Source organism: Monodelphis domestica, chromosome 1 (genome assembly GCF_027887165.1).
Source record: "Monodelphis domestica isolate mMonDom1 chromosome 1, mMonDom1.pri, whole genome shotgun sequence".
Classification (NCBI taxonomy): Eukaryota; Metazoa; Chordata; class Mammalia; order Didelphimorphia; family Didelphidae; genus Monodelphis; species Monodelphis domestica.
The window spans coordinates 306,715,073-306,787,161 of record NC_077227.1 but is presented as its reverse complement, the minus strand read 5'-3'; the positions used below and the strand labels follow the sequence as shown (position 1 = coordinate 306,787,161).

The 72,089-nt window shown below is 36.8% G+C and overlaps 1 protein-coding gene across 1 annotated transcript; it reads right to left on the bottom strand.

Annotated features, from left to right (window-relative positions):
• Positions 1–34,533: 34,533 nt before the first annotated feature.
• CXCL14 (C-X-C motif chemokine ligand 14) lies at positions 34,534–50,172 on the bottom strand. The gene is made up of 4 exons (XM_007473357.3): positions 49,601–50,172; positions 48,967–49,072; positions 40,893–41,006; positions 34,534–35,686 (listed from the first exon to the last, which is right to left on the bottom strand). Exons 1-4 carry the CDS (start codon positions 49,662–49,664, stop codon positions 35,671–35,673), a joined length of 300 nt encoding a protein of 99 aa, XP_007473419.1. The 5' UTR covers positions 49,665–50,172; the 3' UTR covers positions 34,534–35,670.
• Positions 50,173–72,089: the final 21,917 nt, after the last annotated feature.

Below are 72,089 nucleotides of genomic sequence, written 5' to 3'. Positions count from 1 at the left end.
TACAGACCTTCTTCTATCTTAAGAACATTATTAAGTTTCTGACACCAAATCACTTTCCTACACCCAAAGCTTAGGATAGTAATAGTTAGTCAGAATAGTTAAGAGAAGTTAGGATTTTTTATTTTGGGGGGTAGTGGAATATTTTAAAATAGTATATGTTAAAGATTAGACAATTAGGAATTCTTCAAGATACAATTAAGAGGTATGTACTGTTGATACAAAATACGGGTTGTATTCTGTCCAAAAGTAAACAGGGGGTTTTGTGAAGAACTTATTACTACAACAGCTTTTCTCTTTACCTTAAATACTTTAGTATCTGAGCCTCCAACACAAAAGGCAAATTAAAAATTCATTGAAAACTAAATTATCTAATTCTTCAAAATGGATGGTTCAAAGACCAAATCATAAAAATTATCACTGACTTCATGGAAGAGAATGACAATGAGGATACAACATATAAAAATTTATGGGATACAGCCAAAGCAGTACTCAGAGGAATATTTATATTCCTGAATGCTTATATTAATAAAATAGAGAAGAGGTAGATCAATGAATTGGGCATGTATCTAAAAAACTAGAAAAAGAACAAATTTAAAATACCCAATTAAAAATTAATTTGGAAATCCTAAAAATCAGAGGAGAAATTAATACAATTGAAATTTAAAGAGCTATTGAGCTATTAAATAAATTTGTTCTAGAGGAAAAACAAACAAAATAGACAGATATTTGGTTAATTTGATTTAAAAAAGGAAAGAAGAGAATCAAATTATCAGTATCAAAAATGAAAAGAGTGATTTCACCTCTAATGAAGAGGAAATTAAGACATTTATTAGGAGCTATTTTGCCAAATTATATGACAATAAATCTGACAATCTAGGTAAAATTGATGAATATTTTAAACAAATATAAATTCCCTAGATTAACAAAAGAGGAAATGGAATGCTTAAATAATCCCATCTCAGAAAAAGAAATTGAATAAGCAATCAATGAACTTACCAAGAAAAAATCCCCATGGCCAGATGGATTCACAAGTGAATTCCATCAGACAATTAAAGAAAATTAATTCCAATACTATACAAATTATTTGACAAAATAAAAAAGAAGGGATCCTACCAAATTCTTTTTATAACACAAATATGGTGCTGATACCTAAGCCAGGAAGACCAAAAAAAAAAAGAGGAAGAAAATTACAGACCAATTTCCTTAAGGAATATTGATGCAAAAATCTTAAATAAAATACTAGCAAAGAAACTACAGCAATATATCATAAGGATTATTCACTATGACTCTAAGTGGGATTTACACCAGAATGGCATGGCTGATTTAATACTAGGAAAACCATCAGCATAATTTACTACATCAGTAAACAAACTAACAGAAGTCATATGCTTATGTCATTAGACGCAGAAAAAACCTTTGACAAAATACAACATCCATTCCTATTGAAAACACTAGACAACCTGGGAATAAAAGAGCCTTTCCTTAAAATAATAAGTAGTGTTTATTTAAAACCATCAGCAAGTATCATCTGCACTGGGGATGTTAGAAGCCTTCCCAATAAGATCAGGAGTGAAACAAGGATGCCTATTATCACCACTATTATTTAATAGTGTACTAGAAATGCTAACTTTAGCAACTAGAGAAGACAAAGAAAATGAAAGAATTAAAGTAGGTAATAAGGAAACCAAACTATCACTCTTTGTGGGTGATATGATGTTATTACTCAGAGAATCCTAGAAAATCAACTAAAATTTGAAATAATAACTTTAGCAAAGTTTTAAGATATAAAATAAATCATCAGCATTTCTATATACTTCCAATAAAACTCAGCAGCAAGTTAGAAAGAGAAATTCCATTTAAAATCACTCGACAATATAAATAATTTGGGAATCTATTTGCCAAGACAAACACAAGAATTATATGAACACAATTACAAAATGCTTTCCACACAAATAAAATTAGAGCTAAAAAATTGGAAAAATATTAATTGATCATGGGTAGGCTGATTTAATATGATAAAAATTATAATCCTACCTAAATTAATTTACTTATTAAGTACCATACCTATCAAAGTAGCAAAAAACCATTTTATGGAACTAGAAAAATAATAACAAAACTCATCTTGAAAAAAAAAGGTCAAGAATATCAAGACAACTAATGAAAAAAATGTGAAGGATGGTGGCCTAGCAGTACCAGATGTTAAACTGTACCATAAAACAGAAATCATCAAAGCAATCTGGTATTGGCTAAGAAATAGAAGGGTGGATCAATAGAATATATTAGGGGTAAATTACCTCAGCAATCTAGTGTTTGATAAACCTCCAGATCCCAGATTTTGGGATAAGAACTCATTGTTTGACAAAAACTTCTGAGAAAATTGGAAAACAGTTTAGCAAATCTTAGGTTTAGATCAAAATCTCACACCCTATACCAAGATAAAGTCAAAATGGGTATATGATTTAACATAAAGAGTGATATTATATGTGGGGAACATAATTTGCCTGCCAGATCTCTGGAGAAGGGAAGAATTTATGACCAAATGAGATAGATACAAGATGTAAAATGAATAATTTTGATTGTATTAAAAAACCAAATGAAGCCAAGATTAGAAGGGGAACAACAAACTGGGAAAAAAATTTATAATAAATTTCTTTGATAAAAGTCTTATTTCTCAAGTGTATAAAGAGCTGCAAAAGGAATTACTCTCCCTTTGTTTTGCTTTGATGTAATCAAACAGCATTTACTATTGAGATGTGCAAGTACAGACACATCTTCAGAGATAGGAAGTTGAAACCAACGAGACAGGAAATTGTTCCCACAGCCCCTGGGTGGTGCCAGACAAATTAAGGAACTATGATTGGTTCCTGAGATGTGATGTGGGAGAGCTAGTAGGTGGAGAAATAAAGTGCTAAAAGTATGACCAGAGGTGTGAAGATTCATTTGAATTCCCATTTGGATCCTGGTGGATACTTGGTTTCTTTCCTGCATTGGTGACTCAGGCTGAAGGGACTTGAATTCTGATTTCCTGGGTTGGTGACTTGAGCTAAAGAGACACTACTGCATTGGTGGTGACTCTTGCTGAAGGGTCTCAGGCTCTGGTGATTCTGACTGGAGACACATTCTTGCATTGGTGACACTCTTGTTGGAGGCACTACTACTCTGGAGTCTCTTACTGAAGAGACTCTTGTGGAGCTTCTGGCTGGAGATTGGAACCCTGTCAGGGGTGAGATTTCATAGGAACAGCACTTAGGGCTGTAGGCTAGATAACTCTCTACCTCTTTCCTACATTTCCCTCTCTTTACTTTCTCTCCTTTGATTAAACTAAATTGTTAAAGCTACAAACAGACTCATAATTTAACTTTATTACAATTTGGCAACCACTTTTTAAACTATTACAGAACTAAGTCAAATTTATAAGAATCCAAGTAATTCCTCAAGTGATAAATGGTTAAAAGATATGAATAGACAGTTTTCAGATGAAGGAATCAAAGCTATCAATAATCATATAGAAAAATGGTCTAAATCTCTCTTTATTAGAGAATTCAAATAAAAATAATTCTGAGGTACCACTTCACACCTATCAGATAAGCCAATATGACAGTAAAGGAAAATGATAAATGGTGGGAATGTGGCCAATTTGGGACACCAAATGAGGTCAAAGAAAAATTTTATAGAGACCCTTTATCATCATTATACCAGAAGAGAACACACATGTAATTCTGAGTAACTTTAACACTGGAGTTAACAACAGACTATCAGATATGGCAGGGAGTCTTTGGGGAGAACAGAGAGCAATTATCCAAGTGACAGCAACTGTCACTTTTTGCTGAAAACCTATTCATCACCAACACTGTCTTCTGCTTATCTAAATGCAACAAATATTATGGATACACCCTTGCAGTAAGCACTGGTATTTAATAGACTATGTCATAGTAAGGAGAAATGACAGGCAGGATATGAGAGTGATAAAGGTTTTATGTGGTGCAGAGTGCTGGACCAATCACAAACTTATCCTCTCCAAGCTAAACATTTGCATTCAACAAAAGTGGCCCAAGACAAGAAAACTGTTAGGAGACTAAACATCAACAGAGTAGAGTGCTTCTTCATAAGCAGTTTATTTTTGATATGGAAGTGACAGCTGAGTAAGCACACAGTTAGCAACAGTGGAACAGAAAAAGGTGGGCAGCTTTTAAAGCTTGGTGTACAAAACTGCATTTATTCATCTAGGCCAGAACACTCACAAACATTAGGATTCATTTGATTAAAATAATGGGGAAATTTAGAAGCTGCTAAATGAAAAGTTAGAACTCTACAGGATTTGCTAGCAGAGTAGTTCATTAATGTTAAAGAAGGCAATGTTTAACTCCATCAAAAATAAGGTGCAAGTGATTCTTAGAGAAATATCGAATTCTTTGCTTGGTAAGAAGGCAGATGAGATTCAGTTTAATACTGATAGCAATTATCCAAAGCTCTTCTACAATGCCCTGAAGGCTATTCATGGGCCAAAGACCTATAATGCATCCCAGCCACTCAGTGCTGATCAAGTCACATTGATCAGTGATAAGGACATGAACCTGGAGAAATAGGTTGAACTCTTCTTTAGTGCTCTCAATAGATTATCATCAATTCATGCTGAAGCTATTGACTGTATACTTCAAGTTGAAATCAATCACTCTCTAGCTGAACTTTCTACTGAAGAAGACTGAATAGCCGTGAAATGCCATTAGGCTTCTCTCCTGTGACAAAATGCCTTATGTTTATTCCATTCCAGAAGAGAGCTATAAGGTATAAGGTCCATTGCTTATACAAAAGTTGACTGAAATCTTCTGATTTATATAGCAATAGGGAGTTATCTCTCTGGAGATCAAGGATGCCTCCATTGTCCATCTCTTGAAATAAAAAAGACATTAAGTTGCCCTATGACATTATGAAGGTGTCTTACTCTTAGTTACTGTGGATAAGATAGGCTGATCCTTTATCTGAAAGGTGGTCATCTATCTGATAGCCAGTGTGGCTTCAGAAAGGGCAAAGCAACAGTCAACATGATGTTTGCTGCTTGGTAACTCCAGGAGAAATTCTAGGATCCAAACAGAAGTCTATACACAATGTTTGGTGACCTCATGAAGGTTTGTAGAAGATCATGGTGAAATGTGTTTGCCCAGAGACGTTCATCAATATTATGAACTAGTTTCATGATGGTATACTTGTATGGTTTCTGGATAAAGGATGATTCTCTCATACTTTCCCAGTCATCAGTGGAGTGAAGTAGAACTGTGTGCTTTTTAGCATGATGCTTTTTTTTTTATCTTGGTGTTTGTCAGATGCTTTCAATGAGGACAAAAAAATGGCTTCAAGGTTAGCTGCCACACTGTTGGTAAAACTATTTAATTTGAAAAGGCTGTAAGCCAAGACTAAACAGAGGGAAAATTAATATTCAACTTTTTGTTTGCAGATGATTGTGCACTCAATGAGATTGAGATGCCACCAAGTATGAATTGATTCTTTGTGGCTTGTGTTAACTTTGGCTTGACAATTAATATCAAGAAATAGAGATTTTCTACCAAACCAGCTCATATGTGGAACCATCAGCTATTTTAAATTAAGAAATTGTGAATGCTATGGATAAGTTCAATTGCCTTGACAGTATACTTTCCAGGGATGTCTACATAGATGATGAGGCTGTTGTCAGATTGTCAGAGCTAGCTCAGCCTTTGGAATGCTTGGAAAGAACATGTGAGAAAGAAGAGGTATTAGATGGAATGCTAAACTGAAAGTCTACAGAGCTATTGTGCTGACTTCATTGCAGTATACCTATGAAACCTGGACAGTATACCAGTGCCATGCCAAAAAATGGAATTGCTTCCATTTGAATTGTTGTAGGAAAATTCTGAAGATTAACTGGAAAGATAAGGTACTAGAAAGTAGTGTGGCAAAATTTAGTATGTGCTGAATTCTACTGCAGATACGTACTGGCTATGAGACTTCTGGTGAGTGATTCACTTTCCAGAATCTTAGTTTCCTCATATGTAAAACTATGTTGCCTTTCTCACTGTGCGGCTATGAGCAAGGCCCTTTGTAAGCTTCAAGAAACCATGTAAATCTTAGAAATTATTATTATTTTCAACCCAGTTACTATCATAAGACTATAAAAAAAGTTCCAGAAAATTATCAATTCTGCTTAATTCTCTTCATGTGCCACTTTATAAAAAATGAACTCTTACTTTTTTATTTCTCTTGGCCACCCTAATGCTAGTAGAAAAGGGAAATTTCTTGCAACTCTTTCTGTTCTAGGTATTTTTTTTCCCCTGTGAAGCAGATAGGTGGGACCTGACCCTTTGAGATCCTATGATCTCTCTCTCTCTCTCTCCCTCCCTCTCTCTCCCTTCCTTCCTTCCTTCCTTCCTTCCTTCCTTCCTTCCTTCCTTCCTTCCTTCCTTCCTTCCTTCCTTCCTTCCTTCCTTCCTTCCTTCCTTCCTTCCTTCCTTCCTTCCTTTCTTTCTTTCTTTCTTTCTTTCTTTCTTTCTTTCTTTCTTTCTTTCTTTCTTTCTTTCTTTCTTTCTTTCTTTCTTTCTTTCTTTCTTTCTTTCTTTCTTTCTTTCTTTCTTTCTTTCTTTCTTTCTTTCTTTCTTTCTCTCTCTCTCTTTTTCTTTCTATCTTTCTATCTTTCTTTCTCTCTCTTTCTTTCTTTCTCTCTTTCTTTCTCTCTCTCTTTCTTTCTTTCTCTTTCTTTCTTTCTTTCTTTCTTTCTATCTTTCTTTCTATCTTTCTTTCTCTTTCTCTTTCTTTCTCTCTTTCTTTCTCTCTCTCTCTCTTTCTCTCTCTTTCCTTCTTTCTTTCCTTCTTTCTTTCTTTCTTTCTTTCTTTCTTTCTTTCTTTCTTTCTTTCTTTCTTTCTTTCTTTCTTTCTTTCTTTCTTTCTTTCTTTCTTTCTTTCTTTCTTTCTTTCTTTCTTTCTTTCTTTCTTTCTTTCTTTCTTTCTCATATGCATTCACTTTGCTGAATGAAAAATAGTGATTACAATTCAAATGATATTTAATGAGTACCTTTTAAAATTATACTTTTATTATACTTTGGTCTGAGGGGTAGAAGGGAACTTAGAGATCATTTCCCCTCTCATTTTCCATGAGGACTAGAGTGATTAAATTCATTTGCTAAGTGTTGGCTAGGTAAGAAGTAGCAGATGTGGGATTTGAACTCAGATCTTCTGACTCCAGATCTAATGCTCTTTCCACTGTACCCAGGTGCTTTCAATCTGTCAAAAATTTTGGTCACATTTAAACATATATTTTATAGATACATATCCATACTGATTTTTATATAAACTTTAAGAAATCTTAAAAAGTACTAGTGATGAGAATCATAACATAGAAAACCAAGCAGATCACCCCCAGAGGGGGTGGGAAGGTGAATTGGATAGCTATTAATGAAAAAGTTTCCACCAGCAGCCATAGAACGAGGAGTAACAAAGTGTCAGTGCAGGAGAAAGAAAAGGAATCAGATGTTTCTTCCGGGGATTAAAAGTGAGCACAAAATTGCCAGGATTTAGGAGAAAAAGGCTGTTGTTGAATCTCTTTTTTAACCTAAGCCTCTTTTTTTTTTGGCCTGCTGTGTTCAGATGCAGCCCACTTAGTGCCTAGAAACCTAACAAAGCCTGGATTGGTGGTGGCACAGAGAGATTTCTCTCCCATGTAGAATTTTAACTGTGAAAAGACACAAAGATTGGTTTCTTCAGAATCCTTAATTGAGAACATCAAAGAAAGGCAATTAGAGTTTTACTTCTGCCACCCTCCCACTCTCCAGAAGCCCTTCATGAGGATTTATCCCCTTAGGAGGCCAATTGGGATATCTTGCTACTGCACATGTTCTCCTCCTTCCTTCCTATACATCTCATGTGATTGGACCTAGACCAATTTGGGTTGTACCCAGATTATATCAGAAAGACTGATATAGTGGAGAAAGCAGAAGACCAGGAGTCAAGATCAGGCTTAGAATTCTGGCTTTGACACTCATTGTCTGAGTTGTTTAACCTCTTAGTTCCTTGGTGGATTGACTCATCTGTAAAATGGAACTAATGGTTTCGTTTTGCCTGCCTTCCTGGTATTATAAAGTATGATTAAGGAAAGAAATGCATTGTAAGTGAATATAAAAGACCTCTAAAGACTGTAGAGTTCTATATGCATGTGGTGGAATACTATTATCTAAATGAACCATTTCCTATTTTTTTCTGAATTTCAACACAAACAGACCTAGCTTTCCAGGCCCTCTCTAGTTTGTACCCACTCAAACCATCCAACTGATTCCTCAGTTTCCCCTATTTCTTTGCCTGGCTCTGGTTACCTCAGATAATATCCCTCAACTTCCAGCTGGAGCACTTTATCCTAATTTTGCATAGCTCAGTATCCAATGGTTCTGTTGCATTTTGGTCCTCATGCCCCAGACCTGTTTTTTAAAAAAACAAACAACAAATCCAATGCATTATTGGCATCATTGCCATAATCATTGCTAATATTTATACAGCAGTTTTATCATCTATTTCCTCCCCTTGTTCTTGCTAGAAATTACTTTATTAATTATATTATGGGCCATAAATTTAATGAATTTAATCACCTTGGGCTTCAGTTTCCTCATCTGTATACTGAGAGCAAATATAACCTCTAAGCATCTTTCTACTTCTATGATACCAAATTCACATCTCACCAAGGTAAAGAACATCCCTCCCACCCCCCACCCCCAGGGAAAGCTGGGTGGCTCAGTAGATAGATTTAGGCCCAGAAATAAGAAGTCCTGGGTTCAGATTTGGCCTCATACACTTCCTAGCTGTGTGATCCTGGGCAAGTCACTTAACCCCCATTACCTAGCCCTTATCATTCTTCTGACTGGGAACCAATACATAGTATTCTAAGAAAGAAGGGAAGGGTTTATTAACAACAACAACAATAACAACAACCCCCCCCCCAAAAAAAAAAAACAAAACAAAACACCAAACATCCCAGGACCAGCTAACTCTTTGAAAGATCCTTTAGACTACTTCTTTCCACAACAAAAAATCCTTCCTCCCTGGGACCACTTTAGGAAAAACTCCAGCCCTGATTTACCTCATTTATACCTGTATTATTCCGTCTTTCACTTCCCACAGTGTCCCATGGGTTCCTCCCCTCCTTCTTTCCAGTTTCCCCTCTAGGTGTTGTCTTCCTCTAGTAAATTATAAGTTTCTTGAAAGTAGGGAATATTTTGCTTGCTTGAATTGTGTTGCCAGTACTCAGCATAGCACCTGCAACATAGCTGATCCTTAATAAATGTTTTATCTGTCTAACATACTACAGTTAGAGAGAGAAGTCTAAAATGCAGATCCCCATGGGAGAAGAAATACCCAATTTATACAAAGGTGGAAATAACTCAGATAGCAGATTTAGCTGGATATGGTGGAATGGGGAGAGAAGGCACAAGTGCATTCAGGCTGTTTGTTTAAGTTAGAAGACTTTAAAGACCATCTAGCTCAATTATCTTATAAAAACTTTCCCCAGTGACTAAAAATCTGTTTTTATCTCACTCTCTACCCAATATTTTCTTGAAAAAACCAAAATCTTAAAACAAATATAAAGGGGACAGCTAGGTAGCACAGCAGATAGAGAACCAGGCCTGGCATCAGGAGGATTTGGGCTCAAATCTGGCCTCAGATACTTCTTAACTGTGTGACCCTGGACAAGTAACTTAACCCCAATTGCCTACTCCTTACCTTTCATCTGCCTTCGAATCAATTCTAAGACAAAAAGTAAGAGTAATATGTATGCAAAATAAATTCCCTATTGGGCATATCCAAAAAAAGAGGTTTTCTTTCATTCACACATCTGTTTCTCTTCTAATTTTATTCTTTGGTTTTGTTTGTGCAAAATATTTTTGATTTGATATAATTAAAATTATCCATTTTATCTTGTATGTTTCTCTCTATTGGTTGTTTAGTCCTGACTCTTCCCCTATCCATTGATCTGAAAGATAATTTCTTCCCTTCCCCCTTAGTTTGTTAATTATGTTACACTTTATGTTTAAGTCTCAATCTCCTCATATACAGGGAGAGAAGGAAACTGAGACCCAGAAAGCAGAAAGGTTTTTTCCCAAGGTTATATAATAAATAAGTGATAGAGCCAGAACCTAGTTTCCTAAGTCTAAATCCAATGTTCTTTTCTCTGTATTGGGGGGACTTCAATTAGGTCTCAGGTGCCAGAAGGCTGAGTCCTCCTAGAAGAGGAAACAATAGTAGTAGAAGGGAAATGTGTTCTCAAAAAGATGAGACTGGAAAGCCTGGAGGCAAATGATCTAGACTGTAGTTTGAAAAGCTTTGTTGACTGCTATGTGATTCGGGGCTCAGCATTCATGTGCACTTTTTCTCAGCACATGGAAAGAAATAATTAAAACCTAGGCCTCCTGATTTAGCTCTGCTGATCTAGACTGTTTTGAGAAAAATACTTCTATAGAGATAAGGACTAGATTTTAATTAATTAATTTAATTAAGATCCTCCTAGGAGTGAGTTAATTCTGGGATGGAGAACCTGAATTTAGTGATAGTCCTGTGAGGGAAGGGAATAGTGAGGTGTCCCATGACATTGTAAGCTCCTTTTGCTTCTTTCCTAATGTTCAGTATAGTGCCAGGCACATAGTAGGTGCTTAAATAATGTTAATTGATTGATTGTCGCCCATTTAAATGGGCACTGGGAGACAAGGTTTGAGTGATTTAGAAGCCCAACAGAACAATTCATGGAGTAAATAATAATTCAAGTAACATAGGCTTTAAAAGTTTGCAAAAACACTTTTCATTCATTAGCCCTATGAGATTAATTGTGCAAGTATTTAAAATCCCATTTTATAGATAGAGAAGCTGAGCCTCTGAGAGGTTAAATGTGTTGATTATAATCATATAGTAATGAAATATTCAAGGCAGAATTCCAATGGATTCATTGACCCTTGTAGATGTAGTATTCCAGCCATACTTCTACCTCTTATTATTATTATTATTATTATATTCTGTTCAAATCAACAAACTTTTAAAAAACATTTACTATCTGCCAGGCACTGTATTAGGTACTGAGGACACAAAGACAAAAATGAAACAGTTCCTGTTCTTAAGGAGTTTACAGTTTACTGGGTAAAGGGTGGGAGAAGAACATAATAAATATAACTTATATACAGACAAATACATATATACAAAATAAATATAAAGTAGTGCCTTTTTTTGTCTGTCTGTCTGTCTTTCCTTCCTTCCCTTCTTTCTTCTTTCTATAGTGGAGAAAGTTCTCTGCCTGCTTTTATGATAAGCAACAGAAATAAATAACGAAGTTTGTTCTAGTTTGGCATTCTTCAGGACAGCAGTAACACTGACGATTATTTTGTTCTTATGAGAAACAAGGCATGCAACTGTTTTTTTCGCCACTAGATGTCTCTTTAGGACTTTGCTCTTCTTAACCTTTCCCCAGGCATTTTGTTTAAACGGTTTCTTTGCGCCCTTTGAACACTTAGCTGTTTTAAAATAGCCTTTCTTTTCTTTTCTGCAGTCTGTATCAGTTTCTGATGCATTGCATATGGAAAAGGTTGTCAATGAAAATGTGATGTATCTGGTAAAACTGGTAGGGCAGTAGCTAGAGTAAAAAATTATTTTTCCTACAGTTTTTTTGGGGGTGGGATTGGGTAAAAGCCTTTCATCTTTGTATATTGAGGCTTTTTTCCTTTGGCCTTATTTACTCAAATTTAGATTAATTCTCATCTTTTCATGGCACTCAGAGATCTATGTTGGCGGAGGGGGGGGGAGATATGATGCAATGGAAAGTATTTTGGATGTGGAGAAAGAGGAACTTTGCTATTTGCCAATTTTATGACCTTGAGCAAGTCTCTTTGGGCCACGATTTCCTCATCTTTAAAATGAAGGGGTTGAACTAGATAATCTCTACTGACCCTTTGGATTACACGTTCAACTTTCTTTTGATTATACTATGTTTGTATCATACTATGGGAAGAAGCCATATAAGAGATTTACAGTTTTTAGGCATCTTTCACTGGGGGAAAAATGCCACGGATGTCCACAGCACAGCAGGGAAGAAGGGTGCTATCAATGCTGATTTCTTTGGTTGGCCACATAGTTTTCTACTCCTTTAACTCCAGGTTAATGTGATGAAATGGGTATTCTGCCAGTTTGAAGGAGAAGTTGAGGAGGGGCTGGATGAATTAAGCAATGGTGGATGCAATGGTGTAGAAGATATATCTGTTAGGATATGGCTCTAGACTCTAGGATTAATGTTTCCCCAGAGATTGCCTGGGACATTTCCAGTTGCCTTCAGAACTAGTACAGTAAAGACTGGCTTGCCAAGGTGGAAGTAACAAAGGGGGCAGGTGGTAGTGCCAAGGGTAGGAAAGAAAGAAGTAAAAGGAGAAACATTGTAGCATTAGAGAATGATACTTTCCATTCCTGAATTTACAACACTGCACTGGGGAGCTCTGCAGTGGTGTTTAGGTATAACCCAAACTATGGCTCAAATTGAAGACAAAGGTGGGGTAGACAGACCATTCCTAGGAGGTTTAAGGCTGAGGAGAAGCAGATAACTTGAGGTGCTCAATTTGTGACAACCATTGAATGATACCCTGTCTAGAAAGCTTGATAGAAGATTTTTAAGCTGCAGATCATTATTAAGTTAACTATAGAGAGTTTAAAATTTCCTTCTTCCTATTTTGCCATTGATACATTAATTTTTTTCCTTCTCTGCCTATACTTGAACAGAATCAGTTTTTGAATGACAGCCTCCAAACCCAAGAAGCTAATGGTGGGTAGATTGGTCATTCATTCAACAAATATTTATTGACCATCTTCTGTTTTCAGGTTTTTGTGGAAGACTTTAGAAATAAACTGGGAGATTTAAAATGGTTGAGGTCTTAAACTGTAGTGAGTTAAAATGGTGGAAGATATAAATTGTGATAGATATAAGAGAGGGTGAGTAAATTTGACCGCAGAAAATATGTTTCACTACAGTGTCTTGGTTTTTAAATCAAATATAAGGTGGTCACCAGGGAAATATTCCCAATTATTCAAATACCCAAGTCAACAGGATTTTATAGAGATTTTAGTTAATATAAAATGTGGAATTAAAGAAAAGAGAGAAAGAGAGAAAAAGGAAATATGTATGAAAGGCCTTAAGCCAACATGGCCTAGACCTGAGTCTTAAGAGAGAGAGATCAGTCAGTCAGTCTTTTAACACTCACCACAAGGTCTGCCTAAGCAAGGATTCTAGTGACACCAGGCCAGCATCATCTCAGCTGCTTTCACCACCTCCCTCCTCCATCTGAATATTTCAGCATCAGTCCTTCCTCAATCTGAATGTTTCAGAATGACCTGTAGCTCTTCTCTGAGCTGTTATTTTTAAGGACAAAATCTCCTATGTCACCTCCCCTAAGTTCTTCCATCTACCAATCACTGTAGATGTTTTCCAAAAGACAGCCCATTTTGAATTCACAGCTGAGTAGATTAATCTCTTTAGTAAGTCAGAAAAAAATGCTGCTGTGTCGACTAATTTCATTAAGAGAAAACCTCTGAGTAAGTTTTCACCTTTTAGGTCTAAGTAGTTTACAAGTTGCCCCACCTTTATAGGCACTTACCCATTGTATCAATTCCAAAAAAAGGCATGGCTCAAAGAATTTCTTTTCCTTCATAAGTATGGTTTTCAAGGACTTTCATTGTTTAGCAAGGAGTTTTCTGCCCTAAAGCATTCTTAAGTACGGGTGGAATAGAGGTCCTCCCATAGCAAGGAGTTTTCTCCCCTAAAGCAGTCCCAAGTAGGGATGGGGTAGAGATCCTCCTATAGCAAGGAGTTTTCACATTCAAGTAGAGTTCTCACTATCTGGTAGGGAATTATTTCAAGTAGGGAATTGGAGGATTCCTCAATGTGGAGTAAAATTTTTTAACATTCAAGAAGTCTGTCAATTTTAAGGTTTACAATATGATGACATAGAAGATTCAGTTCTTGTGTTCAAGTCTAATAGAGGAAATAAGACACTGGCACAAATAACTACAGAATTTCATAGGGGCTGCTAGAGAAGCAAATAAGTGGTATATGAGTTCAGAAGAAGGTGGAAGAATTTGTTTTGGTGGATATAATCAGGAAATGCTTCATGGAGGAGGCTGGATATAGTGAACCGTGGAGTAAGGATAATATTTCTGTGGGTAGCAAGTAATAAAGAAAAGGATATTATGGGCAGACAAAACTATTAGATAAGATGTGGGTGCAAGTGAGTACATGGTTTATTCAGGGAGCAGTGAGTGGTTCAATTTGCTTTAATGCCTAGGATTTGTGTAGGGCACAAGTTGGAATGATAAGACCCAGAAGTTAAGCTTGGGACCATATTATGGAGCTCCCTTAATACTAAACTGAGGACTTTAGAATTGATCATGTGGGCAATGAGGAATCATTAAAGGTTTCTGAGAGGGAATATCAACATACTTCAAGTTGTGCATTAGGGTAAGTCAGGAGGTGTTATGAAAGATGGATTATGGGGGGGGATGAAATTACAAGTGGGAGACAATTAGGAGACTAATGTAATTATATTGGGAGTTCAATTAAATTCCCCAGTTCAATTTGGCAAGATTTTGTCAGCATTAGCTAAAGTATACTAGAAATGAATGATTCTACATTTCATTGTAAAAAATAGAAATTAGCATTTTAATTAATATTTTGTCTTTTTATCATTAACAATCATAAAAATGAACATTTCAGTATTTTAAGAATAAGAAAAATGAAGATTGTATATATTCATATATTATGTATATATGAAATGGGAAATGTGTTCATATATTTTTTAAAATTGTATTTAAGTTTATCCAGAAAAATAACACATTTTTCCTATTTTCATATCCTTCTCAACTTAAAAAAAATTCTTCTGTATATTTGTCTTAAAAAATTTTTTTTCTTCTGTATAGATAAGTGGGTCTCTCTGATTCAGAGTCTTTCCTTTTTCAAATCCATTCTATATTCAGCCACCAAAGTGAGTTTCCTAAAGCAGAGGCTCAAACACAAAATTCTCTTTTTGATATCCAAAGTCCTTCATGAATTTGCCCCTCCTACTTTTCCAAAGTTCTTCCATCTTACTCCCCTACATATATTCTTCAAATCAGTGACACTGGCTATGAATGAGACACTTCATTTCTTGGCTCTACACATTTTCTCTGGCTGTCCCCAACTCTGGCACATCTCTTCCAAAGATTTAGGACCTGTTGTAGCATGTTTCTGCTGAAACAAACTTCAATAACCCTGTTCTGTGATGTGGCATTAGAAAAGGACTTTAGTGGAGTTTCTTAACTCACTGGTTACTATTTGAAAAAAAATCATCCTTCCCAAAATATACATATGACATTCTGAGAATATTGACATATTTGAGCTGAAATAATAACAGATGGGGAGAAATATACTGTTATTACACCTCTGGAATCACTCTATTAGATGTGAAATGTAGCTTCATCTTGATAGAAATGTCTGGCACACATCCCAGTATTCATCCTATGTTTAAAATAGATTAAAATTTATCTCTAAAGGAGTCCATTTTTTTTCATCAGGAACTAAATGAGTCAATTTTTGTTTAACTAAAAAAAAAGGCCAGTTAATTTTATTGAATAACAATTTGATTATACTTTAAATAAGCTTATAAAGAAACCTTTAGAGACTTAAATGACTTGGATCATATGCAGAAACATAGATTTTGAGCTGGAACACCTTAAATGACATCTAATACAATTCCATTATTTTATTTGAAAAATAAATTTATCTATTTAAGATATATTTATAACCTGTACCTTCTTTCTGTTCCCTCAGTGAATAACAAAATCCCCAGGTGGCAAAGTGGATAGAGTGTTGGATCCAAAGTTAGGAAAATTTGAATTGAAACTTGACCTCAGACACTTAATACTTGTGTTAACCTAGATAAGTCATTTGTAAGTCATAAGTCAAAGTCTCTGCCTACCTCAGTTTCCTCAGCTGTAAAATGGAAATAATTGTAGCACTTGCCTTCCAGGATTTTTTTTTTTGAGAATCAAAAGAGATAATATTTGTAAAGCACAGTGTTTGAAACATAGTAGGTATTTAATAATGCTTATTCCCTTCCTTTGAAAAATAAGACCATAAACATGCACAGTCCAGCAAAAATAAAGCCCATAATTGTCTATGCCTGAAAATGCATCTCTCTCTCTCTAAGCATTAAAGTTCATCATCCCTTTAGCAGGAGGGGTTTGTTTCATTTCTGTTCTTTTGGAATCATGTTTCATTATCACATTGGTTAGAGTTCTAAAGTTTTTCAAAGTTGTTTTTCCTATATAATGTTGTCATTAAATAAGTTGTTCTTTCTTTTTTGCTTACTTCATTCTGTAATAATTCATAGAAATCTTCCCAATTTACTTTGAAAATTTCTATTGAATAACTGATATGGCATAATAATATTCCATTATATTAATGTACAATAATTGATTTAGTCATTCTCAAATTGGAGAATGACCATCCCTTATTTTCTAGTTTTGATCTACTATGAAAAAAGCTGTTATAAATATTCAAAAATATTTAAATATCAAGATCCTCTTTTTTTGATCCCTTTGTCCTATAATCCTAGTAGTGATATTGCTGGGTCAAAGGGTTTGCATAGTTTGCCAACTTTTGGGGCCTAGTTTCAAATTTTTTAGAGAATGGCTGAGACTAGTTCACAGCTCAAGCAACAATGCAGCAAGGGACCTGCTTCCCCACAGCATTTTTCATTTTCTTCTTTTGTCATATTTGCCAGTCTGATGAGTATGTGATGGAACCTCATAGTTGTTTTAATTTGCATTTCTCTAATTTCTAGTGTTTTAAAACATTTTCATGTTTTTTCTTTGAAAAATGACCATTAATATCCTTTGTCCATTCATCTAGTGAAATAATTGCTCTTAGTCATACATTTGAAATAGTTCCTTAATATCTAGGATTTCTTTATCACAGAAACTTTTTTGCAAAGATTTTTTTTTACCCAGGCATTTGTTTTCTTTTTAGTTTTAACTAAATTAGCTTTGTTTTTGTAAAATTTTTATACAGTCAAAAGTGTTCTTTTTATCCTCTCTACTGCTTGTTTTAAATTCTTCCCCAATCCATATAACTGAAAGGCAATTTCTTTCTTGCTTCTCTAACTTATTTATGAAATAACTTTTAAAATCTAGATCAAACATTCTTTTTGAGCTTATCTGAGTACATGGAGTGAGATGTTGGTCTAAACCTAATTCCTGCCAGGTTGCATTTCAATTTTCCCAGAAGTTTTTTGTCAAATAGTCAGACTTTTCTCACAATGATTGGGGTTTTGGAACTTAATTGAACACCATGCTGATAAGTTCCTTTGCAGTTTGAGTTTGTTGCATACGTTGACTCTCTCCTCCCACTATCCCTCTTTCTTTCTCTCTCTCTCTCTCTCTCTCTCTCTCTCTCTCTCTCTCTCTCTCTCTCTCTCTCTCTCTCTCTCTCTCTCTCTTTCTCTCTCTCTTTCTCTCTCTCTGTCTCTGTCTCTGTCTCTGTCTCTGTCTCTCTCTCTGTCTCTCTCTCTCGTAGATTGACTATCCTAGCATAAAATCTGTGAATTAAGCTAGGCAGTAAAAAAATGGAGATGATAAATTTTGTATAGATTCTTATTTTTGTGTGTTCTGCTTTGCACATGGAAATGCTTGTGTTTAAATTTTAAGAATTAAAACATTAAATGAAATAAAAAAATTTAAATTGACTCATGAATATTGGGTTAATTTACTTATTAATTTCTAATTTTATTTTTAGTTTGTTAAAACTTTTTCTATTTTATTAATATGTTTTTAAGGTAAAAATTTTCCTGAGAACTACTTTAGCTGCATTCATTCCATCAATTTTAGTATCTTGTCTCATTATTATCACATAATAGTCACCAGCAAAAACAAACTTCCTAATCTTTAAGGGAGGATTAAAGGCAGAATAATTCACATAATTATTAATTGTTTCTTTGATTTACTCTATGACCCAGTCATTATTGATGATATCAATATTCCATATCCATTTAGGCCTGTCTGTTTTTCTTGTGTTCCATGAATTACTATTTTTGTTGTATACAAATGCCCTAGCCCATAGTATATATGTAGAAAGGTATCATGTGAAAGTATGTATATTTTTTACTGTTCTCATTCAGAAAGCAACATGAGATTGAGCTCTAAGTTGTCCATCAGTTTATTCAATTAAAAAATTATTAGATTTGTCCAGATTGAGGAAAGGAAAATTAAAATCTCCTAGAATTACTGAGTTAATATTATAATTTTTCTATTCAGTTAACATTTCCTTTATGAATTTAGATGCTATTCTAGTTGATAATAAAAGTTTAATTCATCATTCAGTCAGTAAAGAAGTATTTATTTACTAAAGGCCAGGAATTGTGCTAAATGCTGAGGATAAAGAAGAAAAGAAAAACAGTTTTTGAGCTCAAGAATCATACATTCTAATGGAAAGAACATGAATATTTTAAAGTATATATAATAAATACAAAGCATATACAAAGTAACTTTCGGTGGGAAGGCATTAGAAGTTTAGTATACTAGGAAAGTATATATCCTTCTCTTGAAGGATTAGAGATTCTGAATGATGGAATTATAGGAGTAGAATATTTAGATATGTTCTACTATAGGAGTAGAATGAACATTAGATGGGGTCAAGCCACTGCAAATGCATTGAGATGGAAGATGGAGTGTCATCTGTGAGGGATGACAAATAGATCTGTTTGGCCTAGACTGAGGAGTGCATGATGGTAGAAAAGAGATAAATTTTGACGAGCTTTAAATGACAAATACAGAAAATGTTATCTGATCAGAGCAAATTGGGAGTCACTGGAGTTTATGAATTTGGGCACAATAGAGTTAAACAGGTAATTTAGGAAAATTACTTTTGTGACTATGGGGGAATGAATTGGGAAGAAGATAGGCTTGATGGAAGAAGATCAATAAGGATGGTATTGACATAATCTAGTAACAGGAGTTGAATGTGGAGAGAAGGGCACAGATGAGTGATAGTATGGTGAGAGAAACAACAAGATTTGGCAACTGATTGATCATGTGGACTGAGCAAGAGTGAGAAGCCGTGGATGTCATCAAGGTTTTAAATCTAGGTTACTGGGAAGATAGTGGTTCCTTTAATAGTAATCAGAACATTTGGAGAAAAGATGGATTTGGAGAGTGGGGAAGGGAAATTAGCTCTGTTTTGGAGATGCCTAAGAGGCATTTGGGTTGAAAGGCCCAACAAGAAGTTAATGATGTGAACCTGAGAGAGTGGTGCTGGATATATAGGTTTGGGGAATTATTCTTATCCTAGAAATAGTTGAAACTATGGGAGCTTATAGGTCACTAGGTAAAAGAATGTGGAGAGTAAAGAAGACTTTTAGACCTTTGTATTATATCACAGCTTCTGTGACTTGGAAGATGATACAGTAAAGAAGACTTTAAAAGAATGGTCAGATAAATAGGAGAACTAAGAAATAGCAGTCACTGTTTCTTGTCACAAAAACCCAGGGAAGAGAGAGTGTCTAGGAGGATAGGTGGGTCAGCAATGCAAAGAAGTTAAGAAGGATGAAAATGAAGGAAAAAAGGTTCATTGGCAAATCTATGCCAATTAGGAGATCATTGGTAACTTTGAAAAGAGCAAATTTAAATTGAATAACAGTTTGGAAGCCCAGTTGTAGAGGGTTTAGAGCAGATTTAGTAATGATTGATATAGAATTGATTAGTTCATTGTCTCTGGCATTTTTAAAGCATAATAAAGTTTTCCTCCCCTTTGTTAGTAGTTTGAATATTTATTTTGCCTTTTTTTTTGAGTACTTATAATTCCTGTCTTTGGGATGTGACTCGGGCAGTTTATCAGCCATCTAGCATTTATTGAATGCTTACTATGTGCCAGATACTGTCCTATGTACTCAGGGTGATATTTCCTCCAAATACCTGAGGGCATTCTCATCTATATCACCATCCACTTTCTTGCCCAAGGAAGAGGGGTCTAAAATACAACTTGTGCAAATAATATCAAGATCAATACAATTTCCTCATCAACAAATCACTAGTCTCTTAAACCTTGGAATGCTAATATCATTTTGTCATTGTAGCCACCATTTTTAATGACTAAATTCTACCATCTTTCACCCAAGCATAGTCTCTTACCCCCTTTCTTTCCTTTGCCCCATTCATATACTCTTAGGAGGCCAAGGGAACTTGCTTATATATCCAATATCCCAGAGTCACCAAAAGCTCTGGTATCACAAGAACTGGATTTGATCTTGGGGCCCTAACACAAAGGGAGGGGGAGTCGGTTTCTTTCTTTGGTTTATTGCCTCTAATTGATATTTCTCCAGGAAAATCTTCTAATATACTCAGGGCAAATATTTCTCCAAATGTGGTTAAAAGTTTCCTAGTTCCCATAAAGTACTCAAGGTACTAAATGCATACCAGGCACAGGAGAGTCTTTATTTTACCCTGCAAAAAATGCAGAAGATGCAAAGGAGTCACAGGTGCCCATAAATAGATAGATGCAAAAAACACATGCAACACCAGGTTCAATAACTCATCCCATAGAGACTATGGATGAGGTTATATTATATCTTTAAGAGGGAATGGAATCTTGGGGAGTTACAGTTTAAGTTTAGCTATCGTCTGTGAGAAGTTTGTGAAAAGGCTAAGAATTTAACTGTCATTTGGGAGAGATTGTTAACTCTCTGGATTGAGAGAGACTTTTTGAATACTGAGATAAAGAACTAAGAATCTTTCCTGAGATTGTGTGAGGTTCAGAAAGGACCAAGAGAACTTCTTAAGAACCTGAATTAATGAACTCTTATCTTATGAAAGTGATTTTTAAAAGAGTAATTGAGAAGAGAGACTGTAAATGCCATCTTGAGAGAGCTGGATTGTTGGACTGTATGGAGAAGTGAACACTTATGGTTGATTGTTAGAGGTTATTCTGATTTTTTCAGTGTGATACATTGTTAAAAGCTTTAAATGCATTGTTTGTTACACTGCTAATAAATTATCTAACCAGTGAGACTTGATGTTCACTTAAGCCTATGAGACCAGGTGGACTGGGGGGAAAGGGAGAAGGAAGAGAGACAGAGTCACATAGACAGAGACAGAAAGACAAAAACAGTCAGAAGAGAGAGAAATAGAGTCAGAGAGGGACACACACTCACATACACACAAATGTGCTTTTCTATTAATTTATTATTTCCTTATAATTTATTGGTTGTCTCAGAACCTGGAATGAGAATTAATGAGGTAAAGAGCCAAGGATGTGTTTTTCTGTAATTCTTGACTAATAATGCATCCCCAGAACCTACCCTTCCACATTTAAACTGTGGGTTCTATTGGTACAACTTGCAACGCATCCATGCCTATTCACCCTGTGTTCTTAACTTCCAATAAATTTTACTGAAAGGGTTCAAATACCATGGTGGGGGATCTTCCTCTAATGCTCTTGATATTGTAAGATTACAGTGGAGCATGAGGGATATTTTGTTCATTGGTTGTGCTTTGCTTTTTCTCTATTAATTGGCTCCCCAACATCCTACTCTAGAGCTGCCCAGGACTTATACTGTGCTTTCTGTAATGACTATAGCTAACAAACTTGACTTCATCTTTTATCCTTTTCGTTTTAATTCCCTCCATCTTCTTGCACTCACTGAGACCTGGTTCTTTCTTGGTGACATGACTAACATGGCCACTCTTTCTAGTACTTTTACTCATAATCCTTGAATCACTGATCATGGTAAGAGAGCCAGAATACCTCTTAAATCCTATTGCAGCTCCCAGACTCTCTTTCTACACCATCACTCATTAAACTTGCCTCCTATGATGATGAACCCACAAGGTTCATCAATCCATATTTATCACTATCTAGCCTCTGGTAGTAGTCATTTACTGACCTTCAGGATACTCTCTTTCTCAATGAATTCAGCAGTTAGCTCAGTCTTTTTGTCCTCAACTCCTGCCTTCCTATTAGAGGACTTCAACATTCATATTAATTCTGCATCAAATATCCTAACTTCTCAGTCCCTTAACTAGTTTTCCAGAAATTACTCCTCCATTCCATGCAGAAATAGTCATACCCTTGATCTTCTCATCACCCATAAGTGTGCCACTCCCATGTACCCTTAATTTACTTATAGTATTACCGTTTTTGTCCAAATCATATATCCATTTTGACCTTATTATCTTGGTATAGGGCATTAATGACAAACCTATGGCATGGGTGCCAAAGATGGCTTGCAGAGCCCTCTCTGTGGGCATGCCTGCAGTGGCCCACCAGAGTTCATTACTAGAACACCAGAGGGACTTGGGGTGGAGCTTTTCCCTTCCCCCCTCCAAATGTATCTGAGGACATTCCTCACTTCCCCTGCCCCTCTGCCCAGCAGCCTGATGGGAGGGCTTCCTCCCTCCCCAGTCAGAGGGTGTGGCACAGACATCAGTCTGTTGAGTCTGTGATGAAGGTGATTCCCAAGGTGGGGTCAGAGAGGAACTAGGTTTGAGGGGAGCATAGCTCACAGTGTAGCACATAGCTGGAAGGGAGCAGAGTGCTTCTCTCCACATATGCCTCTCATCACCCGCCCCTCTACCCAGCAGAGCTTCTTCCTTCTCCTGTCTGGGGTAAGGAGGTGCCCCCACTTGGTGGGGGGGGAGGAATGGGGGTGGGGCCCAGCACTCCATCTCTAAAAGTTTTGCCATCACTGGTATAGGGTATGAGATCTATATCTTGTTTTTGTCATGCTTTTTTTTTTCAGTGAATCATGTTTTCCAGTAAATTATGACTTCAGGGAGTTGTCTTCTAGCTTTTAGATTCCAAGATTTTGTCACCAGAAACTCACTAGGGCAGTGATGGGCCCAGGGATATCTGCAGAAGAGTGAGGGACCCAGATTGTTAGAGGGGAATCAGGAATTCAAGACTTTTTTAGGAGTCAAGAATGCAGTTCTTTCCTAGAGGAATTAAGGATTCAGGAGTGACCTAGAGGAGCAATGTAAATCGAGTTGATCCTAGACAACTTGAAAAACCCATTTTCTTCCATGAGTTGTTCTCAGCTAGAAATGTTCAATTTTAACATCCATGTAAGACTGGTTTATGACTAGTATAAGAACAGGCTTTGAGAGTATAATAGATTCATTTCACATTGGGATCATATGAGCCTTGAACCTTTTTTAGAATCATTTAAAGAAACCACCATTATCTAAACAATTGGAAAAACATCAATTGCTCCTGGGTAGGATGAACTAATATAATAAAAATGACAATCCTACCTAAACTAATTGACTTATTCAGTGCTATACCTATCAAACTACAGAACACTTTTTTTATAGAATTGGAAAAAAATTATTACAAAGTTCACCTGGAAGAACAAAAGACCAAGAATATCAAGGGAAATAATGAAAAAAATGTAGATAGAGGATCTTTACCAGATCACAAACTATACTTTAAAGCAGTGATCATCAAAATGATATGGTACTGGCTTAGAGATAGAAGAGTGGACCAATGGAATAGACTTGGGGTAAATGACAGTAGCAATACAGTGTTCAGTAAACCCAAAGATCTCAGCTTTTGGGACAAGAACCTAGTATTTGACAAAAACTGCTGGGAGAATTGGAAAACAGTTTGGGAGAAACTAGGCTTAGATCAGCATCTTACACCCTATACTAAGATTAACTCAGAGTGGGTAAATGACTTAAATATAAAGAGAGAAATCATAAATAAATTAGATGAACATAGAATAGTATATCTATCAGATCTATGGGAAAGGAAGGAATTTAAGACCAAGCAGGAGATAGAGAACACTATAAAATGTAAAATGAATAATTTTGATTATCTTAAATTAAAACATTTCTGTACAAAAAAAAATCAACGTAACCAAAATTAGAAGGGAAGAAACAAATTGGGAAAAAATTTCATAACAAAAACCTCTGACAAAGGTTTCATTTCTCAAATTTATAAGGAATTAAGTCAATTGTACAAAAAAATCAAGCCACCCAATTGACAAATGGTCAAAGGATATGAATAGGCAGTTTTCAGATAAAGAAATCAAAACTATCAATAATCACGCGAAAAGTGTTCTAAATCTCTCATAATTAGAGAAATGCAAACCAAAACAATGCTGAGGTACCACTTTACACCTAGCAGATTGGCCAATATGACAGTAAAGGAAAATAATAAATGTTGGAGGGGATGTGGCAAAATCGGGACACTAATGCATTGCTGATGGAGTTGTGAATTAATCCAGGCATTTGGAAGGTAATTTGTAATTATGTGCGAAGGGCTTTAAAAGAATGCATACACTTTGATCCAGCAATACCACTGCTAATAATAATAAGGAAAAGAGATAATAAGGAAAAATACTTGTACAAAAATATTCATAGTTGCGTTCTTTGTGGTGGTAAAAAAAATTGGAAAATGAGGGGATATCCATAGATTGGGGAATGGCTGAATAAATTGTGGTATCTGATGGTGATGGAATATTATTGTGCCATAAGGATTGATGATCTGGAGACTTTTCATATGAACTGGGAGAACCTTAGTGAACTGATGCAAAGTGAAATGAGTAAAAACAGAAGAACATTATACACAGAAAATAAAACACTGTGGGACCATCCTATGTAATGGACTTTGCTACTAGTAGCAATGCAACAAGCCAAGACACTCCTGAAGGACTTATGTAAAGAATGCTATCCACATTGAGGGAAAGAACAATGGGACTAGAAAAGCAAAAGCAAAACATATGAAATCACTTATCACATGTATATATGGGGATGTGATTTGGGGTTTAGGCTTTAAAAAAATCACTCTATAGCAAAAACTGAATAATGTGGAAATAGGTATTAAGTGATAACATTTGTACAACCCAGTGAAATTGCTTGTCAGCTGTGGGAGTGGGAAGGGAAGAGGGGAAGGAAAGAAAATGAATCATGGAAACATGGAAAAATATTCTAAAAAAATAAAGAAAATAAAGACAAACCACTCTTATCCACCATTGACACTATTATCCAGTATTTAGTGAGGAATGAATGTGAGGCCTTAAGGAACAACCTTGACTTTCTGTGGGCTCTGATATCTACCTTCTTTTTAATCCTATGCTGAAACATAACCAACACATTTTAGCATGATTCAAATTGGAAAGATGGAAAAGTAAAGATTTAGCATTAACTTAACATCCTCTCCACCTTCCAAATCTAATTTTAAAAGAGGAACCTGAGGCCTAGAGAGAGAGGAAGTGATTTTCCTTAGGTCACACATAGAGTAAGTACTAGAGCTTGGATTTGAATTTAGATCCAGATGCCAAACCTAGTTGGTTTTTTTTCATTGTTTTGACAACCTGCTTTTGTAAAACCCCAAACTGACCCATGTCCCATTTAACTGTCTTCAAGAAACCCCCTTATTGACTATTGTCCCAAACTGATCCCTAAACCCTCAAGTACCCCTTGATCACTCTAGATAGGATTAGCAGATATAATAAAGTCCTAAGTACCCTTTTTATTTTTTTAGTTTCTCTTTTTGTACTTAGGTTATTCCCAGGTACTCTAGCCCCATGTCAGTGAACCTATGGCATGTGCACTAGAGTGTGCTTGAGGGGCTGTGCCCTTCCCCCTCTCCACAGGCACCTGAGGACATTTCTCACATCACCCTCTCCTCTGCCCAGCAACCCAAGGGGAGTGCTTCCTTCCTCCCCTGTGTGAGGTAAGGTGGGGGGCTCACATGTGGCATGAAGGTCGCAGTTTGGGTACTTGGTTTCTAAGGTCTCTAAAAGGTTCACCATTAATGCTCTAGCCTTTGGCTACTACATCTGGGCTTCTCCCAGACATTTTAGACTGTGGCTAGTATAGTTCCCAATTGAGAGAATATAAGCCCTCCTCCTCTTGAAAAATCTATATATGCACATTATTTTCTGTAGTTGAGTGGAAGTCCCAGGACTAAGGTTCTTTGTGGCTTCTCAGATTCCATCTCAATGAAAGACCCTTATTATAACTACTTTGGTAGTTCTTTTTTGTTCTTTTTTTCTTTTGAATTAATTTAGTCAATTTAGAATATTATTCCTTGATTACAAGAATCACATTATTTGTCTCCCTCCCCTCCCGCTCCCCTTCCCACAGCTGACCTGCAATTTCATTAGGTATTACTTGTGTCCTTGATCAGAACCTATTTCCAGGTTGTTGGTGTTTGCATTAGGATGTTCATTTAGAGTCTACATCCCCAGCCATATCCCCTGGATCCATGTATTCAAGCAATTGTTTTTCTTCTGTGTTTCTACTCCCACAGGTTTCCTCTGAATGTGGATAGTGTTTTCTTGTAGATCCCTCCAAATTGTTCAGGATCACTGCATTGCCACTAATGGAGAAGTACATTACATTTGATTGTACCACAGTGTATCAATCAGTCTCTGTGTACAATGTTCTCCTGGTTCTGCTCCTTTCGCTCTGCATCACTTCCTGGAGGTCGTTCCAGTCTCCATGGAATCCCTCCAGTTTATTATTCCTTTCAGCACAATAGTATTCCATCACCAACATATACCACAATTTGTTCAGCCATTCCCCAATTGGAGGGCATCCCTTCATTTTCCAATTTTTTGCCACCACACAGAGAGCAGCTATGAATTTTCTTGTACAAGTCTTTTTCCTTATTATCTCTTTAAGGTACAAACCCAGCAGTGCTATGGTTGGATCAAAGGGCAGACAGTCTTTTATTGCCCTTTGGGCATAGTTCCAAATTGTCCTGCAGAATGGTTGGATCAATTCACAACTCCATCAGCAATGCATTAATGTCCCAATTTTGCCACATCCACTCCAGCATTCATTATTTTCCGTTGCTCTCAGTTACCCAATCTGCTAGGTGTGAGGTGATACCTGAGAGTTGTTTTGATTTGCATCTCTCTGATTATAAGAGATTTAGAACACTTTTTCATGTGCTTATTTTTCTTTCTTTCTTATTTTTTTTTAAACCCTTACCTTCCGTCTTGGAGTCAATACTATGTTTTGACTCCAAGGCAGAAAGACTGGTAAGGGCTAGGCAATGGGAGTCAAGTGACTTGCCCAGGGTCTCATGTGCTTATTAATATATTTGATTTCCTTAACTGAAAATTGCCTATTCATGTTCCTTGCCCATTTATCAATTGGGGAATGGCTTGATTTTTTTGTACAACTGGTTTAGCTCTTTATAAATTTGAGTAATTAGACTTTTGTCAGAGATTTTTTTTAATGAAGATTGTTTCCCAATTTGTTGCTTCCCTTCTAATTTTGGTGGTATTAGTTTTGCTTGTACAAAAATTTTTTAATTTGATGTAATCAAAATTATTGATTTTACATTTTGTGATTTTTTCTAGTTCTTGCTTGGTTTTAAATTAAAGTCTTTCCTTTCCCAAAGATCTGACAAGCATACTATTCTGGGTTCACCTAATTTGCTTATAGTTTCCTTCTTTATATTCAGGTCATTCACCCATTCTGAGTTTATCTTGGTGTAGGGTGTGAGACGTTGATACAAACCTAATCTCTCCTATACTGTCTTCCAATTTTCCCAGCAGTTTTTTTTTTTTATCAAATTGTGGGTTTTGGTCCCAAAAGCTGGGATCTTTGGGCTTATCATAGACTGTCTTGCTGAGGTCACTTACCCCAAGTCTATTCCACTGATCCTCCTTTCTATCTCTTAGCCAGTACCAAATTGTTTTGATGACTGCTGCTTTATAGTATAGTTTGAGATCTGGGACTGCAAGGCCTCCTTTCTTCTCATTTTTTTCCCATTATTTTCCTGGATATCCTTGATCTTTTTTTCTTCCAAATGAACTTTGTTATGGTTTTTTCTAATTCAATGAAAAGGTTTTTTGGTAGTTAAATGGGTATGGCAGTAAATAAGTAAATTAATTTGGGTAGGATTATCATTTTTATTATGTTTGCTCATCCTACCCATGAGCAGTTGATGTTTTTCCAATTGATTAGATCTATTTTTAATTGCGTGGAGAGTGTTTTGTAGTTGTGTTCATATAATTCCTGTGTTTTGTCTCGGCAGATAGATTCCTAAGTATTTTATATTGTCTAGGGTGATTCTAAATGGAATTTCTCTTTCTAATTCTTGCTGCTGAGATGTGTTGTAGATATATAGAAATTCTGATGACTTATGTGGGTTTATTTTGTATCCTATGAATTTGCTATAGTTTTTGAATATTTTGAATAGCTTTTTTGGTTGATTCTCTGGGGTTCTTTAAGTAGACCATCATATCATCTGCAAAGAGTGATAGCCTGGTCTCCTCATTAGCCATTTTAATACCTTCAATTTCTTTTTCTTCTCTAATTGCTACAGCTAGTGTTTCTAGTACAATGTTATATAATAGGGGAGATAATGGGCATCCTTGTTTCACATCTGATCTTATTGGGAAGGCTTCTAGTTTGTCCCCATTGCAGATGATGTTTGCTGATGGTTTTAGATATATACCGTTTATTATTTTTAGGAAAGACCCTTCTATTCCTATACTTTCTAGTGTTTGCAATAGGAATGAGTGTTGTATTTTGTCAAAGGCTTTTTCTGCATCTATTGAGATAATCATGTAGTTTTTGTTGGTTTGCTTGTTAATATGGTTAATTATGTGGATCGCTTTCCTAATATTGAACCATCCTTGCATTCCTGGTATGAATCCTACTTGGTCATAGTGAATAATCCTCGTGATCGCTTGCTGGAGTCTTTATGCTAGTATCCTATTTAATATTTTTGCATTTATATTCATTAAGGAGATTGGTCTATAGTTTTCTCTCTCTGTTTTTGACCTTCCTGGCTTTGGAATCAGTATCATATTTGTGTTTTAAAGGAATTTGGTAGAATTCCTTCTTTGCTTATTCTGGCAAATAGTTTGTATAATATTGGGATTAGTTGTTCTTTGAATGTTTCATAGAATTCATTTGTGAATCCATCTGGTCCTGGGAATTTTTTCTTAGGGAGTTCTTTGATGGCTAATTCAATTTCTTTTTCTCATATGGCATTGTTTAGGTAGTCTATTTCTTCCTCTATTAGTCTGGGCAATTTATATTTTTGTAAGTATTCATCCATATCACCTAGGTTGCCATATTTATTACCATATAATTGGGCATAATAGTTTTTAATGATTGCCTTAATTTCCTCTTCATTAGAGGTGAGGACTCCCTTTTCATCTTGGATACTGTCAATTTGGTTTTCTTCTTTCCTTTTTTAAATTAGATTGACCAGTACTTTCTTTATTTTATTTGTTTTTTCAAAGTACCAGCTTTTAGTTTTATTTATTAAACAAATAGTTCTTTGACTTTCAATTTTATTAATTTCTTCTTTGATTTTTAGGATCACTAATTTAGTGTTCATCTGAGGATTTTTAATTTGTTCACTTTCTAGTTTTTTTAATTTGCATGCCGAATTCATTGACCCTCTCTAATTTGTTAATATATGAACTCAAGGATATGAATTTCTCCCTAAGTACTGCTTTGGCTGCATCCCATAGACTTTGAAAGGATATCTCATCATTGTCATTTTCTTCATTGAAGTTATTGTTTCTGCAATTTGTTCTTTAACTGATTTTGGAGAATCATATTGTTTAATTTCCAATTAATTTTTGATTTGCCTCTCCATGTGCCCTTACTAATTATTATTTTCATTGTATTGTGATTAGAAGTTTGCATTTATTATTTCTGCTCTTTTGCACTTGTTTGTAATGGTTTTATGCCCCAATACATGGTCAATCTTTGTCAATGTACCATGTGCTGCTAAAAAGGTGTATTCCCTTTTGTCCCTATTTATTTTTCTCCACATATGTACTAATTCTAATTTTTCTAAGATTTCATTCACTTCTCTTACATCTTTCTTATTTATTTTTTGGTTTGATTTATCTAGTTCTGATAGAGGAAGGTTCAGGTTTCCCACTAGTATAGTTTTTCTATCTATTTCATCCTGGAGCTCCACTAGTTTCTTCTTTAGAAATTTGGATGCTATGCCATTTGGTGCATATATGTTGAGTACTGATTCAGTTGTTATTCTGGGCCAGGCATTATTTACGTATACATGTGTGTGTATGGGGTCCTCAGGGAGGAGTAATATCTTTGGTATGGAGGGCTTGTTGTGCCCTCCTAGGGCAGCTCTCCAGCCTCCGACCCTCACCTGATACCCAGCTCTCACTTGTGGCTCCCAGTAGCTGCTAGCATGCGGCAGCGGCCACACCCAGGGCAATGGCTTTGACAGGCTGGCTAAACCTTGTGAGGGTAGCCATCGGGTCTTAGACCCCTGGTGAACCAGGGCTTTGCTCACCCAGCATGTGAAGACTGCTTTGGCGGAACAGATGGAAGAAACCAACAAGAAGGTTCAAAGGCTGAGATGGCGATGCAGCAAAGCACTGTGGAGTGCTTAGGGCGTGTTGGAGCACAAAAGACAACACGGCCATCCAATGCAGCTGAGGAAGTCTCCAGGTGTAACGACTTTTCGTACCAATGGACCCAGGCTTCCAATGCTGAGAGAGTGGGACTGTCTCTGTGCATTGACTTTTCCACTTGAATCTTCACGCACAAGTGTCTTTGTGCACAAAAACGCACAAAGACAATTGTCATCCTCAGTTACCGAGAGACTACTACTACTACTACTACTACTACTACTACTACTACTACTACTGATATTTCCTTATTGTCTATACTGCCTTTTATCAGGATGCAATTACCTTCCCTATATCTTTTAACTAGATCTATTTTTACTTTGGCTTTATCAGATATCATGATTATGACACCTGCCTTCTTTTTCTCAGTTGATGCCCAATAGATTTGGCTCTATCCTCTTACTTTTACCCTATGCATGTGTACCTTCTTCATGTGTGTTTCTTGTAGACAACATATGGTAGGGTTTTGGATTCTGATCCACTCTGCTATTTGCTTGTGTTTTATGGGTGAGTTCATTCCATTCACATTCAGAGTTATGATTACCAGCTGTGTATTTCCCAGCATTTTGTTTTCTATTCCTAGTCCTGACTTTTCTTCTTTCACTATTTCCTTCTACACCAATGTTTTGTTTTTAAGCAGTCCCCCTAATTCACTCCCTTATTTTACTTCCCTTTCTATCCCCCTCCCTTTGTATTCCCCCCTTATTTTCTTTTCAGTCTTTTTAAAGTGCCTCCCTACCCTCTTCCTCTCTTGTACTGTTTCCCTTCCCACCAGTCTGTTACACTTCTACTTCCCTATAGGGTGCGAATCAATTCTCTGCCCCAATGGATTGGATTGTTCTGCCCTCTTTGGGTCAATTTCAATGCATATAAGAGTTGAGTATTTCCTATCTCCAACCTCTTTACCCTTCCAATGTATTGATGTTCTCCCCTCTCCCACCATGAGCTTCTTTGTGACATATAAGTTTATCCCCTTTTGTTTCTTTTCCTATTTATTTTAGTATTAACCTCTTTTTTAGCTCTAGTTACATATTTATGTATTTATGCATACATATATCTGTATACAGGGTGTATTGGGTGCTCAGGGAGGAGTAGTATCTCTGGTATGGAGGGCTTGTTGTGCCCTCCTAGGGCAGCTCTCCAACCTCTGACCCTCACCTGACACCCAGCTCTCACTTGTGGCTCCTAGTAGCTGCTAGCATGTGGCAGCTGCCACACCCTGGGCAACAGCTTTGACAGGCTGGCTAAACTTTGTGAGGGTAGCCATCGGGTCATAGACCCCTGGTGAACCAGGGCCTTGCTCACCCAGCATGTGAAGACTGCTTTGGCGGAACAGATGGAAGAAACCAACAAGAAGGTTCAAAGGCTGAGATGGCGATGCAGCAAAGCACTGTGGAGTGCTTAGGGCGTGTTGGAGCACAAAAGACAACACGGCCATCCAATGCAGCTGAGGAAGTCTCCAGGTGTAATGATTTTTCGTGCCAATGGACCCAGGCTTCCAATGCCAAGAGAGTGGGACTCTCTCTGTGCATAGACTTTTCCACTTAAATCTCTTTCACGCATTGCACACTCATCTACATCCCAGATGAAAGCGCAAGACAATCGTCATACTCGGTTACTGAGACACTACTACTATCTGTATACATATTTATGTCTTGGCAATTCATCCTATATAGTTTGTCCCTGTTCCCTCTATGTGTAATTCTTCTAGCTGCCCAGGTGATAATAACAATTATTAAGAGTTTACAATGACCTCTTTTATTATAGAGATAATATCATTTTAACTTATTGTGTCTTAAAAAAAGTTTTTGTTTTTTTATTTTTCTTTTTTCCCCTCTTATTTTTTAATTACCTTTTGATGATTCTCTTGAGTTCTGTGCTTGGGCATCAAATTTTCTGTTCAGGTCTGGTCTTTTTTTAAAAAATGCTTGGAATTCTTCTATTTTGTTAAATGACCATACTTCCCCCTATAAAATATAGTCAGTTTTGCTGGGTAGTTGATTTTTGGTTGTAGACCTAGTTCCTTTGTTTTCCAGAATATCTTATTCCATACCTTTTGGTCCTTCAGTGTAGATGCAGCCAGATCCTGTGTTATCCTCACTGTGGTTCCATGGTATCTGAATGACTTTTTCTTAGCAACTTGTAATATTTTTTTCCTTGGTCTGATAGTTCTTGAATTTGACTATAACATTCCTGTGTGTTGTAAGTTGGGGATTAAGTATAGGAAGTGATCTGGGGATTCTTTCAATCTCCACTTTTCCCTCTTGTTCTAGAATATCAGGGCACTTTTCTTGGATAATTTCCTGTAGCATGATGTCCAGGCTTTTTCTTTTGTCATGGTCTTCTGGTAGACCAATGATTCTTAAATTGTCTCTCCTGGAACAATTTTCTAAATCTTCTGTTTTGTGAATGAGGTGCTTCATATTTTCCTCAATTTTTTCATTCTTTTGATTTTGTTTTATAGTTTCCTGCTGCCTTGTGAAGTTGCTTATTTCTAGTTGTTGTATTCTGGTTCTTAAAGACTGGATTTCATCCCTGACTTTTTGGTCATCCTTCTCCTTCTGGTCTGATTTTCTTTGGAGGTTATCTTTTATCTTCTTTGCCTCAGCTTTCATCTTCTTTGTCTCATTTTCAAACTGGTTTATTTTGGCTTTCAAGAAACTATTTTCTTGTTTTAGTTCAAGTGCCTCTGTTTCCAGATGACTTATCCTAGCTTTTAAGTTCTTTTTCCCAATTATCTTTAGCCTCTCTTAATTGTTTTTTGAATTGTATTTTGAGTTCTTCCAGAGCCTGTATCCAATTTGATGGGTTTTCTGTTTTGTTTTTTGTTTTTGTTTTTGTTTTTGTTTTTTTGCTTGGTGTTCCCTCATCCTCTCTGTTCCATTTGCTTTTTGTTCATTGCCTTTATAGAAGCTGTCAATTGTAATTTTTTTCTTTTTCTGTTGTTTGCTCATATTTACCCCTTCTTTACTCCCTGTAGTTGCCTGAGCTCTTGCTCATCTCTTTTTTTTTTGTGGTTTTGGGCTTTTCTTTCCACCTTCACCCTTGGAGCTTTGTCAGTAAATCTCTTTTGCAGTCTGTGGGGGAGGCATGTTGGAGCTTGAGCTTCCCTGCCCTCTTAAGACTTTGATGGGATTAAGTCTAGCTCAGTTTCTGGATGTGCCCTGAGGCCAAAACCTTGGGAAGGGGGGAGCAATATGGAGTGTCTCCACTGCTGCAACTAGGCTGCCCACTCTGTGCTCTGTGTTTCCTCTCTAACTGCTTCCCTATTGCCTGTGTTGAATGCTCTGAGCCTGGCACAGCTTTGCTCCCATGGTACTCCCTCCAGACCAGCACCCTTGCCCACCCAGAGATTCTAGCTACCACTGGAGGCTTAGTGTTCTAGGTGGGGGAAGGTTCCCTTGACCTTCTTTCTTCCTTCCCCTTAAAATGGAGTGTTCTCGAATTCTGGATTTTGGGGACATACCTTTTAAGTAGAGTCCAGCAGGAGGGTTCCTTGGCTCTGTCTTGTTGTTAGGTTTGATTTTCAGTCCCCGAGGAGCATTTAGTTTGTAATTGGTAAGGAAGGGTTTTCAGAGGTCTGGATGTTTGCTGCCTCTACGCTGCCATCTTATTTCTGCCTCCCTACTTTGGTAGTTCTGTGTTTTCAGGTTGACAGTTTCTTTCATGGTACATAGCTCAAGTACTAGCTTCCTACCAGTAGAAATTTTACAAGTGCAGTTTTTCTAATACACTTTGAAAAGAACCTTCTCCCAAAAATATAGGCATTCAAAATATGGTAAAGGTTTTGTCATTAATACATGTGTGAATTTGCAAAGAATCTTAAGATTTTTGTGGGTTTAGGTAACTCCTTGCATAGAAAGTTTCTCCATTAACAGATTTATGATCTCTCCATAACTTGATAGATGCCTTAAAGAGTTGATTGAGGCACAGAGAGGTTAAAAAATTTGTCCAGGGTCACCCAGATAGTAAGTCTCAGAGGTAGGATTTGAACCAATGGCTTATTGACACCAAGTTCAGCCTTCTATCTATTATACGACACTGCTTCTATGTAGTTATAGCATCTCAAAGGAAAAACAAAACATTCACTATTCTACAACTGGGGTATGTTTTAAATATGTTTTATTACTTTTCCTTTTGTCTTAGAAAGAATATGAAAACTGCATGCAATTCTAATTTCTTCAGACATTTAAATAGCGTATGATAACTTCGAGGTGTAATACTAGAAGAACATGATACACAGTTTGCCTAGAGTATATTTACAAAGGGAAAGGTAGTTTTGTTATTTTATTTTTAAAAGAGAGAGAGAATGGTACCATTAATCATGGAAGCATTACATTCACAATGACAGAGATTGTGTGATTCTGGTGTGTGGGAGAGGTCACAATCTTTGTATGTATATGTATTTGTGTTCTTGTGTGCATGCGCATATATAAAAAAAAAGTTTCCTTGAAGGATTTTTACTAGAAAGCTAGCAAACCTATTGTTTTGAAGCATAAAATAGTTAAGATTGAAGCAGTGTACTTTTCATATTCCCTTATGATGGGAGAAGAATCCAGCATCCTCCTTAGCCATGAATTTAGCTTGGGATTGTCTTCTGCTCCCTTCCCCCCACCCCCACCCCAACCTTATAATATGTGTAAGAATTAACTGGGGAATTTCCCTATCAACCAGGCTTTATTTCAACAAAGAACATATGCAAGAGTGATGCTCATTCCAGTCTACCAGCTGCTCTGGGCCCATTTTACATAGACACACACCAACACCTTAGCATGACAGGGTACATTGTAAGCCATGTGTCTTTTCCCCTCCGTGGAGGAGCCTCTGTGGAAAGTCACTAGGAAATCAGAAGTGGAAATCTTCCCCAAGGCTATGAATAATAGAGCACGAATATGGAATGCCACCACACAGATTATTTGTTCAGCTAATGAGCTTATAAAGCTCAGTTGCAATCATAGTGATGGATGAATGAATACAAAAAGACATTTAAAAAAAGAAAGCCATGGATTTCCCCAAATTCAGTAAAAAGCAGACACTCATGAGATCTGAAATGCAAGAGACAGTTAGGACACTTGGAAGCCTTTTGCCAATAGCTATAAAATGTAAAAACCGACCCTTGGTAAAAAGTGCTTTTGTAACAATATAGAATTTGTGTCTTATGACTGTGAGAAAGGTTTTTCTGTGGAGTCCTTTGCTCAAGTCTTCCAAAAATTTCTGAATTTTTCTTTAGGATTTTCTTATTTTACTCTTCATAGACCCTGGAAAGGAAAAACAGGTCTGTCAATGTACTGTCTGACCTTTAGATGGAGTACAGAAAGTCACATGAGACTTCAAGGGATGACCTCTATTATAGGACAGTGACAGATGCAGCTGCAGGAATGGGCTCTTTCTCTTCTTTCTTAACATTCAAACTGCCAGCATTGGCAAACCTTTACCGAGTTTGAGTGCTCAGAGGGCAAATTCAAGTTGTCTGTGAGCCCCCACATTACCGGAGAGAGCTGAGTGAGAAAGTGCTTGCTTTGGGGTGGCTGGACAGAGGGGTGGAGCATAAATGTCCTTGGGCACTGGGAAGAAAGGGAACAGAGCCCCTCCTCGAGTGCTGGCTCTGCACACATCTTTTTAGCCTATTAAAGATCTTGTCAACATATGAAATATGACTATAAAGGATTGCTGTTTTAACAGACATGCTGGAGTTTTGACCTTTGAATGATTCTTGACATGAATAGGCATTTAATAAGTGCTTACTTAGCTGATTAATTAATTCAATAGCCTTATAGATTATCTAGTCTAACTTCACTTACTTCCCATTTTACAGACCAGGAAGCTAAAGTCTAGAGAGGGAAAAGGACTTGTCTAAATGAATGTTGTCCCTTTCAAAGTAGTCCACTTGGAAACTTAGACACATATTTTTATGGTGTTGCAGTACTGCTTAGATTTTAGGCTCAAAGGATCTCACTAGGTATCTCAAAGGATACCTAGTGACATCTTTTTTGCAATGTATCAATGGGGTAAACCTTCCTTCCCTGAGAATGAAATGGATTATTGGAAGGAGACAGGTTGCATGAACAAAATGTGTGTGTGACCTATGCATATTAGTTTGAATTAAAGATGAGGTAGGTCTAGCTCCATTACTAAGGCAGGACAATTGAGCCTGTGCCCCAGAGCATCACAAATGAAAAGAAGTAAAATTTTAATACATGCAATGTTTTAGAAACTTTTGAATTTAACACTTAGTTAGCAAGGATAATTAATTAAAATGTGAGTTTCTGTAATAGGTAGGCATTTTTAGCAATGACCATCTGTGAGCTACTATATCAACTATATTCTTCCACTCAAGTGAATTTGCTGTAATTACTCTTTGATCCTGTAGTCCTGCTTGCCTAAGGATCAGAATGGCTAGTTATGGTTATTAAAAGACTTACATACATAGAGGCCCATATGGAGGAAGACAATGAATGGGCTCAAGAGCAAAGTCCCAGAGGGTAATTAATATGTGGCCCAAGCAATGACAGCAGTACTGGAATGAGTAGAAATGGCTTTGAAGTTGACAACACAGAGGTAGAGGGCCTGGTTCTGGTCTGTTTGTTCAGAGATTCAGTCACACGATTATAGAGTCAAAATAATAATCTAGGCCAAGGTAAGTAAGTAAGGCTTCTTTAGTGTCTCTAAATGGTTACTGCTATGGGCAAAACGAAGGGTATAATTTACAGAAACCCTAGCATTGTCAGCATTATAGACAAGGATGGAGAAAAAGAAATGCTGTTGTCTCTGAGGCTTCTATTTTTTTTTTTTGTAAAAATTTACAACAAAGCAGGTTTGATGGCAAGAAAGTATTTAGGTTAAGAAAACGCTTTTAATATTCAAATCATTCATGTAGAAAATTTTATTGACCTGTCTTGGAAAATTTTGAAAAATTTGACTTTTTCTCTTTCCTTCTATTGAAATGTCCTTCTTAATAGAAAGAGATAGAGAAAAAGAGGAGAGAGATAGAGAGAGGAGGAGAGAGGGGCAAAGACAGACATACAGAGGTGACAGAGGAAAAACATAAAGAAACAGAGAAGAGAGACAGAGACAGAGAGACAGAGAGAAGGAAGAAAGGAAGGAGGGAGGAATGGAGGGGGGAAAGAGAGAAGATACAGCTTTTAGAGGTTCTAGGTTTCAGTTGTTTTTCTTTAGGAAGGAAGGAAAGAAAATAAAAACATTGATGAAGCATCTTTTATGTGCTAATCACCATGCCAAGCATTTTGACAGTTATTTGATCCTCTCAACCACACTGGCAGGTAAGTGTTATGTTATCCCTATTGCTGTTGTTGCTGTTTGTCCTCCATTTCTGAGGAGGACCAATTGCTTAGTCAGATATCGCCCTATTATCGCTTAGGAAAATGAGGCAGTGAGGTTAAGTGACTTGCCCAGGAGTACACAGCTACTAGTATCTGAGACTGGATTTGAACTCAGATCTTGACTTTTCATTCATGTTTTCTCAAACTATGTGTGTATGTGCATATATCCATATATCTATCTAGAAACCATATATACAAATATATAATACATGTACATATATATACATCATATGTCTTTGCATTTATGTATGTATATGTATAAAATACACATATTATTAATATGAATATACACAATTCTTATCCTTATTGAGCTTCTCATAGGATCTTATGATTCCATGGGTTATATACACAAAAAACTGGAAAGGATCATAGTTCAACCCTTCATTTTACTGCTGAAGAAGCTGAGGCCCTAAGAAGTCAGGAGACTAGCCAATGGTTACATAGGCAGTATATGGAAAGACTGGGACATGAACCCAAGTCCTCCAACTTCACATCTAGCAGCCTTCCTATTGTACCACATTGTATAAAAGAAATGGCTAATTGCTTTACTTATAGAATTCTTATCTTTGTGAATAACTATGTTGAGTTGTTTTCAATCATATCTGACTGTAATCCCATTTAGACTTTCTTGGCAAAGATATACTTCCTTCTTCAGCTCTTTTGTTTTGTCTTTAACAAAAGAGGAAACTAAAGCCAGCAGGGTTAAGAGAGTCACTTAGCTAGTATGGGTCTGAGTCTGATTTGAATTTAGATCTTCCTGACTCCAACCCCAGTGCTCTATCCATTGTGCCACCTAGCTGCCCAGTCAAGTAATTGTTCTCAAGTATTCCTATGTGCCTCCTACTGGGGCAGGCACTCATCTTCATCTTCTCTTACTATTTTGGCCACAGTTGACACACCAGAAGATGAGAGTCAGAGCAGTAGTATGCAAAAAGTCTTAGACAGAGAGCTGACAGACCCAAGTTCTAATTTCCTCTGTCAACTTGTTTTCTCGTTTGTAAAATAAGAGTCTTAGTTCATGGTCTGCATATTTAATAAGGAATTGAATTAATGAGATCTTTGAGAGCTAGCATGGCGTAGGTAGGCATCAAGTATGTTTTCTGATAAATACTAGTTGTGTGATCTTTAGTGAATCATTGCACCTTTCAATTTCCCCAGATAACGGTGTCAGACTATAACTTAACTGCCATGTATGGAGAGTTTCCTCGCCAAAAGTTACCTCTATCAATGATATCACAAGTCTGGGTTCTCCTTCCCTTTCCCCAATGAAATCTTTGGACCAGATGGGTAGAGTGGGAAGAATATGGGGGAAAACCTTTCTGAAGACATCAAAGCGAACAGAAACATTCTTAGTTGTTCTTGCAAGTGACAAGAGAGGCTAATTTTTTTTTTTTGGTTTGTTTTGGCTGTTATGAGGATTGGGAGGAAGACAAACCATTTTCAAGACTTCTGCTGGCTTAGCCAGGGAAAGGCCCAGAAAAGAAATCTTTATTCCCATCAGATTTCCAGAAAATAAACTTGTACTGTTAGTCTTTGCTCTTTTGAGCGAATGCAGACTGGGCAGTTTTGAGGGAGGATATGTAGGTCTGGGTATTTGGGTACTGGCATTGTGCTCAAGGCTCTGACTTTGAGAATGATCTTCTGCTTATTGTGGGAGAACTCAGGCAGTCAGTCCCTTAGAGTCTAGACCAGGAATAAGCCTCAGGCCTCTGGACCCTATTGCAGGTAGGGGCAGAGTTGAGCATCGAGCTCTCCACTGGGGCAGTTTCATGCAGGTGGCTGAGTATAAAGGGCTCCAATGTGCAAGGAACATTTGTTCCACATGTGTCTAGTACACCTCCCTCTTCCCTCCTCTCTGCCTTCTAATTCCAGACTGGCCATTGCCATAGGTAAAGTAGACCCATGGGGTATGACTTGTGGTTAAATGCTGGAAAGACATTTAACCCTTCTAAGTCTTAGTTTCCTCATTTGCAAAATGGGAATACTGATATTTGTAGCATGTGCTTTACAGGGTTGCTTTGAGGCTTAAGTGAGATAATGCATATACAGTACTTTGTAATCATTAAAGTACTACATACATGTTAGTTCTGAGCACTTGGCACCACAAGCAATAGCGTTATTGTCACCTCTGATTTCTGAAGTCCCAACTTTACAGATTGTAGCATAATAGACTATCAGAACTGTCTACTGAGATAATACATGTATAATCCAGTGGAATTGCTTGTTAACTCTGGGAGGGGGGAAGTAAGAGGGAGGGAGACAACACAAGCCATGTAACCATGGGAAAAAGTTTTTAAAAAGTAAAATCTAACAACAACAACAAAGAACCATCTACTGACTCAAGTTCAATAGTTTCCCCTGTCATTTAAGGCTTTCTCTATACTAGTATCATGCTACCTTTTCCTGCCTTATCTCATATTACTCTTATCTATACTCTCTGTTCCAATCAGACTGGACCTGTCTTCTTTTTCCAGCCTCTATGCATTTGTTCATTCTGCTTCATATACCCGAATGTCCTGTTCCTTTTTTATCTGTTGAATTCTCCTTCAGACATGAATTGAGTCACTAAACTGCTATGAATCTTGGTTTTCTAGTCTAGAAAATAGGGAAAAGCATAGCACATACTTCTCAGGGTTGCTGTTGGGATCAAAAGCAATACTGTATCTAAAATACACTGATGAGGTTAAAGAGCCCTATAAAGATGAGCTACTATTACTTCCCATGAATCCTTGAAAGACCGACTCAAATACCACCTTCTCTAATGAAGATCTTTCTCTTTAGACTTTACATAGCACTTTCTTCTGCAACTTTCTAATGCACTGGATTATACATGTATTATCTCAGTAGACAATTCTGACACTCTATATATAATTTTGTTTATTTTTGAGTCATCCTCCTAGACTGGAAAGCAGAGACTCAGTTTAATTTAAATTTTATGTCTCCCTAGAAACTTAGCCTCATTCAGATGCTTCAAAAAATTCTACTCGTGAATGAATCAGCTAGTCCAGTTCCCTCAGTTTACAGATATGGAAATGGAGATGTCTACATTCACCCAGGGTTATTAAGGTCTTTAGATGCAAAACGACTCCCCCCTCCCCACCTGGGGCTCCTGCTCCAAACTTACCTGCGTTTCTCATTCCATGCATTGTACCACTTGATGAATCTCTTTGTGCTCTGGAGTTTGGGATGTAGGCAATGTTCTTGTCCCCGGTAACGTGACACGCTCTTGGTAGTGATGCTGTAATAGAGTTTGGAAAAGCAGCCTGTGTGAGAGGTTAGTCCTTTCTATTTACCCTCAGCACCTGCCTCAGGAGGACTAGGTCAGCCTCTGGGGAATGTTGAATAATGTGAGTTCATTCATTAAAATGTGTGAGCTGGCTACCAGCTCCATTGTCTTAGTGGAGCAGGAGGGGAAGTAGGCAAAGAATTGCAATGGGCCGGAGGCAGGCAGGGTACATCCAAGCTCTCCCTTCCAGTACAGTAAGGGGCATTGTGGGGATGGAAAATACATGTGGAAGGGACTTTGCTCTACATCTTCAGGACTTTAAAAAGTCTCAGGAAAGTCTGAAATGGCTGACTGGGTGGGTAAGCCATTATGACTGCAGAATTTTTTTATTCTATATAAGTATATAGTAGATGAGCATTTTTTTGATAAGCTTTGTATCAGCAAAGGTTTGGCTATAAATTCGAACCTGCCCAAGTCTCAAGGGAATTAGTCTGTAGTATGTATAAGCTCTGCACCTTATTGGAGGACCTCTCCCTTCATATCCCTTTTATGCTTACCTTTCCATAAGCATTTTTCCTGTAGCAGCTATGCAAATGGGTAAATATTCTATCTTGTAAGAAAATCTTTAGCTAATCACTAAATCACTGGCAGGCACCTAATTGAACATCTAGTACAAGATGATAATTAGTTAATAGTCTTTGTGGTCTTCTCCCTCACACTTCTTACCTCACCCCATCGAGGTACTTTTGTACCCTCATTCTCTTCCCCTCTACCTTCAACAATGTCTTACTTGGTACCTTACTGAAGGACTTGGGGAAAGCTATAAAAGTAATGCTGAATTTGAGTGGAAATTTTTGTAGGACTCCAGATTTACTCATCTCTAACCCAAAGAACAGGGTTTGAGTAATCACCCTGTAATGCTGAAACAATCCATGGTTCTAGTTCCTAAGGGCAACCACTGTCTTAGACAGTTATATGCAGGTGAGACCAACTTCAAGGAAATCTAGTAATGTTTATGAAAACTCAGTCTGGTACAAGAGAAAGGGCTGAGAAATTATCAACATTAAAAAAGACCTTTTTACTCCTTTAGAAAGTTCCTATTGGGAACATTTAAGATACAGCTCAATTTATAGAAATTAATTTACCTACAATTTCCCAGTGTTGCCTCTTTTGTTGAAATGGAGAAATGTCTGCATTAGGAGATATCAATGCAGAGGAAATCATAATGGTAATCATTAACTTCATAAAATAAATCCAAATGTGTTAGCTTGCCTAGGATTCTGCTTTAGTTGGGGGATCTAAAAGACTGGCTAGAATTGTGGTGAGAACTGCATTATATTTCCTTTTTTTAAATTCAAAACCTTCAAACTGTATTTTCTGAGAAGACCTTGGGGCTTATATTTGACCTAGTGCCAACAGGACACTCTTCAGTGTCAAAGGCTAAGTAGCAGACATATTCAATTATATTTCAAACTCTTCCACCTGTTAACAAAGGCGAAGGAGCAGTTGCTTCATTCATTTAATTCCATCTGACTTCTGAGAAGCCAAGAAGGTTTATAGGATTATACATGTAGATCTATATCGACCTAGAGACCAACCCCTTCATTTTACAGGTGAGGATTATTTTATTAAATTATTAAGTAACTTGTCCAAGGTCATCCAGACTCCATGCCTAGCCCTCTAATCCTTGTGCTATATAGCTAACTGAGGTTCAGAGGTACATGCTTCAGAGTTGGATGAAAGTCCACAAATCTAGAATGCTGGAGGTTTGTTCTGGCACTGCAACCTGCCTACCTACCAGCTGAGTGGCATCATCTTACTTCGGTTTCTGCATCAGTAAAATAGGAACAATATTAGCATCTGTAATATTTACCTTACTAGGTTATTATGAGGATAAAATTATATAGGTGGCTCAGATGAAAGAGTGCTGGACCTGGAGTCAGGAAGACCTGAGTTCAAATATGACCTCAGATACCCATCAGCTGTGTGATCCTAAGCAAGTCATTTATCTTCTGTTTGCCTTAATCCACAAGAGAAAGAAATGACAAGCCACTCACACAATGCTCTAACCAGCTCTCTAAGAACTGTATTTTTGCAGGAGTTTCCTCATATCAATGAAATTACAGTTCCAGGGACTATTCTGATTTTATATATACATATATATGTCCAAATGTATATATGTACATAAATGCACTTATATATATATATATATATATACATATATATATACATTTTGCTTTGTAGACTGTAAAATACTATAAAATGCCAGCCATTATTATTTTTCTTGGTACTGAGTATATTATTAGCATGAGACATTGTTTTTATCTATATTCATAATTATTAAAAGTATTAATTTGTATTTGTATTAAAGTAGAATCTCACCTCCTAAGTCTGGAGGTTTTAGAAATCAGTGTGAAGGTCATGAGGTTAATGAACATATTTCACAGAATATTTTACATGGAATAAAAATTATTTTGGTGGATTTAGGGAGTGTTCTCCAGGAGGGAAATTTGGTTCTAATACATAAACTCCTTCAGGAATAAGATTGTTTCCATTTTTTGGTCTTTGTATATCCCCAGGATTTTGCACAATATTTGGTACCTGATAAAATTTTGATAAATGGTCATTTAATTTAATTGATTGGATTGGAAACATTTTTAGCAGTTAGAAAACTCTCCATTCAGATCAGAATTCATGCATTATTCTTTAGACTAGTCATGTACAATGTATAGGACATGTAACAGAACTCAAAGATTATCTGCTCCAGTCCTGGGTTAGTGGGAGGAAATGAAGTACAGGTAGAAATCATAGGCTCATCCAATGATGACAGAGCTAGCCAGGACCCTATATATCATCTATTCCAACTCTAATTTTACAGAATAGAAAACTGAAGTCTAGAGAAACAGAGCGACTTCTTGTAAGTTACTGAGTTAGTGAATAACAGAGTTAGGATTTGAACTCATGTCTTTTAACTCAAGTGTTCTTTCTATTATACCTTAGAGAAAATTTTTGTCCTCAGACCTCAGTCCCAAGATTGTTGCCTAAATTAATTCCCACTGACCTTGGAACTCATATGGATGAATTAAGATCCAGAAACACAAAATATGATGTTCTTAGATCCCAATAATTTCAATGTGGTGGTGGAGAACAAGGAATTAGACACAATGCCACCATTATTATACTTTCTGACTTCACGTAAATCAACTATATATTGAACATCTGCCGGGTGCTTGGTATTGTGCTCAGCTTAGGGCATAAAGAGAAGTACAATAGAAGGTGTTTACCTTCAGCAGCTCACAGCTTTGGACAAGACTACCACACATGAAATAGCAGTGGACAAACAGAGCATGATAAATGATGTGATACACAGACGATGTGCTGTATGAGCAAGCTAAGAGGATGAGGGCTCACGTGGGATGAGGAGGTCAGGGGAGTCTGCATTTAAAATCAGCAAAAGTCCCGGACTTTACATTTAGTCACTATGTGATCCTGGGCAAGTTTCATTCCTTCCCTTGGCCTCAGATTCCTCTTCTGTCAAGTAAAGAGGATGGATTAGATGATTGCTAATGTCTAAGGAGGCAGCAGATGGTATAATGGATAGAGCCCAAGGACTGCAGTTAGAAAGACCTGAGTTCAAATTTGGTCTCAAATATTTACTAGCTGTATGAACCTGGGCAAATCACTTAGTTCTGTTTGCCTCAGTTTTCTGATCTATAAAATGAGCTGGAGAAAGAAATGGTAAACCACTCCAATATCTTTGCCAAGAAAATTCTAAATGAAGTCATGAGGAATCAGGCATGACTGAAATGACTGGACAATAACAAGAAAAGTCTAAGGTCCAGTTCTAAAATCAGTAATCTTAGCCTGAGTCCTAGAGGATGCTCAAAATTTGAATAGGTGGGGAGAATATTCTAGGCAAATGGAAACAACATGAACAAAGGGAATAAATAAGTTTTGTTCAGGGGAGAGTGAATAGATTATGCTGGGTTGGAGTAAAGAGTTTGTGTAAAGGAATGTGAGGAAACAAAGTTGATTCAGAAGATGGAGGACCAGATTATAGTAGTGGGATCAAAGGGACAGACTCCTAATGACCTATGTAGACACAAATAATATAATATTGAGTCCTGCTCTTGAAATAAAAGCTATTCTGGATAGTTTCATATATTCTGTTGAGAGTTTTAGCATTTATGAACAAATTGCTTTTTCACTCGTTGACTCATTTATATTTATATAGAGAGAATATGTTTATATTCTCTAGTTGTTTCTTCTGTGTTTATCTTGTATCCACGTCCAGAGCTTAAACTCTGCGGGCAGGGACATGAGCTTTCACTCTTACTCCTTTGTTGGTACTATGTATTTTGGTAGCCAATGACTTCAAATGTCGATAACAATATGAAAAGATTCAGATAATAAAATACTATTTCTTTCATTTCAGTGAGCCTTATCTCTCCTCTGATTGCTTGTGGGCAAGGACCAGGAGAACTGGACTTTAGGCTAGAAGACCTAGGTTTATATAAGGATTAGACCCGGATAAGATTTAGGACCTTAGAGAGCTCCTAGTCCACATTTTCCATTTTTCCCAGGAGAGTGATTTATCCAGGGTCACACAGCTAGTAAACAGCAGAGTTTGGATTCAAACAAGGTCCTAGGATTCCAGACCCAGAAATCTGTGCCCTACAGATATTATCCCAGCTTTGCCAGCTGTGCGACTTAGGGACAATTCTCTCAGGCAGTTTCCTGCATCTGTAAAATGAGAGGGTCGGATAAGATGATCTCTAGACTCTGGCATTTTGCAATCCTATAATTTCTTTTACTATTCACAGGGCCTAGTGCAGTATCAGGCACACAGAAATAAATATCTGCTGCATTTTTTCCTTGCACCAAAATGCTAGGAATGGAACTATTCTAGAGATTCCAATTTCCTTGCTGCCTCTTTCCCAGTTTTAGTTGGAGAAGTAGCATAGTATGTTGGAATGAGAATTGAACTTGAGAATTAGAACTAGATTTGAATCCTGGGTTAATTACAATGAGCAACTGGGTTTAATTCCCTGAGATTATTTCCTCATTTGCAAAAATAACAAAATGGGTACTATTGTAATCAGAGAACTTGTGAGGAAAATTTTAACTTCAAGTTGCTGTTAGTGCCTTTGATCATAACCCCAATAATTCTATAATTGGCTTTTAAGAATGATTGCTGCCAAATAATTCATTATGCTGTAGTTGGTCCCATGATGAGACTCCCTAGACTTAGTTAGGTTGGTTCTTGGAGAATAGGCCTACAGATATTCCTGGCCTATACTTGAAACCTTTCTAACATAGTTGGACATACTGGAGCTTGAGCTCCACTGATATAATCTTGGAGGACCCAAGAGCACTTCTAGGAGAAATCAAAGGGATGCTTTAAACAATGAGCATTAAGAGTAGAGAGAACTTCACAGGTCTGAGATTTGAAATCCTGCAAGTCTGCAAGAATTCAATTCTCTCTAAAAGAAATGTTTTTGTAAAATGTACTTATTCTCTTCCTTATAGAGTTGGGGTACTGGCCCCAAGAGTGACCTGGAAAGGTGTAATTAGATTTGCACTTGACTCTCATAGCCTTCCCTTGGAGGGCTTTTGATTCTCGTTGAGAAACTAAAACTTATCAACCATACTTCGAGGCTCTTGACTCCACTCTGATGTGAAGTGGATTTAACTCATCCCTTTCCTTGAATCTTTTGTATAATCCAAGGAGCAATGAGGAAATGAAAGTCAGTGTGTTATCACCCATACCCAATTAACTGGAGGTAAGGAAATATGTGTGTGTGTGTGTGTGTGTGTGTGTGTGTGTGTGTGTGTGTGTGTGTGTGTGTAAACTTTGGTTACTTGAATTTTTAGATTCATTTAGGCTTAGCCAGGAAACCTCTTTGTTGGATATTTCTCTAAAATTTATTAGGTCTTTTTCTTGCATAGGTAAGAGGAGTCTATTGAATTTGATTTACTCTTTTTTTTAGGATTGTGCCTTTTTTTCTGACTAGGCTGAAGGGTTATTATTCTGAACAGTAATATTTTCTGTCAAGGTTGTCTTTAGAAATTTGGTTTTTATATTAATCCCTTTCCTATAATCTTATATTGAAAGGAGAGTGCAGGAAATTGCAACAAAGGAAGCGGGCCCTTTAATCTCCCTCTAAATTTTGTTCATTCACTCATTTCTTCATTCATTTATCAAACTTTTTATTTAAGGACCATGCTGAGCAGGGCATTGTTTATGGAGGGTTCCTTTAAACTGAGATTCAATTGCATCTAATGCCCCAACTATTGGGCTTCTGAAGTATAAGCGAAAACATGAATATGGGCTTTCAAAAAATGATGACTAAATTTAGGAGCCTAGTAAAATAATGTTTCCATTGCAAAGGTGGCAGCACTTACAAGATTCCACCTTAAGTTGAATCCTTGGTTTGAAATTTTATGTTACCACATTTGAAGAATTTTTCTTATCCTCTAAGCTATTTGTTCTTTAGCCCCAATAAAAAACCCAGTTAGGAGTTTTGGGGGGCATCTTGTTTGGGTTGATATAAGGGTAAAGAGAGAGGTAGGGGTGGAGAGAAGTAGCCTAAGCAGGGCTATTTTTTGAGTTTCTCCCAAACTCACTAATATTTTGAGCCCCAGGTTGTGAATAGGTGTAATTATTTCAGAAGCCTTTTGGGGCCCATCAGGGACCTGGCTGAGCTGGTGCCTATCCAGACTGGGAATAAAATAGGACCTGTTCCTGGGGTGAAAGAAGGGGTGACTGATCAGTGGCAAATATTTGAGTTCTACTTTGCCAAGGACTCCCTTCTTGGCCAAGAGTTGACTAATGGAGAAATAGTTGTTTTGGCCTCAAGTGGTTAATTTGAAAGAGAAGAGCAAGGAAACTTTGTGTTCTTTCAGTCTGCCCCAGTTTTTAAAATATTTTCAGCATTCCCAACATGCACGGAGACAGCTCTATCGAATGTTATCCTGAGCAAGGGATTTTGCCACAGGACTTACAGATGCATTCCTTAGGGAAGCACATGTTTTGCAGGTGATTAATAGGAATCATTCTAAAAGTGAATTTGAATCTGTTAGAGAAAATAGAATTCCTCTGAAGATATTTTTCTGATATTAAAAAAAGGTCTCAGTGAAGACTTCTATGGAAAAGACTTCTATGATTAAAGGCAAAGTGAAGTAAGCAGAACAAGGAAAACAATATACATAAAGGTTATAACAATGGCAATGGAGAAAAAAATAACACAATCTCCCCCATGAAACTAAATGCTATGCAATTCTAAAAAAAGATGCTTTATCCTAAAGAAGAAGGCTATTTTTTAAAAAAGGAAACACATTTTTTTTTTGGTAGAGTAGAGGGACTAAGGTTGTGGAACAATGCATACAATGTCAGATTCCATTGATGGGTTGGTTAGTTTTGCTTAACAGCTCTCTCTTTCTTTGTTAAAAGGAATGGCTCTCCAGGAAGAGGAGGGAGATGATATATTTGGCAATGAAGGTGACATAAAGACAGAAATGTCAATATTTTAAAAATGTCTGCATGAAGGAAATGATATTCTAAAAATGAATTGTCGCATTTTCTTTTAATGCTCATTCAATCAGGTTCAAACTCAGAACATATTTTTGGCTTCAAGAAAAATAAACTCCATAGTCTTTTTCTTGGGAGCTTGTGTGTGTGTGTGATTTCCTACCTAGGGATCAAATATTTCAATCTTTTAACTTTCAAGGGTCCAATCCCATCTCTAGAAATATTGTTATGATGGTGGGTCCCTTAGAAAATGCAGTTCCTTTTAGCTGGTGTTGAAGCTTGTTTGAAATGCTGGTGCTTAACACACTTGCCTACAGTTTGTGCTTGGACTTGAGAATGAAAAGGCATGAAGCATGCTCTTACAGTCCAGACACACATAGACCTTGGGCACTGGGTTAGACAGAAATGAGGACAAGATAAAGTTGCAATGGCGAGACTCACATAACCATCTTCTCTTCACAGTGCGGGTACTTTGGTTTCATTTCCAGCTTCTTGACATCACTGTATCTTATCTTTGGTCCTTTCCTGGAGCATTTGCACTTTGACCCTGCAGAAGATTGCCTGGTAAGTTCGGAGTTTCTTACCTGAAAGATCTTAATACTGAGGCAGGCAACTCCACCAAATCATGAAGTTCAAGTTTGCAAGGAAAAGGATGAACATAGATTAGCCTCCCTCCCCGTCCCCCTTTCTTTCCTCTTCTTTGCCAGACTCATAGTCCAGAGACAGTCTCTGGAACCCGTGAGAAATTAAGGTACAAAACTTGGTCGAAGTCACTCCTCTCCTCGGAAGCCTGCATTTAGATCACCTGAAATTCACATTTTCCTTTTTTCTAATCCTCCCATATTTATTTCAACCCCAGAATGAAGGCAAGGTAAGCAAGCAACAGGGTACATCGGCTGTCGTCACCATCAACTGCCCCAGCCCAAACTCGGTCTCTTCCAGTAAATACAAACCCTTACTCTGCCCAAGGCTCATAGACGGCCAGTCGAGGTGTGTTTGCGTGCATGTGTGTGTGTGTGTGTGTGTGTGTGTGTGTCCTAAACCAGGGTGCTTTCGACTTGTTCGCAGGACTTACCCTCCGCCCCGACACAGCACAGCACAAGGAGCAGCAGGAGCAGCAGTCCTGTCAAGAGCTTCATGGCTAGAGCTCAGGTGTCTCTAGGGAGCTGGGAAAATCTCGCTGCCCGTTTGGCTTCCTTGCGGCCGCCTGCTCCAGAGCGCTCTGGCGGTCAGCTCTGACGAGAGTTGGAAGTCTCCGGTGCTCAGTTTCGGCTTCTGCCTATCTGCTCGGTGCGCTCTCACTAGCTCTCAGTTCTTCGGATCTTTGCTCTCCTCCTCTTTTAAAACAGCTCTCGCTGCCCTCACAGCGAACTCATTAATATGCAGAACAACTCTGACTCACTGCAATTTCTCAACACGGTTGCGGAGGGGGTGTAGGGGTGGGGGTGGGGTGGGGGCCGGCGGGGAGGGAGGAGACCTTCCTAGTCCTGTCAGATCACAGTGACTGTGGTGGGTCCAGAATACAAACGGCCCCCGAATCATCTCATTTCTCAGTCACCTCCTTCCTTTTTTGGGGAGGGAGAGCTCATTTTTAGTGGGTATGGGAGATCACGGCCTGAAGTCAGAGGTTTAACTTTGTGTCAAAGTGACTGCCGCGTTTACACTGACCGTGCTTGAGGCTGTTTAGTTGGGAAATGACTGGGACTTTGAAAATAGTTAACTCCAGTTGACCCAGGCTGTGAGTCAAGTGCTTAGTCAATTTGGGGGAGGGTGAGGGAATGACCACTCAAAATATAGATTTGTCTGAGGGCTGCATAAGGGTAGAAAGCTAGCGTGATATAGTGGGAAGGAGCAATATCAGACGTGGAGTCCTAGGAGCTGCGTTCAAATCCCTCTCTGCCTCTTTTTACTTTGCCATTTTAAGGAAGTCACTTTCATGAAGTTTGGAGGAGATGACCCTTAAGGTGTCTTCCAGTTTTAAACATTATCAACGTACTCCCTGCTCCCCCCCTCCCCCATTGTAAATTTGAGGGTTCTGAGTATACTCCTTTCCCTTTTTCTTTTCTCCTGGCGAAGTGATGACCTTGGAGCTATATTGTTGGAAAGAGGGATCCAAGAGCTGAGTACGATTTGGACCTACGGTGAGGATGAGAGGATCTTTCAGCCCTGAGTAAGGACAAGTAAGGTTACTGTAGCTTGGTCTAAGCAAGAGGCAAGTATGCTTATCTCTCCTCAGTCATACAAACACATCTGTTCTAAGTGGGTGCATATTATAGAAATAACGTACATGCCTTCTTAAAGACAAAGTACTGGCTTCGGCAGAGGGTACTCAAAACTGCTTCCTGACTTGGTTCTTGGGAAAGAAGCACATTGAGTTCTGAAAAGGACTATAGAGACCATCTAGTCCAATTTTATTTATTTTGCAGATGAGGGAAATGACAACAATAGAGGTTAACCAACTTGCACGCTAACATAGGTTAGTGAGTGGCAGAGCAGAGATTCAAGCTAAGTTCTTTTGGCCGGAAACCTAGCATTCTATCTATTGAATCCAAAGGGACACATAGATAGACACATAGACACACATGTAATGCTACAAAGCACCTTTGAGCTCATAATTAGGCCAATATCCTCATTTTACAGAGGAGGAAACTGAATCACAACGAGTGGAAAGAACTTGCCAGAAGTTACATAGCAAATTAGTTTCAGAGTCAGGATTAGATGCAAGGTTTCAACTCCCAACCAGGTGTGCTGCTATATTCCCTGCACCCCTGTTGGGGAGAGGCATTTCAAAAAGCAGAAGTGAACTGAAATGTGGGTTTAGACATTATGATGAGCCTGAGATTATTTACCAATGATGTTTGTAAAATCACATTTATATGTGATCCTGTGAAACTGGGTAGTGATAGCCACATATGTTAGATGACAGAATCTGGACTCCACAAAATTTCAGAAAAGCTAGAAAGGTGGACTAAATCTAACAAAAATGAAATTTATCAAGATTAAATGAAAGATTCTACATCTGGATGAAAAATAAAAAATCAATGGAACAAAGATAAGAAGGGCGGATCTGACTACAAAGATTTATGGTAAGGTATAATGGGAAGTAAACAAGTCTTTATTAAGTTCCTCCTTTTGTGCCAAATACTCCTTTGAGGTATGTGCTATCATTATTCCTGTCTTACAGTTGAGAAAACTGAGGCAGGTAGGCTAAGTGACAAAGATAAGCTTTAGAGGTGGGATTTGAACTCAGATCTTTCTGGCTCCAGATATATACTTCTTTACATACTTCAATACCTGGCAGTTTCTAAAAAGAGTAGAAAGAACTCCAAAAATTCTTCCTGAATTTAATCTAATAGGATGTGAGTATTAATCCTACCTATGCTATTTATTACTAGTGTGACCTTGGGCAAATCAATTATCCTTTCTGGACCTCAGTTTCTTCATTTGTAAAGTGAGGGAGATGGATTAAATGACCACTGAAGTCTTCCAGGTCTAGAGCTAGGATCTATTCTCCTAATAGTATTTTCTTGAGGAACCAGAAGTTCTGAGGAGTTAAATGAATTGCCCCATCTCATACAATTAATAAACATCAAAGGATTCAACTACAGCTTTCTTGACTCCATGCTTTGTCTACTGTGCAGCACAGCCTCTCTCTCTCTCTCTCTCTCTCTCTCTCTCTCTCTCTCTCTCTCTCTCTCTCTCTCTCTCTCTCTCTCTCTCTCTCCAGGGGCATAGGTGTTAAGTAGCTTGGCAGAAATAATCCTGCCGTATTTTGTTCTGCTTAGACCTTAGCTGGAGTTTGTTTCTAAATGCTAAGCTTTAGGAAGTTCATTGAGCACTAGAATATGTCCAGAGGGTGGCAACTTGGATGGTATGGCAGCTGAATACCATGCCATTGGAGGCACAGGTGGGAGAAGCCAGACTGTCTGACCTTGACAAGAGCACTTAAGAGAGGAGCTTCATAACTTCCTTAGAAGGATTTGAAATATTGGTATGTTAAATAGGAATTTGATTTGCTCTGATCAGTCACAGCGAGCAGAACTCTGAACAGTGAGTAAGTTTCAGAAAGGCAGATAGTTTCAGTCTAAGAGAAAACTTACCAACAATTAGAATAGATGGGCTGCCTATGTTGCAAATGATTTTTCCTTCATTTTAGGTCATTTCCCCAATTCTTTTTAAAAATCAAATTTATTTATTTGTTTTATTGTCAAGCATTTGTTAATTTTTCCCCTCTCCAACCTTCTTTCCCTATCCCTTCCCTCCAACCCTCATGGGATGGACTTCAGTGTTGCTTTAATGTATTGAAGCATTTTTTTCATGTGAGCAATACAACATGCAAAATAATTATGTATGTATAAGTTATATCCAAGATATATTGGATAGAAGCAAAAGAGGGAAGGCACTAGAATTAGCAGGGGTCAGGAAAGGTTTCCTGTAGAAGATGGAATTTTAGAGGGGAATTGAGGAAAGTCAAATAAGTCAGGAGATGGAGTTGAGGAGGGAGAGTGTTCTATGTATTTGGGATACCAAGAGAAAATGTCCAGAGATGGAACTAGACGTTTAGTTAGAGGAATATCATGGAGGTCAGTGTCATCTTAAATAACCAAAATTATTCATTTTATCTTATATGATCCTCTGAATAGCTTTTTTTAGTCATGAACTCTTCCCAGATCTGAAAGGCAATTCTCTTCCTTGCTTTTCTAATTTGTTTACAACATGACCTCTTATTTCTAAATCATATATTCATTTGACCATAGTTATCTAGAGTGAGGTGTTGGTTTATACCTGCTTTTTAACAGACTGCTTTTCAATTTTTCCAGGTGTCTTTGTCATAGTAAGTTTTCCTCTGTCTTAATTTCTCTCTGTCTCCTTCCTTTTCCTCATCTATCCCTTCCCCACCTCTCCTTTCTTTCTTTCACTAGTACCACATTGTTTTTAATGATTACTAGTAGAGTTTGAGTTCTGGTACTGATAGATCCCATTTCTTTTCCACTTTTTTTTTACATTATTACCCTTGAGATTCTCAACCTTTTGTTTTTCCATATGAATTTCATTATTATTTTCTCTGGATCTAGAAAATATTCATTTGGTATTGTTACAGCACAGAATAAGTAAATTAATTTATATAGTATTGTCATTTTATTTTTATTATATTGGCTCTTTCCACTTTGAGAGAAGAATGTTTCTCCATTTATTTGGGTCTGTTTTTATTTCTACAGAATATTTTGTATTTCTATTTGTATAGTTTTGGGTGTGTCATGGTAAATCGAGTCTCAAATATTTTATGTATTCTTTTGTTATTTTGAATGGAATTTCTTTCTGCCTCTCCCTGCTGTTCTTTGTTAGTAATGAGCAAAGCTGATGATTTATTTTATGTCCTGGAACTTTGATGAATTTATTGTTTCAATTATTTTTTGATTAAATCTCTAGGGCTTTCTAAGTATGTCATCAGCCAACAATTCTACACATCAATTTCTTTTTCTTTTCTTATTGCTATAGCTAACATTTCTGGCCCTATAGTAAAAAGTAGTATTGACAATGGAAAGTGGTAAACATGTATATATACATATATATATATATATATGCATACATACATATATACATACATCTCTAGCTTTCTACCTACCTGTCTGTCTGCCTTTCTCTCAAAATATATCACCTGCAATGAGCCAGGCACTGTGCTAAGTGCTTTTTACAAACATTATTTCAGGGTGCAGCTGAATAGTTCAGTGGATTGAGAGCCAGGCCTAGAGATGGGAGAGTTCCTAGATTCAAATCTGGCCTCAGACATTTCCTAGCTGTGTGACCCTGGGCAAGTCACTTAACCTCCATTGTCTAGCTCTTACCACTCTTTTGCCTTGGAAACAATATATAGTGTTGATTTTAAAGTGGAAGGTAAGGGCTATTAAAAAATAACAACAACAAAACAACCGCCCCCCCCAATATTATTTCATTTGATCTTAACAACAATCTTCAGAGGTAGGTACTGTTTTCATCCCTATTTTACAGTTGAGAAGACTGAGGCAAAGAGAAGTTAAAATGATGTTCTCAAGGTCATAGAGGTAGTAAATTTCTGAGACCATAGTATTACTCAGCTTTGCCTGATTTTAGGACTAGTAAACTATCTTTTCCACTATTTGCCTCTAAGGCAAATCAATGGACAACTGCTATATTTTTGATCTTATTAAGATTATATTTTATCCTCGTTATTCATAATTTTGACTCTTGGCTTTAGTTATATATTCTTTATAATTCTTATTCCTATGTTTTTTAAAACTAGAAATAGGTGTTGTTATTTCACCAAAAGCTTTTTCTTTATCTATTGATATAATAATATGAACTCTGTTTTTTCTTATTAATATGGTCAATTATGTTTATAATTTCCCTAAAATTGAAACCAATGCTTAGTATAAAGCTAACTGGCTTTTAGTGTATAATTTGAATGACATATTACTCTCCCCTTTTGTTTAACATTGAATTAAAATTTTTTCATCTTAGAGATATTGATCTTTAATTTATTCTCTCTGTTTTGACTCTTCTAAGTTAAGATATCAAGATTATATTTATGTCATAGAAGGAATTTTGTTGGATTCTTTCATTTACTATTTTTGCACAGTAGAAATTCTTTTTTGAATGTTTGATAGGATTCACTTGTGACTTCACGTGGCTATGGATTTTTTTCTTTGCAAATTTATTGGTTATTAAATTTCTTTTTATGAAATGGATCTTTAAAAAATTCTCTAATTATTCCATTAACCTGGATATTTTATATTTGTGTAAATACTCATTTATTTTATTTATTTTGTTGGCATATAGTTGGGAAAAATAGTTTCAAATACAGCCCTAATTTCTTCATTCATTTTGAAATAACCATTTTCATTTCTCATTCTGGAAATTTGATTTCCTTCTCTCTTAAAAAAACCCCAAATTATCTAATTTAAAAATCTATTTTGTTGTTTTTATAAAAATCTCAGCTCCTAGTTTTACTTACTAATTTTTTGCTTTAAATTTTGTTAATCTCTCCTTTGATTTTTAGGATTTTTACTTTGAGTTTTAAATTCTTTTTTAGTTTTTGAAAAATTACTTACATTTCCAGTTTTTTATACTGTTCTTTCTTTTTTCCCCTTTTGGTGAAAGTGTTTAGAGAAATAAAATATCCTCTCTAAGACTTCGTTGGCTGCATTTCACAAATTTGGTATGTTATCCATATTATTGTCATTATCTTTAATGAAATTATCTCCAGTTTGATTTGTTCTCTCACTGATTAGTTCTTTAGTATTAGATTACTTAGTTCCTAGCTATTTCCAAATTCTTTTTTCAATAAATTCTTATCAAAGAGAATTTTTTATTACATTATAACCAGTGAAGGATTTGTTTAACATTATGATATTTTTTGCATTTATTTATAAGGATTTTATGCCTGAGTACATGGTCAATTTTTGTAAAAGTGTCATTTACAGCTGATAAATATGCATATTCCATCCTTTTTCCATTCATTAAACATCAGAGATCTGAGAATCTGAAAATTAGATATCAGAGATATCTAATTTTCCTAAAATTGCATTCAGGTCCTTAAACTTCTTTCTTGTTTATTTCTTGGTTAAATTTGTGTAGATCTGAAAAGGTTACATTGAGATCCCACATTATCATAGTCTTACTATATATTTCTCCCTGTATCTCAATTAATTTTTTTCCCCTCAAGTATGTAGAAGCTGTATTATGCAGTGTATTTAGGCTAAGGATTGATATCAATTTATTATTTATGGTACCTTTTAGCAAAATGTAGTTTCCCTGCTTTTTTCTTTTAATTAGCTCCATTACTTTCACCATATATGAGATTATGATGGCAACTTCTACTTTTGAAAATGTAACTGAAGTTAGATTTTGCTCCAGACTCTTATTTTAACTTTGCATAAGTCTTTATATTTCAAGTGTGTTTCTTATAAACAACATAGTGATTTTCTTTTCTAATCCATTCTTTTGTCCTCTTCCATTTTATAGTTAAACAAATCCCATTTATATTCTCATTTACAATCATTAATTCTTTTTTTTAAATATATTTTATTTGATCATTTCCAAGCATTATTCATTAAAGACATAGATCATTTTCTTTTCCTCCCCCCCCACCCCCCATAGCCGACGCGTAAGTCCACTGGGCATTAGATGTTTTCTTGATTTGAACCCATTGCTTTGTTGATAGTACTTGCATTACAGTGTTCATTTAGAGTCTATCCTCTGTCATGTCCCCTCAACCTCTGTATTCAGGCAGTTGCTTTTTCTCGGTGTTTCCACTTCCATAGTTTCTCCTTTGCTTATGAATGGTGTTTTTTTCTCCTGGATCCCTGCAAGTTGTTCAGGGACATTACACCGCCACTAATGGAGAAGTCCATTACGTTCGATTATACCACAGTGTATTAGTCTCTGTGTACAATGTTCTCCTAGTTCTGCTCCTCTCGCTCTGCATCACTTCCTGGAGGTTGTTCCAGTCTCCATGGAACTTCTCCACTTTATTATTCCTTTTAGCACAATAGTATTCCATCACCAACATATACCACAGTTTGTTCAGCCATTCCCCAATTGATGGGCATCCCCTCGTTTTCCAGTTTTGGGCCACCACAAAGAGTGCGGCTATGAATATTTTTGTACAAATCTTTGTGTCCATTATCTCTTTGGGGTACAGACCCAGCAGTGCTATGGCTGGGTCAAAGGGTAGATATTCTTTTGTTGCCCTTTGGGCATAGTTCCAAATTGCCCTCCAGAATGGTTGGATCAGTTCACAACTCCACCAGCAATGAATTAATGTCCCTACTTTGCCACATCCCCTCCAGCATTCATTACTTTCCTTTGCTGTTATGTTAGCCAATCTGCTAGGTGTGAGGTGATACCTCAGAGTTGTTTTGATTTGCATCTCTCTGATTATACAATCATTAATTCTATATTTCCCTTTATCCTGTATTATTATTCTTTTCCCTCTCTTCTCCAATCCTTCTTAATCATGGTTTTCATTTTATTTCTTCCTTTTAAAATTTCTCTTATTGATCTTATCTGAGTTTAGTGTTTGCTTTGTTTATGACTAATTCCTTCTTAGACTTACCTTCTTTTTTCTCACCCCTTTTCCCAACTCCCTGCTCCCTCCTGTTGATTTGAATATATTTCTATGACATACTTTTTGTCTGAGGGCAAATATATGTTCTGTTCAATTCAAATGAAAGTGGGTTCATGCAATGCCTCCTTCTCCTGTCCATTCTTATTTGATTCCAATTTGGAACACTAATTAAGTGTGATATGTTCCCTTGTCCTGCATCTCCTTTTCTTCTCTAGTGTAGCTTCCCCTACCCTCTCTTTCCAGTCTTCTCTTAAGATCATTAAAACATAAGGAAACCATTCCTAGGCCTTTTGTCTTGTTTAACATCTATGACATTAACGTTCTGAGGTAACATATGACATCCATTACCTTTAAAAGGCAAATGCTTCATCCTTATAAAGTTCTTTCCAGGTACTGACTTGCATTTATGTACTTTTTATATTTTTTCTTCAAAGTTTCTACTCAGGCTTTTTCATTAGGAATTCTTGGAGTCTTCTATAAGTCTATTTTTACCCCTAGAATATTAGATTCATATGTCCCTGTCTTGGTTACAATTCTATATAATTTATCTTTTGGTATATTATGTTCCACGTTCTTTACTTCTTTATAGTTGTAGTTTATAAATCTTGTATAATCCTGACTGTGATTCCATTGTATTTTCTTTCTTTTTAGTTACTTGCAGAAATCTTTTTTTTCTTTGACTTGAAATTCCTATATTTTGTCTTTAACTTTCCTGGGAGTTTTAATTTTTAATCAGTTTTCTTTTATGATTCTTTTAAAAATCATATTTAGTTTCAGAATTATCCCTACAACCTTTAAGGAAGATGTAGCCAGCCATGATCTTTCAGTATGGATGGGTGTTGGGATAAATACCCTCTAGAATCTCTATGTTCTATATTTGTAATAAAGGGGAGGGATCACAGATAAAATTTCAAAACCTTTTGTGAGATAAGGTTGCAAAGTAAGTTCATAGAAATGGGAATTAAACCCAGGTATTCTATATCCTTATCTCCAATACCCATTCCTTTGTTTCATGTTAGGTTGAAGGGATAGTTTTGCTAAGGATTCTTTACTGGGGGCTCTAGGTGGATGATGGTAATTCTTCATATTTCATGAGAACAGAACCAGAGAAAATAACTTTTAAATCATAGCCTGACTATTTTAGTTAAGCCAGTTACTTATTATACTTATATACATTTGTATATTTCTCCTAAAAGAGGAAATCCTTTCAATGCCATTTTTTATAGCTCTTTCTGCCTACCAGTATAACACTAACACCAGAGGTAGATAATCTATAACACCCTGTCTTAGTGACTAGCCATTGTTTCTCAGAATAACCAAGAACTCAGTGGTGAATGATTTAAAGCTGTAAAAGAGTAGTTATAAACAGCTCCCCAGAGTTGGGGAACAGTGTCCAGACCTTAAGTATATAATGGGATAATATCAAAAGCAAGGAGGGGCTAAAGGAACCATAAATTCATGAATTGCGAAATGTATCCATTATGAAAACTGCACTGAAGGGAAACCAGATGTTGATGCTGAGCTTTCCTAAAAGGTAAGAGAGATGAGTGAGATGGGAAGCATAAAAGGGAGATGCTTAAAAATATCCCAAATGCCAAAGGTCAGAATTATCTCATTCCCTTTGCTTAATTCCTTTCTCAAGGAGCAGTGTGGTTGGTAGTAAGGTCACAGGACTGGGAAGCGGGAAGCTTGGGTTCTGATTGTATTTCTACTACTAACTCACTGTGATCTTGAACATGTTCTCCTCTTGAGACTTAGTTTCTTCACCTTTAAGGTGAGGGAATTGAACTAGACCATATCATGTTTTTAGAGATAGAAGGTAACTAGGTACTTAATCCAACCTTATTATTTTTCAGATGAGAAAATTGAGCCCCAGAGGAAAAGTGACTTTCTTTAGATCACAGACATAATAAATGTGGCAAAGCCAGGATATAAAGACAGATACTATGATCCATAAGGCTCCTTCCAGCTATTAAAATATAAAAATGCCTTGTAAACGTTCTTGTTTGGATCCAAAGACTCATCCAGGCAACTTGATGAAAAGACACTTTAATCAGTAAGAAAAGCCTCTTTTTTATGGTCAGGCAATGAACTCTGAGATTTGGATTTGGAGTTCACTGTTCTCTGAAAAAGCAGAGGGGGAGGAGGATATAGGATGTTTGGTTTTGACTTCACTACCTTGGAATGAGCCAGGACCCCCAGCTTACTCTCATTTTGCAGGTTTGGGCAAGATTATTGTCTTCACTGCCCTCCATTTAAACCATAACTTTCAGCAACTCTGGCTTTGGATGGTCATGATGATTCCATCTCTTCTAAATATAGCTATGGCTTTCATCTAGAGGGCAGTCTGGTGCAATGGAAAGAGGATTGCATTTGGAATCTAAGTCTCAAACTTACAGGGTATTAATTTATGATCCTAGGATTTAGAGTTGGGAAAATTTAGAGGTCAATTTAAACAATATCCTCATTTGTAAAATGGCGATAACTATTGTATTTACCTCCTAGACTTATTATAAAAGATAAAATGAGATCATTTATATGTTTATCATATATATATGGTTGAGTTGATTGCATATATATATATATATATAAATATATGCCCATAAAGTTGAATTGAAGTAGAGATCAGAGGGCGATGGAGAGGGCTATGGTGGGGATGAAAAGACTGCAAAATGTAAAAATAAAAGAATTACAAAGATGAAAGGTATGAAGGGTGCCAATTAAAAAAATGTGATTGAAAAGAAATATGGGTCAGTCATGTAGCAAGAGCAAGAGACAACTTGCTCCCCTGGTGCACCAGCAATATAAAAAGAATAAAAGAAAAGTTCCGGAGATGACAGGAAAACTTATTTGTTGAATTTGTGGGAGGACATAGATAAAAATTGGATAATGGTTGGTATGAAATTTGGATTGCCAAAGGGACTATCTCCAATAGGTCTTTTGGACTATTGGAGTCTCTCTTTACATATTGTTCATCCCTTTGGATTTTCATGGCAAAGATAAAGGAGTGATTTGTCATTTACTTCTCCAGCTCATTTTAAAGATGAAGAAACTGAGGCAAACAGAGTTGCCCAGGATCACACAGCTAATTAGCATCTGAGACCAGATTTTTTATTTTTTTTTAATTGAAAAATTTTATTTAATTAATTAATTTAGGATATTTTCCCATGGTTACATGATTTGTGTTCTTTTCCTCCCCTCCTCCCCCTTCCCTTTCCTGTACCCGATACACAAAATTCCACTGGATTTTACATGTGTTGAGACCAAATTTGAATTCATGAAGGTCAGTCTTCCTGACTCCAGCCCAGCACTCTATCTACTGTGTCCCCTAGCTGCCCTCTTTATATATATATACTTCTTTCATGTGTGAATAGACAAATTTGTCAGACTTAAAGCACTCTATAAACTCTATAAACATCAGGCACTGTTAGTCCACATCCTCATTTTAGAGATGACAAAACTGAGGCTCAAACTTCCCCAAAATAAAACAGTAGAGAAATGGCCAACCTAAGATTTCAATTCAGATTTTCTGCATTCTGTCTTTCTTAAACAAATCACTTCCCCAATCTGGGGCTCTGCTGCCTGCTTGTATAAAGGAAGGGCTGTCTTAGACAATCTCTGAGGTTCCTTTCAGTGCTGACAATCAGTAGATCTGTGATTTTATGATAAATAGAATTCTAGGGATTCTTTAAGTGGGCCTTGCTGTGGGCCTATTATACATACTTCTTTCTCCATTTGGAAGAAAGAAAAGTAAATAAGATAGATTTAGAAAGAAGAAATTGAAAGTCTTTGCCATTTCCAACATTTTGTGACTGAGAGTCTGGACCCAGAACAGCCAAGGAGTCTGTTGAGTGCTGGCCCCTCACTTTGGAATTTACTTGAAGCTTGGGCACTTTAAAGGTGAAATGATGATTAAGAGATAGACCAGGAGCCAGCAAAAATGATACTATCATGGAGTTTCTTGAAAAACTGTCCCTTATTATTATTTTTAAAAATACTGTGTATTTGTTCTAAGGCAGAAGAGCAATGGGGGTGAAGTAAGTGGCTCAGGGTCACAGAGCTAGGACTTCTCTGAGGCTAGAACTGAACCCAGGATCTCTCATCTCTAGGCCTGGTTCTCAATCCACTGAGCCACCCAACTGCTTCCCCATTATTATTTTTATTTTATTAAGACATCTGGTTTCTTGATTCTCATCCCTTCTTGAAGGAGCAGTTCAACTAAACAAAATGGGGGACAACAGAGACCCTTCAGGAAAGTAAACAAAACTCAAGTTTTTTCTGTGTTCCGTGTGAGCCAAACTTCTAACAATGAAAGTTGTCCAAAGGTAGACTGGCTTACTTTTCCAAGCAGTGAATATTCTTTATTTCTGTTGAATATGGGTCTTGTCTCTTGGAGTTTGTTAGCACTTTGGAAAACTCATTATTGGAAAAGCAAAAGACCATACTAGTCATGAAAAATACATTTTAAGGAGGTTATAAGTCTTTTTCTCTTTAAAAAGACTAGATTTCACATTTTCAAAAATAACCATGTAGGAAAGTAAAACTTTGTTCACAGTTACAAGAGCCCCTAAATAAGCAACTATTTTAAATTCAAATATAATATTAATACCTGAGGAGCCAGCCATATCCAGGTCCTTGCAGATTCATCTGTGATCTTCTATATCCTGGGCTTCTCTAACCAATGCAGTTTATTTTTTATTTTATCTTCTATGTTACTTTTTTGTTTGTATTTTTTAAAATTTATTCATTTAGTCAATTTAGAACATTATTCCTTGGTTACAAGAATCATATTATTTCCCTCCCTCCTCTCCCCCCCCCTTTCCTGTAGCTGACATGCAATTTCACTGGGTATTACATGTGCCCTTTATCAGAACCTATTTCCATGTTGTTGATGTTTGCACTACGATGTTCATTCAGAGTCTACATCCCCAGCCATATCCCTTCGACCCACGTATTCAAGCAATTGTTTTTCTTCTGTGTTTCTACTCCCAGTTTTTCCTCTGAATGTGGATAGTGTTCTTTCTCATAGATCCCTTCAAATTGTTCAGGATCAATGCATTTCCAATAATGGAGAAGTCCATTACACTCCATTGTACCACAGTGTATCAGTCTCTGTGTATAAGGTTCTCCTGGTTCTGCTCCTTTCACTCTGCATCACTTCCTGGAGGTTGTTCCAGTCTCCATGGAATTTCTCCAGTTTATTATTCCTTTCAGCACAATAGTATTCCATCACCAACATATACCACAATTTGTTCAGCCATTCCCCAATTTAAGGGCATCCCCTCATTTTCCAATTTTTTGCCACCACAAAGAGCACAGCTATGAATATTCTTGTACAAGTCTTTTTCCTTATTATCTCTTTGGGGTACAAACCTAGCCATGCTATGGCTGGATCAAAGGGCAGACAGTGTTTTAGCATCCTTTGGGCATAGTTCCAAATTGCCCTCCAGAATTAACCAATGCAGTTTAAAAACACACCACACTACACTTTATTTTATTAATAATCATTTCTCTTTATTTATTGTAATCACATAATACCATATATTATTTTTTAAGTGTTTATTTTATTTGGTCATTTTCTAACCTTATTCATTAGAAACAAAGATCACCTTTTTTTTCCCTCTCTCCTCCTCTCCACACCCCTCCCATTGGCTATGCACAATTCCTCTGGGTATCACATGCTTCCTCAACCCTAGCCCATTTCCATGTGATTGGTTTCCATAGTAGGGTGTTCATTCAGAGTCTCTCCTCTGAAGAGCCCCTCCACCCCTGTAGTCAAGCTGTTGTCCTTTCTCAGTGTTTTTACTCCCACCATTTGTCTTCTGCTTGTGGGTAGTGTTTTTTTCTCCTTGGTCCCTGCAGGTTGTTCATGGATATTGCATTGAGACTAATGGAGAAGTCTATTATTTTCGATTGTACCAAAGTTTATCAGTCTCTGTGTACAATGTTTTCCTGGCTCTGCTCCTTTCACTCTGCATCACTTCCTGGAGTTCCAGTCTCGGTGGAATTCCTCTACTTTATTGTTCCTTTTAGCACAATAGTATTCCATCACCAACATATACCATAGTTTGTTCAGCCATTCCCCAATTGGAGGGCATCCCCTCATTTTCCAATTATTTTGCCACCACAAAGAGCACAGCTATGAATATTCTTGTACAAGTCTTTTTACTTATTGTCTCTTTGGGGTACAAACCCAGTAGTGAGTGCTATGGCTGGATCAAAGGGCAGACACTCTTTTATTGCCCTTTGGGCATAGTTCCAAATTGTTCTCCAGAATGGTTGGATCAGTTCACAACTCCACCAGCAATGAATTAATGTCCCGACTTTGCCACATCCCCTCCAGCATTCATTACTTCCCATAGCTGTCATGTTAGCCAATCTGCTAGGTGTGAGGTGATACCTCAGAGTTGTTTTGATTTGCATCTCTCTGATTATAAGAGATGTAGAACACTTTTTCATGTGCTTATTAATAGTTTTGGTTTCTTTGGGTGAAAACTGCCTATTCATGTCCCTTGCCCATTTATCAATTGGAGAATGGCTTGATTTTTTTGTACAATTGCTTTAGCTCTTTATCAATTTGAGTAATTAGACCTTTGTCAGAGGTTTTTGTTATGAAGATTGTTTCCCAATTTGTTGCTTCCCTTCTAATTTTGGTTACATTTGTTTTATTTGTACAAAACCTTTTTAATTTGATGTAATCAAAATTATTTATTTTACATTTTGTGATGTCTTGCTTGGTTTTAAAGTCTTTCCCTTCCCAAAGGTCTGACATGTATACTATTTTGTGTTCACCTATTTTACTTCTAGTTTCTTTCTTTATGTTCAGGTCATTCACCCATTCTGAGTTTATCTTGGTGTAGGGTGTGAGGTGTTGATCCAGACCTAGTCTCTCCCAACACTGCCTTCCAGTTTTCCCAGCAGTTTTTATCAAATAGTGGATTTTTGTCCCAAAAGCTGGGGTCTTTGGGTTTGTCGTAGACTGTCTTGCTGAGGTCATTTACCCCAAGTCTATTCCACTGATCCTTCTTTCTGTCTCTTAGCCAATACCAAATTGTTTTGATGACCACTGCTTTGTAATATAGTTTGAGATCTGGGACTGCAAAGCCCCCTTCCTTTGTATTTTTTTTTCATTATTTCCCTGGATATCCTTGATCCTTTGTCCTTCCAAATGAACTTTGTTATGTTCTTTTCTAATTCAGTAAAAAAAAATTGCAAGTTCATTGGGTATGGCACTAAATAGATAGATCAATTTGGGTAGGACGTTCATTTTTATTATATTGGCTCATCCTACCCATGAGCAGTTAATGTTTTTTCAATTGCTCAAGTCTAGTTTTAATCGTGTGGAGAGTGTTTTGTAATTCTTTTCATATAGTTCCTGTGTTTGTCTCAGGAGATAGATTCCCAAGTATTTTCTTTTATCTAAGGTGATTTTGAATGGGATTTCTCTTTCTGATTCTTGCTGCTGAGATGTGTTGGAGATATATAGGAATGCTGATGACTTATGTGGGTTTATTTTGTATCCTGCAACTTTGCTAAAGTTGTTGATTATTTCAATAAGCTTTTTGGTTGATTCTCTAGGATTCTTTAAGTAGACCATCATATCATTCGCAAAGAGTGATAACTTGGTCTCCTCATTGCCTATTTTAATGCCTTCAATTTCTTTTTCTTCTCTAATTGCTACTGCTAATGTTTCTAATACAATGTTAAATAATAGAGGTGATAATGGACATCCTTGTTTCACTCCTGATCTTATTGGGAATGCATCTAGTTTATCCCCATTGCAGATGATCTTTGCTGATGGTTTTAGATATATACTGTTTATTATTTTTAGGAAAGACCCTTCTATTCCTATACTTTCTAGTGTTTTTAATAGGAACGGGTGTTGTATTTTATCAAAGGCTTTTTCTGCATCTATTGAAATAATCATGTGGTTTTTTGTTAGTTTACTTGTTGATGTAGTCAATTATGTGGATGGTTTTCCTAATATTGAACCATCCCTTCATTCCTGGTATGTATCCTACTTGATCACAGTGAATGACCCACATGATCACTTGCTGGAGTCTTTTTGCTAGTATCCTATTTAGGATTTTTGCATCTATATTCATTAGGGAGATTTGTCTATAGTTTTCTTTCTCGGTTTTTGATCTGCCTGGCTTTGGAATCAGTACCATGTTTGTGTCATAAAAGGAATTTGGTGGAACTCCCTCTTTACTTATTATGTCAAATAGTTTGTATAGTATTGGGATTAGCTGTTCTTTGAATGTCTGATAGAATTCACTTGTGAATCCATCAGGCCCTGGGGAGTTTTTCTTAGGAAGTTCTTTGATGGCCTGTTGGATTTCTTTTTCTGATATGGGATTATTTAAGAATTCTATTTCTTCTTCTGTTAGTCTAGGCAATTTATATTTTTGTAAATGTTCATCCATATTGCCTAGATTGGTATATTTATTGCCGTATAATTGGGCAAAGTACTTCTTAATGATTGCCTTAATTTCATCTTCATTGGAGGTGAGTTCCCCCTTTTCATTTTTGATGCTGCTAATTTGCTTTTCTTCTTTCCTTTTTAAAATTAGATTGACCAGTACTTTGTCTATTTTGTTTGTTTTCTCAAAGTACCAGCTTCTAGTCTTATTTATTGGTTCAATAGTTCTATCACTTACAATTTTGTTAATTTCTCCCTTAGTTTTTAGGATCTCTAGTTTGGTTTTCTTCTGGGGGGTTTTAATTTGTTTGCTTTCAAGTTTTTTTATTTGCATTTCCAATTCATTGATCTCTGCCCTCCGTAGTTTGTTAATATATGCACTCAGGGATATGAATTTTCCTCTGAGTACTGCTTTGGCTGCATCCCATAAAGTTTGAAAGGATGTCTCACCATTGTAATTTTCCTCAAAGAAATTATTAATTGTTTCTATGATTTGTTCTCTAACTAACCGATTTTGGATATCATATTATTTAATTTCCAATTAATGTTTGATTTGGCTCTCCATGTACCCTTACTGATTATTATTTTTATTGCCTTATGATCTGAAAAGGCTGCATTTATTATTTCTGCTTTTCTGCATTTGTATGCCATGTTTCTGTGACCTAGTGTATGGTCAGTCTTTGTGAATGTGCCATGTGGTGCTGAGAAGAAGGTGTATTCCTTCTTGTCCCTATTTATTTTTCTCCATATGTCTATTAACTCTAATTTTTCTAAGATTTCATTCACTTCTTTTACCTCTTTCTTATTTATTTTTTGGTTTGATTTATCTAAATTTGATAGTGGTTGGTTCAGATCTCCCACTAATATGGTTTGACTGTCTATTTCCTCCTTCAATTCTCCTAATTTCTCCATTAGAAATTTGGGTGCTATACCATTTGGTGCATACATGTTGATTAGTGATATTTCCTCATTGTCTATAGTCCCTTTTAACAAAATTTATTTACCTTCTCTATCCCTTTTAATCAGGTCTATTTTTTTTGCTTTGGCTTTGTCAGATATCATGATTGCAACTCCTGCCTTCTTTCTATCAGTTGAGGCCCAGAAGGTCTTACTCCATCCTTTAATTCTGACCTTGTGAGTATCTACCCGCCTCATGTGTGTTTCTTGAAGACAACATATGGTAGGGGTTTGGATTCTAATCCATTCTGCTATTCGTCTACGTTTTATGGGTGAGTTCATCCCATTCATGTTCAAAGTTATGATTGTCACTTGTGGATTCCATGGCATTTTGATGTCGTCCCCTAATTCTGACCTTTCTTCTTTAGCTATAACCTTTTAAGCCAGTGATTTACTTTAAATCAGTCCCCCAGTCTGCTCCCTTGATATGTTTCCCTTTCTAGCCCCTCCCTTTTTGTTCCCTTCCCCTCCCCCCTCTCCTTTTCTCCCTTTTTTATGTCCCCCCCCCTTGGTTTTCCCTTCTCCCTTACCCTGTTGGATAAGATAAAAATCAAGATCCCAATGGATCTAGATGCTCTTCCCTCTCAGAGTTGATTTCACTGAGAGTAAGGTTTAAGTAAAAACTCTCTTCCTCTCCTTCTTATAGGAGAATACTTCCCCTCCCCTTCCCATGTGTATCTTTGTGTGAGAAAGATGATTCTATTTAGTTTAAGGAATTAGAAGATAACATAAAATATCTCACTGATAAGGTGACAGACCTGGAAAACAGAGGAAGGAGAGAAAATCTGAGAATCATTGGTGTATCAGGAAATAAAGAAATAAACAGTAATCTTGATATTATAATACATGATATCATCAAGGAAAACTGCCCGGAGATTCTAGAACAAGGGGACAAAATATGCTTTGAAAAAGTTCACAGAACACCCTCTACACTAAATCCCCAAAAGACAACTCCCAGGAATGTAATTGCCAAATTCCAAAGCTTCCAAGCAAAAGAAAAAAATCACACTACACTTTTATTAGAATTGGTCTTCATGCTTTTATCAATTCATCATTTGGTGGGTGTCCTTGAATGTAGTAGATGCGTATTATTAATCTAATAAGAGGGATAAGATTTGGACCTGTAATTTCAATAGTAAAAGGAATTGTCAGGGAGGAAACTCACTTTCTTGATGTAGGTTAGGACCTTTTCTGCTACTCATAATTTTAGAGTTTCCTAGAACACTGAGATATTATGTCACTTATAAGTCAATATGTATTAGACAAGATTTGAACTCGTTTTCCTTGTCTGGAAGCTGGCTCTTTATCTACTATGACCATAATAATAATAATAATTATTATTATTTTGGATTGGGATCTATCATTTCACAAAGTGTAGGAAACCTCTTTCATTGATGTATTTTTGAGACACTGGAAGGAACTCTCTCATGGTCTTACAGTTATTGTGTGTCAGCAGTAGGATTTGGATACAGGAATGATTCTGAGGATGGTTCTATAGTCACCATGCCACATAGTGTCTTTATATATACATATAAAAGCTTATTTTAGTTAGAATCTAAATCTGATTCCATTAGCATTGGGAATTCCTGTTTTGGAAATTCCTTCCACTAATGTAGGTAAAATTGTAATTTATATTCTAAGAGAGCTGCCTGAGGACACTGAGTGATTAAATAACTTGCCCACAGTCATATTGCTAATGTGTGTCAGATTTAGAATTTGAAGTTCGAGGTCTGTTTTTGATAAGAACAGTAACTGGCTTTTTGCTTTTAAAAACACTTTATATACATGATTCAGTTTGGTCCTCCTAACAACACAGGTGCCAAATATTAGGGACAAAAGCAGGAGAAAACAGAAGCCCTCCATTTAAGGAGCTTACTCTCTAGTTGGTTTCATAATTCAATTAAATTTTATAGATATTTATTAAGTACATGATGCAAAGTTCTGGGGATATAAGAACAAAAATGAAAAGTAGTTCTTGTCCTTAAGGAACTTATCCTGCTTGGGGGATTCAATATGTAAACAATTCAGTAATTTAGGAGACTCAGGAAAAAAAGGTTCTTATAGCAGAATGTTCTTGAGCTAAGCTACGAAGAATGCTAAGGATTCAGAGTTGGAAGGAGAACATTTAAGGAATGAAGTGGAATCTTTGTAAAAGCATGGAGGAAAGAGACAGAATGGCAAGTTCAGTGAATAGTAAGTAGGCTGGAACAAAGAGTGTGTGAAGAGGAGTACCAATCAGTCAGTCAAGAAATACTTAAAGTGCCTGCTATGTGCACAACATTATGTGCATTGGAGATACAAAGAAAAGAAAGAAACAGACCCTGCCCTCAAGGAACTTGAATTTTATTGGGGGAAATACATATAGATATGAACAAAATTATTATAGGTTAATTGGGAGGATTTATTGGCAAATGGGGGATCAAGAAGATGTGGGAGTGAAAAAAAAGTGATTGTGGAAGATGGTGCTTGTGCTGAGTTTTGCTTGAGGAATCTGAGGATTCTATAGGAGAGAAGTAAGAAAGGAACACTTTCCATGGTGGGAGAGTCCAAACACAGAGATAGTGTAAGTAGATGTAAGAGTAAATTCATTATAACTGGATTATAGAACACATGAAAGGGGATTCTAGGTCAAAGATGTAATACTGAATTGGGGATAGCTTGTGAAGAATTTTGAATGTCAAACAGGAATTAATTTGTTTTTAATCCTATAGATAATGGAAAGCTATTGGAATTTACTGAGTAGGGGAGTGATATTGTCAGATCTATGTTTTAGGAAACTCATTCTGACAACAGTGAGGAAGGATAGATTGGAATAGGGAGAGACAAGGCAGGGAGACTGTTCTGGGTTGGACCTGATTCAGGTCCAAAAATATGCAAACACTGGAGCCAACAGGTCCCTGACAACTAGTGGTTAAATTTTCAGTGTGAATATTTACTTCTTGGAATCAACAACCACTACAAATCAGGGCATCATATTTTGTTGTTGTTGTTGTTGTTGATTGTCTAGAAAGTGAAAGAAAATAATTCAGATTAAATGTATAATTTTATATGTGTACATTCCCCACCCCCCTGGGTGGCTGGTGGTTAAACATTTACCAGCACACCTGTGTGCCAGTTTCCTGGTAGTTTGTGTTTGACATTGGAAGAAAAAGTTTAATCACTTCATTTATTAGAAGATAATTTCTATTTACAAGAGTTATAGGAAAATTTGGAGAGGAGAAGGGAGATAATAATGAGTTCTATTTTAGGTGCTAATGGGACATCCAGGGGAGATGTCCAGTAGGAGACTGGTGATGTGGGACTAGACAACAAAAAAAATTGGGGGCTGGATGAATATATTTCTACACAGAAATGTTGAATTCATAAGCTATAGAGAAAAATAAGAGGGTCCAAGAGATAACCTTGGGGGACATATGCCTAAGAAGTGGTAACCTGAAGGACAAGGACTTAGAAAACTGAGGTAGGAAATGATATTCAGGAGAAGGTAATCAAGTGTCAAAATAGGTGAGAGTGTGAAGATAGTATCTGTGGAGGGGCATATGAACACGAAGAACAGACACGAGTCCTGTGTTCAAGAACTTTTGGCCTAATGGGAATAAGACTTAAAAAGTTGAAGTTTTTATACAATTGAACCTGAAATTATCTTATTCTAATTATCACTGCAATTAGAATTTGGATCTCATAGAGATATGATTAAAGTTTGTATGTAAAAGCCAGAGAGTGATATAGGGTGAAGGTGTGCCTTGAACCATCGTTAGGATTTAGGGGCACAGAGAAGAATCAAGAAGGAATTTTAGATGTGTGTGTGTGTGTGTGTGTGTGTGTGTGTGTGTGTGTGTGTGTGTCTGTGGTAAGTGACTGGAAACTGGATCAAAAAATATATGGAGTTTGGAATGATCCATGTGTGTTCAGGGAATAGTGAGAGCCTACTTGGCTTGGCTAGGTCAGAGTAAGAAGATAATGAGGACAATTTATTGAAACCTAAGCTTAAGATTGGAAGAGCGCAGTGGATTGAGAGCCAGGCCCCCAAAGTAAGGTTCTGGGTTCAAATGTGGCCTCAGATACTTCCTAGCCATATGACATTGAGTAAATCACTTAATCCCCATTGCCTAGCCCTTACTACTCTTCTACTTTAGAATTAATACACAGTTCTAGTAAGGATTAAAAAAAAATTGGAAGAGTTATTCAATGCAAGCACCTTATTAATTTATGGTGACTTAGTGATTAGTCTTCTGATGCAATTAATGTGAATCTACAGCAAGGTATGTGGTCAAGTTGTTTGCTGGCTTCTTGGTACGCATTAGTTCTAGTTATGAAATTGTAGAATGAAAGTTTTTGAAAACTGGGAATGAAAAGTCAGAAATTCCCCAACTCATCCAGCTAACATAGGAGTTTTGGCGGAGCACCTTGAAATTTACTTTATAAAATTTTGATTAGTTTCATTTAGTCAACAGGTATAAAATATCTACCAAATACAAGATAGCATGGCATAGTGGATAATATAGAATTTTCCTTAGAGTAAGGAAGACCTGTGTATTCAAATTCCATCTCTGACATATAACAGCCATGTGATCTTCAGTGCTCCTAGTAGAATAGTTACTGATATGCTTTGGTGGTGGTGGTGAGTAGTTTCCATGTGGGAATTCCATTTAACAATTAAATAAAATATCTGATCCAAAAAATGTTTGATATTGAGGTTATGTACATATGGACTCCAATTTCAAGAAATTTACAACCTCATGGCACAAGACAGGTAAGTGGAGAAAAAATGCAGAAATAAAAATGGTACAAGGTAGAGAATGAAACTATAAGTGCAAAGGAGAAATCTAGGGAGTAAAGTGGTAAGAGACATTTGACAAGGGAAAATACTTTTAATTGTGTGGAGGCAATTGTGTGCATGCAAGACAGAAAGCTGAGGACAGAAGAGCTGCCAATCAAAAGAAACATTCCATTTGGAATGTTCCTGGGAAAGACAGCTGGAGCCAAGCCAGGCTGAACTGGGTGAGAAGCTTCTGAACTGGACCCTTTTGGCTTCTGGAGCCGGGGGAGAGGCTGGTAAACAAAGCTTTTGGCTGCTTG

What these genes read in the sequence shown, in the direction of transcription:
- CXCL14 (XM_007473357.3), bottom strand. Translation starts at nt 49,664, where the DNA reads ATGAAGCTCTTGACAGGACTGCTGCTCCTGCTGCTCCTTGTGCTGTGC. An exon ending in GTGCTGTGTCGGGGCGGAGG is followed by an intron (nt 49,073 to 49,600) that starts GTAAGTCCTGCG and finishes AATCTTCTGCAG; the next exon opens with GGTCAAAGTGCAAATGCTCC. An exon ending in TGTGAAGAGAAGATGGTTAT is followed by an intron (nt 41,007 to 48,966) that starts GTGAGTCTCGCC and finishes ACTCTATTACAG; the next exon opens with CATCACTACCAAGAGCGTGT.